This window comes from Budorcas taxicolor, chromosome 1, assembly GCF_023091745.1.
Source record: "Budorcas taxicolor isolate Tak-1 chromosome 1, Takin1.1, whole genome shotgun sequence".
Taxonomy (NCBI): domain Eukaryota; kingdom Metazoa; phylum Chordata; class Mammalia; order Artiodactyla; family Bovidae; genus Budorcas; species Budorcas taxicolor.
Genome location: NC_068910.1, coordinates 49,805,312 through 49,876,888, shown reverse-complemented (window position 1 = coordinate 49,876,888; position 71,577 = coordinate 49,805,312). Strand labels below are relative to the sequence as shown.

Here is a 71,577-nt window from a genome sequence, read left to right as displayed (position 1 = left end):
CTTTCCTGAGCTTCGAAGAAACGCTCATCTAGCTCTGAAGCTTGAAAAGTGAAAGTGAAAGTAGCTTAGTCGTGTCCGACTCTTTGCGACCCCAGGGACTATACAGTTCATGGACTTTTCCAGGCCAGAATACTGGAGTGGATAGCCTTTCCCTTCTCCAGAGGATCTTCCCAACCCAGGGATCGAACCGAGGTCTCCCACATTGCAGTGGATTCTTTACCAGCTGAGCCACAAGGGACGCTCCAATGGAGCTCAACACGATGTAAACGACCACTGTAACAGCTGTTGTGCAGTGAGTACCTCCCTGCTGGCTCACACTGGCGAGTGAGTGCCCACAGCGACCCCATGAGGCAGGTGTCGGGATCACACCCATTATGCAGATGAGAACTGAGGCTGCGAGAGCTCCACGTAGCCCCGCCCCTCAGGACTCACCTCTCCAGCACTTGACTTTTTAAAATATCTCGCGGGTAAGTTTGCTTCAGTTGTACAAAGACAGACAGGGTGGTAGTTCTCTTGGGATAAAAAACACTTTTCTTCCATTTTCTATTCCACCAATTTCCTCCCTCTTTCAGTTTTCCTTCACATAGATGTCAGCATGTCCCCAGTTTTCTGGAATCGTTTTGACTATTTTGACTGCTCACTTTGCAGGTGGTTATTTGGCAGTGGGGAGTTGGGGAGAACCTGTTTTTTGTTTTAAATCACTGCTCACAAAGTCCCTTTTCCTGGCTGATAGCTTCAGGGCTTCTTTCCCACCAAGGCTCTGGTCACGTTGGCCCAGGAGCGGAGCCCCCGGGGACAATACAGGGTCAGTCACAACCGAGGGAGGGAAAGAGCCTCTCACCTGGAATGTTCCTGACTTCACAGAGGAGGAATCAGAACAGACCAGGTTGGTGCGTTTTTCTCTTTTACTCAAAGCTTCTGGGTCAGAGTAAGGAGGAAACACTTTATCTACCCCCCACCCCCACCCCACTCCCCATGGAGGCTGTGAGATGGGTGAACAGCTGGACCAAAGTGAGAAGATGCCGTCTGTCTTCCTGGAGATTCTGTTCCGGATGCCAAACATCGGAGTCCTCAGAACTAACTGAGAGATGGCTGACTTTATCCTCTCAGCTCATCAAAAGTCAGGTTAGAGTTTTCAAGGAGATCTGGGTTTGTAATAGAAACACTTTCCAGAAGAACTCTAATCTTCCTCCTATCAAGGATTTTCAAATAAATTTTTTAAAGAAGCGGAAATCCTATTTAGAACAAAAGTAGACTCTGGAAATGTTAGTCTGTCAGGCTGACTGCTGGAGGCGGAAACATGGCCTGTCCCCAGGCCCAGCTGTGAGTAGGCAGGATACACGTGTGTGTGTGTGTGCATATGTGTGTGTGTGCATGTGTGTGTGTGTGTGTGTGTGTGTGTAGAGGAGTCAGGACATGAAAGAAGGTGCATGTGGCTGAATGTCTCATTCCTTCTCTTCCTTCTTTGTGTTTAACTCAAAGGAACAAAAGTGCACAGGCTGCTTGGAGGTGTCCAGGTGGAACGATGCCACCGCAGTTTAGTTCAAGTGAACTGCAATCCGCAAATATATCTGAGAAGCAGTCTTTGCCAAGGGAGAAACATTGTTTTGTCTACCCTTTTTATAGGAGATATTTTAAAAAGTCAAGTGAGAGCCTGCAATCTGAAGGGTCTACACCTCCTTTTTTTTTCACCCTGCAGTGATGGGAGTAGGTGAGTGGGGTGGGGTTGTCAGGGAGGAGCAGAGGGAGTTCTGCGTAGCCGGGAGGGGACAGTATGTTTGGCTTAAGGAGAGGAGAACTAGAGGCCTTCATGACTAGGGCTGTCTCTCCACTGATGATAATCAGGTCTGCTTGAGGGTGCTTACACGACAAAAGTATATTTTCTTGGTTCTGGTGGCTCCACAGCTGAGATGAAGCTGTTGGCAGTTTGGTCTTTCCTGAGGCCTCGCTTCCTGGCTTGCAGATGGCTGTCTTTTCCCAGTGTCTACACATGATCTTCCCTCTGTTGAACTCTGTCCAAATTTCCACTTCCTAAAAGGAAACTGATTCTACTGGATTAGGGTCCAACCTAACGACCTCATTTAACCTGATCACCACTTTAAAGACCTTATCTCCAAACACAGTCACATTTTGAGGTACTAGGAATTAGGATTTTAACCTATGAATTTAGGGGTGGGGTGATACAATTTAGCCCACAGGACTGGATTAAGGCATAGCTTTGTGAGCAACTCTTGAAGAAGAGGTAACCCAGGTGGCGCTAGTGGTAAAGAATCCACCTGCCAGTTCAAGAAACATGGGTTTGATTCCTGGGCTGGCAAGATCCCCTGGAGGAGGAAATGACAATCCACCCCAGTATTCTTGCCTGGAGAATCCCATGGATGGAGGAGCCAGGTGGGCTACAGTCAAAAGGGTTGCAAAGAGTCAGATGCAGCTGAACACACAGCACAAAGGCATCAATATCTTAAGGAAGAAGAAATTTGGTTGGACCATTAGCCTCAGTTGTCAAGCCACAGAGAGCAGAGCCTGGGATGAAAGTTTTGACTGAGCAAAGGGGACCGAAGTCTTTAGTCGTCTGGTCGACTAGGATGCTGCTGGTGCAGGAGGAGCTTGGACAGCTGGCTGGCGGGGGCTGGGGTGGAGAATAAATGTTGTCCTCTGAGCTCTGCCTTCTGCATCTCTTTTGTCTTTTCTGATGTTTCCCACAGAACATCTCCTTCACGCCTGCGGCCTCAGTTTCTCTGACGTGCTCATCATTTCTCCATCACATCCTCCTGTCTCAACACCTCTTCCAAAGACCTGCTGATCCCTTCTTAAAGTTCAAGGTGTAGGAGGTGCCATCTTTCTGGGAGTCAAGTCTTCTGTCGCTGATTATATGCCATTTGCTTTCGTTTTTCAGAGACAGCATTCTTTCAACCATATCTTGACTTTTTCATTACCAGTAATTTCCATTTGTACTTTTCAACTTTTGTTTTCCCAAAGATGAAGATAAATAGTGTCTGTTCCTGCAAGACCTTTGATTGATGTTAACCTTGTTTTGCACCAGAGATCTCTAGCAGTCTGAGGCACCAAGCTCTGCAGACACGAAGGCATCCAATGAATCCCACCCGTTCCTTGAAACAAAAGTCATCCTGCTGCCAAATACTGTGGAATTATATAATTATCAGTTTTGCTTTGTTAGATAATTGTGCTTTTTAAATGCTTTCCTAAAAATAGCTTTACCAAAATCTACATTTTCTACCTTCTCTGAAACTTAGGGATGATTGGAGGGTTGTTTTTTTTTTTTTCCTTTCTGGTTGTATTGTTGCTGAAATGCTTCACAAATAACATGATTAAAAATGAACCAGAACAAAGTTAAGGACTTTTTTTTCAGCCTTATTCTCCTCTCTGACACAGAAGAGGCTCTTTCACTTCCCTGGGTCTCCTGCTCTCCACCCACTCGCAGTGTAAGTGGGATGGTCTAAAGATTCATGGAACGCTTGCAAAATTCTTGAGATTTCAAACTGAGAAGGTTCTGTGCAAGTGTGGAAAACAAAGACCAGAACTCCACACAGAACAATGGCTCTTCAGACTCGGCCATGACTGCCCTGCCCTGCTTTCATACTGCAAAAATAGCTATGTTTCCATCACTTTTTGTTTGTTTTTAATGTGCTTATTTGATAATTTATTCTGTTTTTAAATTTCAACAACCCATGGGAATTTAGATCGCACCATTTACCAACTTTAGTTCAAAAAAAAATCATCACAACTTTCAAATGTTACGAAGCATGACATTAAAAAGTCAAGATTAATAACAATAGTTTCAGATCACCTAGGAGAAGAGTGTTTTTTTCCACCACCAGGGTATCTAACTGTCAGCTTCAATAATAGGCCATCATAACTCCCTCGTTGTTTTCTTCTCTAACTCTTTGATTCTACTAAATCATAATTTTAGGAACAGAGGATCCTTCGAGGCTGCTAGGTCAACGGTTTCACTGCCCGGGGAGCCCAGGAGGGTGAGTGTTTGAACCTGGAGTGGAGCACTGCCTATAGCCGTGTCCTGCCCTTGACTAACTTGGCCTCTGAGACAATTTCTTCATGGTCTGGTGCAGTGTTTGAATGTGACTTGTCAACCTAATTGATAATATGATAATAACTTCTTTCTCTGATGAATGAAGAAAATAAACATTGAGAAAAAAATTCCTACTTGGTGATTAAAGTCTTATATACCAGAGTTCAACCTCCCTGTGAAATTCTGATATCTTTTTTTTTTCTTTTTTTTGGCCACACCATGTGGCATGTGGGATCTTAGTTCCCCAACCAAGGATAAAACCTGTGCTCCCTGCAGTGGAAGTGAAGAGTGCTAACCACCTGGACCTCCAGGGAATTACTCTGATATCTTATTTTGGATATTTATGATTGTGATACATTAGCTTTGAGGCTAGAAGCTCAACCATCTCTAAAATATTGAAAATGTCACTGCCATTTGCCACTTGGAATCACGTGCCAAGTTGCTTCAGTTGTGTCTTACTCTGTGCAACCCTATGGACTGTAACCCACCAGGGTCCACTGTCCATGGGATTCTCTGGGCAACAATACTGGAGTGGGTTGCCATGCTCTTCTCCAGGGAATTTTCCTGATACAGGGATCGAATCCAAGTCTCTTATGCCTCCTACATTGACAGTCAGTTTCTTTACCACTAACGCTACTTGGGAAGCCCACTTGGAATGATAAAAGAAGTCTTTCTTTACGTATCAGTTACAAGAAAAAAAAAAACATTTTTATAACCTCATCCTCCTTTCCATAATTTAATGGAAGCACACTTCTTGACTGTGATCTTACTTGAATGTGATTCATACAAACCATGCTAAACAGAGTCTTGTTGCCCCTTTCTTCTCACTGCATGCCGAGAGACTGGAGATTAAGTCACTGTGAATTGATCATGTTTGCCATTTTCACGGGCTCCCTCCACCGGATACAACGACCAGAGGGCACGCTGATGGTCAGTCACTGCCTGTCTTCTGCCAATAAAGTTGTGTATGGATTGGCCTGCAGGAACATGCCCTGAACTATACAGATATGCTCTTTTTCACTTCATGTGTGGCTGATGTTCCATCAACCCTGGTTCAACACTTGTTTTCCAGTTTACAACAAAGCTGCCCAAACAATCTCTCATCCCGGTACATGAAAGTCATTGAGAGCTTCTCCCTTGTGAATGTGCCATGCTTTGGGTCTGACACTGCGTCCACTGTTTCCCCATCTATTTGCCATGAAGTGATGGGTCCAGATGCCATGATCTTAGCTTTCTGAATGTTGAGCTTTAAGCCAACTTTTTCACTCTCCTCTTTCACTTTCATCAAGAGGCTCTTTAGTTCTTCTTCACTTTCTGCCATAAGGGTGGTGTCATCTGCATATTTGAGGTTATTGATATTTTTCCTGGCAATCTTGATTCCATCTTGTGCTTCATCCAGCCCAGCATTTCTCATAATGTACTCTGCATATAAGTTAAATAAGCAGGGTGACAATATATAGCCTTGGCGTATTCCTTTCCCAATTTGGAACTAGTCTATTGTTCCATGTCCAGGTCTAACTGTTGCTTCCTGACTTGCATACAGATTTCTCAAGAGGCAGGTCAGGTGGTCTGGTATTCCCATCACTTTAAGAATTTTCTACAGTCTGTTGTGATCCACACAGTCAAAGGCTTTGGCATAGTCAATAAAGCAGAAGTAGATGTTTTTCTGGAACGCTCTTGCTTTTTCAATGATCCAATGGATGTTGGCAACTTGATCTCTGGTTCCTCTGGCTTTTCTAAATCCAGCTTGAACATCTGGAAGTTCATTTTTCACATATTGTTGAAGCCTGGCTTGGAGAATTTTGAGCATTACTTTGCTAGCATGTGAGATGAGTGCAATTGTGCAGTAGTTGGAGCATTCTTTGACATTGCCTTTCTTAGGGATTGGAATGGAAACTGACCTTTTCCAGTCCTGTGGCCGCTGCTGAGTTTTCCAAATTTGCTGGCTGCTGGGGGCCAGTGTGAGGAACTCCGCCCATGGCAAAGGTCATGAGGAAGGAGGCTTGGCATACACAAAGACGTGATCAAGCCTCAGGAAACCCCCTGTTCCTGAGCATCTACCCCAAAACCAGAGTTTGTTTTATGCTCTCCCCCATAACCGTTTCTCTCAGAGAAGGAGTTAACTTGCAGCTCCAAGTCAATAAAAATTCCTGGGCATGACAAGAGTGTTTCAGCTTACGGACTCCTCTTAAGGTTATCTAGCCCACTTGTATAGGTTCGTCCGGCCACATGTGATTGTTTACAGCCTCCCAATCTGAGAGGCACGAGATGTTCTTGACTTACTAAAGGCAAATTCTTTTGGGGAGTTGGAAATTATTAGTATAGTGGGTTGGTTAGGAATTATATTGGTGAAGGGTTTTTCATTTGTTGTGCCAATAATTGCTGCTAATTCCCTGCCCTGGGTGTGACAAGGATGTCTTAGGTCAAACCTCCCTGCTGACAGACTAGCTTGTGTGACAGGAGTATCCATACTCCTGCCACTATGCACATGATTGTTTACTACCTGTTAACCATAAACAGCACCGAGAGTTTTGGAGTATTTTGAGAGTCTTGATTAGCATAGGGCTTTTCTCATTGTTGAGTCAATGATTGCCGCCAGGCCTCCATATCCTTAGGCACCTGGGAATATATTAATCAATGCATTTGGAATATAGAAAAGGAAATATAGTAGTTTTTAAGGTTAGCAATACTAGACTTTTTGAGTTAATGAATTTTCTCTTTTGTAATAGATCACTGTACTTTGTTATAAATCACTATGTCCTTGCTATGTAAAAATGTAACTTTATCATTATCTTAAGACTAAATAGATATTAAGGGGAACATTGGTGAAAGGATTTTCATTTGTTGGGTTGATGTTTGCTGCTAAATCTCCATGTTCCCTGCCCTTATAATGAATATAACTAGCATATAGGAGAAATAAGTATTAACGTTTAAGATTAATCATGTTAACCTTGGGTTAAATAAGTTCCTTTCTTGATTGTAACTCACTACACCCTCACCCTATAGGAATGCAACTTTATTTGGAGGGTGGTGCCTGGTTTAAGAAAAAACACCCTTGGAAGAAATAAGTTTTTTGGTTATCAGAAAGAAAGGATCATAAAATGTCAGCAAGTCTCATGGCCAGAAGATGATGTAATATCCCTAAGACCTTTTTTTTATACATTTATGTGAAGCACCTGATTTTGATAAAGGTCAGGACTGCTGACCCCCGCGTGACTCTGTATTCATCCCTATGTGTAACAAAAGGTATATAAGCAAACCCAAAAATAAAGAAATGGGATCAGTTTCCGGAAAGACTGATTCCCCCATGTCGTTTCTTTCTTGCTCCCCGTTTTTCTGGCTGAATTACCAAGTTATTCAGCCTCTTTTTCTCCACTAATTTTCCTACTACACTATCCGTTTCTAATCTCTTTATATATCTGTGATTAAATATGTATTTTTTCCAAGGACGCCGACGCCGTCCCCACCTTCGAATCACCCTGGATCCACTGGGGCTGGACCCCGGCAGCTGGCATATTGAGTGCAGCACTTTCACAGCATCATCTTCCAGGATTTGAAATAGCTCCACTGGAATTCCATCACCTCCACTAGCTCTGTTTGTAGTAATGCTTCCTAAGGCCCTCTTGACTTCACATTCCAGAATGTCTGGCTCTAGGTGAGTGATCACACCATCGTGGTTATCTGGTCATGAAGATCATTTTGTATAGTTCTGTGTATTCTTGCCAGCTCTTCTTAATATCTTCTGCTTCTGTTAGGTCCATACCACTTCTGTCCTTGGTGTAAGGAGTTCAAAATTGAGTCACGCACCAGTGTAAAGTGAAGATAAATTGTTAGTTGCTTCAGTTGTGTCCGACTCTTTGCAACCCATGGACTACAGCCCACCAGGCTCCTCTGTCCATGGGATTTCCCAGGCAAGAGGATACTGGAATACTGTATCCAGAATACTGGAGTGGGTTGCCATTTCCTCCCCCAGGGGATTTTCCCAACGCAGAGATTGAACCCGAGTCTCCTGCACTACAGGCAGATTCTTTACAGTCTGAGCCACCAGGGAAGCCCTAGAGCCCTAGTCCTTTTCTTCAACCATTAATTAATTGGTCATTTTCACACTGGAACATATGACTTATTCTGGGGCAAGTGGGGAGAATTTGGTTTACCTGTAACTGTGGTTCTGTCACTGTGCTTAGTTTGACAGTCATAAAGTTATAGATGACTTCCTGCCATCTGTTTGAAAGTTTCAAAACAGACAATTCTTGAGCGTTAGGGGTCAGTAGATTGCTTATGCAATGATGATCAGATTTCACATCTTCACTGTCAAACCTCCTACTTGTTTTTTTTTTTAATTTATTTTGCTTATTCATTCTGTTTTTGTTTTTGTTTTCTGGTGGTGGTGGGGTGGAGGGAGCCACGTGTGCAGCTTGCAGGAACTTAGTTCCCCAGCTAGGGATTGAACCTGGTCACTCAGCAGTGAATGTGCCGAGTACTAACCATTGGACGTCTGGAGAATTCCCCTCCTACTTGCTTTTTTAAAACAAATAAGCAAACGACTTTTCTGACTGTGTGAAATGACATCCTAGTCACTTGTTCCAGCACAGACAGATTCACATTTACTGCTTTTACTAGAATCTTCACTATTTACATTTAAAACATTTAGAGTTGCAATGTATATAATACTACTTTCTTTACTACTTTTAGGATTCTATGAAAGGCTTCATATAGCCATGAAGATTCAAGGGAAAGAAATAATATAATTATCCCTTAAGCAACTAGAGCTGCTGTTGGAAACTAAAGATGCTCTATCAAGATTATAGAATGAACTTTCAACTTTTAAGCATTAAAAAAATAAAAGCTCAAGACTACATTGAAAAAATAATGACACCCAAGTTAGAGACTAGGAAATAGTGACTTTATATGTCATCACAGTCTGGTGAGTTCTACACCAACAGAACTCTAGAATTAGGTCTGGTATGGTGGTTAATAGGAATTCAAAGGTAATCTAGATTTTTAAAGAACTAAACTGGTTTGAGAAATTGCTTTAATCCATGAGTCAGATGACTTCTCTGACATGATGTCAACAGTCTATGTATGCTTACACTTCAGGGTTACAATCTAGTCAATGCTACATCTTTTAGGAAGATATAATCATGGGACTGTCTTTCAGAAGGATATGGTTACTCTTAATTTTTAAACCTAAATTATGAATTGAGGGGATTCTGACCTGGAGGAGGTCACATCAATCCTATCGGAAATGTATTTTACCCTGGTGGCAGCCCCTCTTCGTTGTTTTTCATGATCTTTGTGTCCTCAGGCTCTGGTGTAGAGATTGAACATAGCAAATACCCGTGAAATGCTCAGTGGTTATTCACTGGATGAATCAGTGGATACATCGAGCAGGCAGCAAGGTATGGTGGATGCACGTTGCAGACAGACCTGGATTCCAATTCTGCCTCTGCAATTTGTTAGGCTATTGTGTGACCTTGGGTGAGTTTTTTAAGCTCTCCGACTCTCAGCTTTCTCAAGTGTTTAAGAACAGGAGACATCCTCAGAAAAATGGCAAGAATGACCCTACTTCACAGAGTTCTGGGCTTCAAAGAGGTGTCCCTGTACAGAAGCTCCTGATTGATGGTTCAAAAATGTTTGTCTTTCCTCTTGCATTGGGCTTCTCCTCTTTGGTAGAGATCTTTGAGAATATTCAGAGAAGGAGCTAAATCTCCCAAGTGGGTTGAACACCAAAAAAGGGATAGTCGCTCGCTCAGTCATGTCTGACTCTTTGTGACCCCATGGACTGCCGCCTGCCAGGCTCCTCTGTCTATGGAATGCTCCAGGCAAGAATACTGGAGTGGATAACTATTCCCTTCTCCAGGGCATCTTCCTGAGCCAGAGACTGAACCTGGGTCTCCTGCATTATAGGCAGATTCTTTACTGTCTGAGCCACTAGGGAAACCCAAAGGGTTAAATTAAAGTAAAATGTTTATTTCAAACCTGAGAATGAGAAATTTGAATTTTTTTTCTAGAAAAGTTCTTTATATATTATTTAACATGTGAAGAAGTAAAGTTTGGTGCCTTGCCCTTCTCCATTTCCTCCAAAGACAGAACACAGAAAGTTGCTGACACTATAGCAGGGGTCTGTAAACCCTTTTTGTAAGGAACCAGGTAATAAATATTTTTGGCTTTGTGGGTCTGTTGTTTAGTCGCTAAGACATGTCCAATTCTTTGCGACCCCATGGACTGTAGTCCGCCAGGCTCCTCTGTTCATGGGATTCTTTAGGCAAGAATACTGGAGTGGGTTGCCATTTTCTTCTCCCAATTCAGGAATCAAACTCACGCCTCCTGCATTGGCAGGCAGATTCTTTACTACTGGGCCACCTGGGAAGCCCTATGGTCTCTGTTACAACTATTCAAAAATAGCATAGGCAATATGTAAATTAATAGGCATGGTTGTATGCCAAAAAACCTTTATTTATACAGATTGACAATGAGCCAGATTTGACTGTGCCATTCATGGAGTTTGCAGATCTTGCCTTAGAGCAGCAACTTTCAGTTAAATACAAGAGTCAGGCAAGGTCTGTCCACTTTCTCTCTGTTTTATCTTTGAGGACAGCGTTCATATCCAGGGTTCATAACCTTCTATCCTTTATATTAAGATGAACAGGGAGAATTTATTTGAGGCCAACTGAATCACTGATAAGTTTATTTTAAAGTTTTATGTAAGAGAATCTGAGCCCCTAACTTCAGAATTTCCTTATCACATTCTCAGTTTTGGCAGGGTCCATATATAGGCATGAACCATGCATCCCATTTTGCAAATATGCTTGTACATATGTATGGCTTTAACTTTGTGTGCTTCCGTGGGTTTTTTTTTAAGTTTTTATTGAATTTGTTACAATATTGCTTCTGTTTTATGTTTTGGTGTTTTGGCTGCCTGAACTTATCTCTCCCACCAGGGATCGAACCTATACCCTCTGTACTGGAACTAGACTGCCAGGGAAGTCCCCTGTGACCCAATGTGTTTTATCCTGGAATCTTAGGACTGGCTACTATTTACTTATTATCTCTCTCTCTTTTTTTTTTTTTTTGAGGACAAGTTTGGTAATTCAAGAGAGATTACACGTATTTTTGTGTTTCAGTCTGTCTCTCTCAGACTTAAGCCCAGTTCTGTTTTCTAGCTTTTATATCTAATTATAGGCAGTGTCTCGAGAATGTCATGTCCTGTGATGCTTGAAATCTTGCCCTGAATCTGCTACTATACCGTATGGGCAGGGGAATGTTTCGGACTTGCCTTTTATTACCATTCCACATTTGAAAATCATTTAGTGGTTTTGCAAATGAGTTTGTTTTTATTGCTACAATAGAGAAACAATTATCTGCATCTTGTTTTTACTGCACCAAGTGCCATATTCTCGGGCATCGGGAAGGCCCAGATGGCAAGTTTAGCAGACATTGGAAATAAACGGGTTTGTTTAAAAAAGCAGGAGCTTCTATCCAGGAAAAGGGGTATTGCATTTTAGATGTATTCCTGAAATCATGTCTACACACAGCTGACACAGTTAGCTAAAACAGAGTGGAGAGATTGTATGCATCAACATCTTCCATGGGAAATCCTGCACTTTATCTTAGGCAAGAGTTTTGAATTCTTCGTTGTTTTTGTTTTCTGGACTTTTTTTTTTACCATGCTACGTGGCTTGTGGGATCTTAGTTCCCCAACCAGGGGTTGAACCCTGGGCCCCAGCAGCTGAAAGCAGTGAAAGCACTGAGTCTTAACCACTAGCGTGTGTGTGTGTGTGTGTGTGTGTGTGTGTGTGTGTGTGTGTGTGCGTGTGTGTGTGCTGCTTTCATCTTGTCTGACTCTTGCAACCTTATGGACTGTAGCCTGCCAGGCTCCTCTGTCCATGGGATTCTCCAGGCAAGAATACTACTGGAGTGGGTTGCCGTGCCCTCCTCTAGAGGACCTTCCTAACCCAGGGATTGAACCCACTCCTCTTAAGTCTCCTGCATTGGCAGGAGGATTCTTTACCACTAGTGCCCCCTGGGAAGCCCCCAACCTCTAGACTGCCTGGGAATTCCCTGACTTCTTTCTTGTTGAAAGAGGTCTACCAGAGTGGGCTTGAGTCACATGTGATGAGTCTGCCCAAGCCGACCAAAGCATTCTGGCTGACTTCAAGGTTGATAGGAATCACCAGCTGGATGGAATGTGTCACTAACTGCGCCAGTTGTCATTACTGAAGGGGAGCCTGATTGATCACAGTGCAGCCATTTCAACACTCTACTTTCCTATCTTCCGCTCACAGGGAGGACAGAATAGTTAGGACTTGTTAGGTGCATTGCAATTTACTTAGGGTTAGGAGATGATGCTTGAGTAAGGGCTGCATGGGGCAGATGGAACAGTGGATGGAAAGAGACGGTGGCCAAGACAAAGCAAGGGATTTGCACTAGCGGGAGCCTATGGCCTCCCTGGGGAACTGGCAGGAGGTGAGGGTTGAGAGGTAGACAGTGAAGCTGTCTGAACTCCCCACTGAGATGGAGTTCACCTGCCAAGTTCCTTTCCGAAGTTTTATTCCCTTTCTTATCCTTCCCCTAGACCTCTCAGGCTGGAGGAGTCTGAAAGAAAAAGTGGTGGTGGTGGTTTAGTCACTAAGTCATGTCCGATTCTTGTGACCCCATGGACTGTAGCCCGCCAGGCTCCTCTGTCCATGGGATTCTCCAGGTAAGAATACAGGAGTCGGTTGCCATTTCCTTCTCCAGGGGCTCTTCCCCACCCAGGAATCGAACCCAGGTCTCCTGCATTGGCAGGCAGATTCTTTACCAATTGAGCTATGAGGAAAGCCCAAAAAGGTAGGGGAAGGTAACACTGAGCAGGCCCTAGCAGGGCCTTTTTTGGGGTACAAAAGCCCCTCTGTGCCCCTGTTCCTTGAAAAAGGCATTAGTCTCCTAGGAGTTTCCTGAGTTCCAAAGAGCAGACTCTTGCAGTTACTAATTAGGGAAGTGAGGCAATGCAGAAGCAAAGGCAGTGCAAAGGCAGTCAAGCAACAACAGTAAGGATATGTTAAGCAGTAGTTCAGTGACAAAACAGTCCTCATTCCTCCCCAAGGAACACACATAACAATCTGATGCATATCTTTGCATTGTTCTGCAGAAACTAAGGCCCCCCCACCCAAATGGAAGGTGGTGACTATATGTTGACCACAAGTACACAGATCCCAGATTGGCTAAAACCAGAATGTTGATGATTAAGATCCCTGAAATATCCTGTTACCTCACCACCAGCCAATCAGAAGAAAGCCCATGAGCTGCAACCCTCACCCCAAATGTTGCCTTTAAAAACACTTGTCTGAAAGACATTAGCAAGTTCAGCCATTGGATAATGAGAGGCCCGTTCTCCTTGCGTGGTGTCCTACAATAAACATCGTACTTTCCTTTATCACAACCTGGTATCAGTAGACTGACTTTGCTGCATAGTGGGCAAGCCGATCACAGTTTGGTACGGTAACGAAGGGAGGCTAGGAAATCTAGTTTTTATTCCAGGGTGCAGTGTGTTCAGCTAAAACTTGGGATCTGTTACTAAGTCAGAAAGAGAATAGGTGTTCAGCGAGCAGGTAACAGTTTCTCCCAGTATTCAATGAGATGTATCACGTTTATCCCTCACTGTTGGGAGGTAATCTGATAACTTGAGCTAAGCTGTTCTTTGTATGTATTTAATGAGTTTATCTAATTAATTTATAAATGATTATATAGACAGTAATTAAACCTTGCTGGGCTGTTGCTTTTACAAGAAAGAAAACACAAGTCATCTGAATCCTCTTTCACAAAAATTAAACCTTTTTCTAAACTCAGTTTTTGTGGGGTTTTTTGCCCGAGGCTTATGGGATTTTATTTCCCTGAACAGAGATTGAACCTGGGACCTTGGCAATGAGACCATGAATCCTAACCACTGGACCTCCAGGGAATTTCCTAAAACTTTGGTTTTGAAACTTTTGTTTACTCCTAAATCATAGAGTCAAGAACAGTGGCTGCAGTGGCTTCTAAAAAGGAAATATTTAAGTAGCCGAGGGGCTACCTACCGCCAAGAGAAATTTCAAGATAGCTTCTTCCTTCAGGCTTTTGCTCAAATGTCATCTTGCCAGTGAGGCCCTTCCTGTCTGCCCAGCCTAAAATAACAACAGTCCCCAACCCCCATTCCCTTCTCCTTGTTTGTTTACTCCTTGCCATTTATCACCATACTTGCTATTTCATTATCTGCCTCTCCTTACTAAGACAGGAGTGACTGGGAGGCAGGTCATTTGTCATTTTGTTCAGTATTGCAGCAAGTGGTCCCTGATGACCATTCTGTGGCCATCAAACGAGCTGGAAGCCAAAGCTCTTTTGCACACAGTGGCTTCCAGAGGCTGTTGCAGCCTTTCTATGACCCTGAGGCAACAGTCTGAGTCTAAGGAGAGAAGGCAATATGTTAAAGGATGCCACGGAAAGAGATTTAGTCCTGAGATCACCTCTGAGCTGCTGAACCAATGTACTAGAGCCTTCTCCTAGAGTTTTTATTATGTGTGAGGAAGAGGAAGACGGACCCTGACATCTGGGAACAGGCTTGGTCCTCAGCCTTGGTGTTGTCAACATGAACAAGCTCACAGAACACCAACACCAGACAAGGCCATTCGGTGACCTGATGCATCAAGGAAAATCAAGACCATTGCTCTAATCATGTCAGTGGCCATGTGGAAAAGTAGGTGATGGTAAGGAAGAAATTTTCCTTTACCTTCTAGGGTCCTCTGGCTGGTCTCAGAATTGACATGAGACAGACGAGTAGGAGAAAAATCAAGTTTAACGACAGGTATACATGAGAGGGCTTCCCAGGTGGCGCAGTGGTAGAGAATCCGCCTGCCAATGCATTAGCCGCAGGAGATGGTGATTTGATCCCTGGGTCCGGAACGTCCTCTGGAGTTGGAAATGTCAACCCACTCCAGTATTCTTGCCTGGAAAATTCCACGGACAGAGGAGACTAACAGGCTACAGTCCATGGGGTCACAAAGAGTTGGATGTGACTGAGCAAACACACACATACATGGGAAAGCCCAAGAAAAACTGGGGCTAAATGGCTAAAGCCCTCACCTTAAATACCATCCTCAACTGAAGACAAAAGAGGATCTTGAGGGTGTAGAGGTTACCAGGAAAAGCACAGTATAAAGGGGGAAGGTTGTGATGCAGATTTGTCATTGCTTTCTCCAATGATTAGAATTTTTAGGGAATTCCCTGGTGACCTAGTGGTTAGGACTCTGTACATTCACGTCAAGTTCCTAGGTTCAACTAAAATCCCACAAACCTCACAAAATAGCCAAAAAAGGAGAAAATCATCTCTCTTTAAATATCTTTCTCTAGGTCTTGCACATGAGCTGTTATTTATTCTTTGTATAGAACCATTTGTTCGTGATATACTAATATAACTATGTGCTCAAATAAGTTTGGAAAATAATGCTTGCTCTATGTTCAGTTCAGTTCAGTTGCTCAGTCGTGTCTGACTCTTTGCGACCCCGTGAATCGCAGCATGCCGGGCCTCCCTGTCCATCACCAACTCCCGGAGTTCACTCAGATTCATGTCTATTGAGTCAGTGATGCCATCCAGCCATCTCATCCTCTGTCGTCCCCTTCTCCTCCTGCCCCCAGTCCCTCCCAGCATCAGAGTCTTTTCCAATGAGTCAACTGTTCGCATGAGGTGGCCAAAGTACTGGAGTTTCAGCTTTAGCATCATTCCTTCCAAAGAAATCCCAGGGTTGATCTCCTTCAGAATGGACTGGTTGGATCTCCTTGCAGTCCAAGGGACTCTCAAGAGTCTTCTCCAACACTGCAGTTCAAACGCATCAATTCTTCGGTGCTCAGCCTTCTTCACAGTTAGTTCCTTTTAAAAATGTGGGGAATAACGATATATGTTTCATATAATAATAAAAAAAGAAAACCTCAGAAATGATGTGACAAGACTCAGTAAAGAATTAGAAATGAAAGGAGGGGAAAAGGCAATTTTTAGAGATTTGGTCCTTCTCTCCCAGGTAAAAAGAGGCATCTAATAAACGGAGATTTCCTATACAAATATAAATGTTTCTTACACAAGGATAACTCCTACTTGGTTTTCAGAGTTTTTCCCCTGTCTGCTGTTTCTCAAAAAATAACCAGCTTAAAATAATATTCCAAAGGGAGACCGTTTGGAGTGGCAAATCCTGTTCCCCAACACCGGCATGGTCTTCTCTGCGTTAATCATCTCTCCCGGGAGGGGCCTGGGAGCCGTCTTTGAGGGGATGGGATTTGACTGCAGACATGGGGAAATCTCTGCAAGTGGGGGGCGGGGGGAATTATGCGTGAGGTGGGCTTGCAAGGGGTAGAACAATGCAGGGGGCACTGAGCAGCCGTTGGATGGTACCAGGAAGACATGGGGCTGGAGGGCAGTTTGCAAGCTATATCTTTGAGGTCACTGGTGTGAACAGAGTGGAAGCAGGTCTCTGAGTCTGGGGGACACGCAGAGGGCGACTGCGGGGTCCGTATGTGAGCATAGTGGGGATAGGGTAGGGGGAAGGGATCGGCGAGGGAAGCCTGGTCTCTGAACCTCCAGGAGGAGCCAGGATTGCCGGGGTCCTGGGAACGCCTTTGGTCCGCCACCCACAGAGGACGTGGGCGAGGCTCAGGTTCAAAGCCCGACCGCTCCTAGCTCCGGGCGCGCCCGGCGAGCGGGGAGAGGCGGGGCTCCAGAGAGGTCCCCGAGGGCCACCTCGGGCGCTCTCTGGAGAAGAAAGGGGTGCTCGAGCAAGTTCAAAGCGGGCCCCGCCTGCCTGCAGGGCCGGGCGAGGAGCGCGGCGGGGCGGGGCGGGCGCGGGGAGGGAGGCGGGGCGGGCGCGCGGTTGCTAAGCCGGCGCCCCCGGAGACGTTCCCCGCGGCTGTCGCCCGGCGCCGCACAAGGCGGGCGGCGGGAGGGAACGGGCAGAGGAGGCGGCGCAGGTTCCTCGCCGCCCGCGCCGCGCCCGCCCTGCCGTCGAGCCGCGGCCCCGTGTCCAGGCCTCCGAGCCATGCCCGCCGCCGCGCCCGCCCCGCGCCCGCCGCCGCCCCCCGCCCGGCCCGCCCCCGGCTGCCCCACTCGGCCCGCCCCGGGTAAGTGCTGTGCGCTCGGGCGCCCACCGGGTCGGGGCCGCCGCCGGGATAGGGGGAGCCCTTCTGTCTCCGGGACTGGAGACCCCGCTCCGCGCGCGGCGGGGCCTCAGTGCGGGTCCCGCGGGGGTGCCCGGAGCAAGCGCGCAGTGCTTGTACGCGCGTGTATATGCGCGCGCGCGCGTGTGTGCTTGTGTGTGTCCACATCAGCTGAAACTCGCCTCCTCGGGGTTAACACTGTCCCGAGCTGGGTTCCTGTCCCTCGCTGTCCAGAGGGGCCGACCTGGGAAACGCAGGGACATCCTGCGAGGTGCGGTGGGGCTGCAGGAGAGGGGAGCCGCGAGGGAGCAATCAGGCCTGTATTGAGCATCTCGACGTAGCAGGTGCTTTACCTAGAGTTGACCTCATTTCATCGTCTCCACAGACCTATAAGGAAGGTGGATTTATTCCCATTTGTCGGACGAGCAAACGGAGGTTCCCAAGGTCATATGGCTTGATAGCAGCCAAGCTGGTATTTGAACCCAGGTTTTCTGCAGCTCTGTGACCCGGTTAAAGGAAAGACAGTTCTCCTTAGAAGTAAAGAAACACACAGAAGAACTAAAGACCACAGGAGAAAAGGCTCCAGGCAAAGCATTTGGGGGCATGAACAGAAAAAAAAAAGGGGGGAAATGAATTCGTGAAATATCCCATCAATAATTTCAAATGTAGGACCGCGTTTCCACAGCCTTCCCTTGTCTGACTCTGGGGGCAAGGTGTTGTGAGATGGGAGAAGGCTGTATAGGGCTGGACAGAGGTGTCTGGAGACACCTTTTCGGGGTATCTGCCTGCTGGGAGAGGGGAGGGTGAGGAGAAGTTGTGGCGAGAACTCAGTTGTTATTCATTGTCAACAGTTCGTCATCTTTCCATCCCCCACCACTGCCCCCCACTGTGGACTCCATCTCCTTTACTTTCTGTCTTGTCCAAGATGACAGCTGTCAAGTTGAAGCTGGGTCCTTCCTTGTCGATCGTCTTGGCATTAGGTGATCGCCGTGAACTTAGTCCATTTACTGCTTATGTGGTGATCTGCAAGCTAGTGTTGAGCTAACAATCACTAACACAACGAATGAGGCATTTAGAATAGTAGCCAAGCATTGTGCTTATCCTTAAGGGGCAAGGTGGCAAGAAGCAGGGGCACTAGCAATCAAAAAACCAAAAAAAAAAAAAGGCTGTTGGGTTTGCCAGGCAGCCCAACTTCAGGAAAACATTTCAGCTTAATATTTGGATTGCTTTGGGTAATGATAGAAAATGCTTCATGGGAGAAAGAAGAGAGTCAGGAAACAATTCTGAAAGAGGCTCTGTAACTCATTCCATGAAGGTTTGAAAGGTCTTTGAGCCAGGTCCTTTTTGGGTGAGCCAAAAGAAATATGAGAACCCTGTGAGGCTGCAGAATAACTGAATCAGCGGTATCATGGCCATGCTTTGGGCGAACCTTGGAGAAAGGGATACTGAACCCTGGACTGTCAAGGACTCTCCACTGTCACTCAGTGCGACCTCAGAGCCCTTTCTGCACACTGGGGCCCCAGGTGTTCTCATTTCCAGCTGCCTACCCCTCCTCTTTGTTGGAGGAAGACCCTCTTTGCTGGGGCTTCTGGAATCTGTAGAAATCCACTGTAGAGTGGCATTGCATTGACCTCCAGGCATCATTGCTGCTCTTGCTTCTCTTTCTGGCCTCACGTCTTCACTCCCCTACCAGTATTTTTCCTAGGAATACTTGCTAATGAAACACTTTCCTAAGAAATTCCTGCCTCAGGATCTGATGCTAGGGAACCGAGCCAAACATTTCTTGAGTACGACTGTATCATGAGCTCTGGGCAGGCTGTGCTAGCCTGCAGAGTGCCTTGGGGAGAATTTTCACAAAATGCCTCCTGACGGATGGAGCTCTGTGCCCAAGCACTAGTTTAACCAACAGGGAGTCAGAGCCCATTAATCACCTCATCTGGGTGCCTTTGGTGGGTGCCCAAAGTGTGGCATGGTGCTTTGGCATAATGCAAAACAAAATGGAGCATTGATTCATTGTCCACAAGATCTCACTCTTGTCTTCCCTCAACCCTCTTTTAACCAATTCGAGGGAAATGTCCCTCCCATGTTTTCCTAAATATCTGAATATTTCAGGCAGGTGTGCTGCTTTTCTCTGGTTACATGTGGAGCTGGGTAAATGTCTTAGCTTCTTTCTTTTTAAAAAAATTTGGTGATGTGCACGCTTTTTAACGTTTTTATTGAATTTATTGCAATATCGCTTCTATTTTCTGTTTTGGTTTTTGGGCTGTGAGGCTTATAGGCGCTTAGCTTCCTGAACAGGGATCGAACCCACACTCTGTGCATTGGAAGGCAAAATCTCAACCACTGGACCACCAGGGAAGTCCCCTTAGCTTCATTCTGAAGACAATAATGGGAAAGGAAGGGCTGTCTTGACCAGTGGAATCACAATACCACAGACTCCAGGGACCGGCTGGTGCCTGACCGGGGAGGGTGATGGGTCTCCACCAGCCTGGCTTTCCAGGGGCCTCTGCCTGGATTTGGGTTCCTTGTGAGGCGCTTGGATAGGCTTTACTAGTTGAAGGCTCTTGCCTGATGATATTTCCTTTCCTCGCATCCACGGGGCTGTTGTATCTGGTACCCAGAGTTTCCCAGGTTTTTCTGTGGTGGCCTCCTGTGAATGTCTAAATCTGGCCCATCTGGCGGTAACACAGAGCCCCTTTTGAAGATGCATATGTGGGGGAGTTCTTTGGGAAGGATGTTTTTAACTTCCTGGTAATGTAGGTCAGAAGAGGGAAATACAGGGAGAGTGGAAATATGGGGAAGCAGACATCTGTCCTGGGAGTCAGGGAATTCAGGTCCATTCCCAGAGGTCTGAGACTTCCTGGTGACCTGGTGCAAGGCATTGGACTTCTCTGGGAACCTCGGTGTCTTCACCCTTCTTAGCTTAATAATAATTGTCCAGCCATCCTCAGAGGATTGTCTGATGATCAAGGAGGAAATATTTTTATTGATTCATCAACAATTATTGGCCAAGCCCATAAAATCATTGCCCAGTGAGAGCTGGCAGTGTCTTGGGGAGAGTGGTATATGTAGAGGCATAGTGGTGTCGGAAGTAATGGGTATGACTGGGTGAAGGGAAATGAGATCTCTGGAAGGCTGGAAGATCTGGAAGGCTGTTCCTGAATGGCAGGGTGCCATCAAGTGTGTGGTGATGGGGATTACAATTCTTGAGTCCAGGAGAATTGCCTTCAAACCCTGACTCTGACTCTTCAGAGCTGTGTGATGATGGGCAAAGTACTCAACCACTCTGAACCTCAGTTTCCTCATCAGTAAGATGGATGTGAGTGAATTGTTCTGAGAATTCAGTGATATAAAACACTTCACATATATTATTATGATGAGAAAGTGTTGTGTTTTTTATGAATTCTTTTTCATCTTTCAGTTTTATTGCAATATAATTGCATACATCAGTGCATAAAAGTATAGTTATTAAAGTTACCTATCAGGATGGAGTGATTCTGTTTGGGTACCTTGGGTCAGTTCAGTTCAGTTCAGTTGCTCAATCGTGTCTGACTCTTTGCGACCCCGTGAATCGCAGCATACCAGGCCACCCTGTCCATCACCAACTCCCAGAGTTCACCCAGACTCACGTCCATCGAGTCCGTGATGCCATCCAGCCATCTCATCCTCTGTCGTTCCCTTCTCCTCCTGCCTCCAATCCCTCCCAGCATCAGAGTCTTTTCCAATGAGTCAACTCTTCGCATGAGGTGGCCAAAGTACTGGAGTTTCAGCTTCAGCATCATTCCTTCCAAAGAAATCCGAGGGCTGATCTCCTTCAGAATGGACTGGTTGGCTCTCCTTGCAGTCCAAGGGACTCTCAAGAGTCTTCTCCAACACCACAGTTCAAAAGCATCAGTTCTTCGGCGCTCAGCCTTCTTCACAGTCCAACTCTCACATCCATACATGACTACTGGAAAAACCATAGCCTTGACTAGATGGACCTTAGTCGGCAAAGTAATGTCTCTGCTTTTGAATATGCTATCTAGGTTGGTCATAACTTTTCTTCCAAGGAGTAAGCGTCTTTTAATTTCATGGCTGCAGTCACCATCTGCAGTGATTTTGGAGCCCAAAAAAATAAAGTCTGACACTGTTTCCACTGTTTCCCCATCTATTTCCCATGAAGTGATGGGACCAGATGCCATGATCTTCGTTTTCTGAATGTTGAGCTTTAAGCCAACTTTTTCACTCTCCTCTTTCACTTTCATCAAGAGGCTTTTTAGCTCCTCTTCACTTTGCCATAAGGGTGGTGTCATCTGCATATCTGAGGTTATTGATATTTCTCCTGGCAATCTTGATTCCAGCTTGTGCTTCTTCCAGTCCAGCGTTTCTCATGATGTACTCTGCATGTAAGTTAAATAAGCAGGGTGACAATATACAGCCTTGACGTACTCCTTTTCCTATTTGGAACCAGTCTGTTGTTCCATGTCCAGTTCTAACTGTTGCTTCTTGACCTGCATACAGATTTCTCAAAAGGCAGGTCAGGTGGTCTGGTATTCCTATCTCTCTCAGAATTTTCCACAGTTTATTGTGATCCACACAGTCAAAGGCTTTGGCTAGTCAATAAAGCAGAAATAGATGTTTTTCTGGAACTCTCTTGCTTTTTCCATGACCCAGGGGATGTTGGCAATTTGATCTCTGGTTCTTCTGCCTTTTCTCAAACCAGCTTGAACATCAGGAAGTTCACAGTTCACATATTGCTGAAGCCTGGCTTGGAGAATTTTGAGCATGACTTTACTAGTGTGTGAGATGAGTGCAGTTGTGCAGTAGTTTGAGCATTCTTTGGCATTGCCTTGGGTCAGTGCCTCTCAAATGTTGAAAGTATATGAATCACCTGCGATCTTGCTAAAATGTGGGTTTTGACCCAGGTGTCTGGGATCTGGTTCCACTTTTCTCACTAGCTACTCAGTTCTTCTTATTTAAAAATTTTATTTATTTATTTATTTATTTATTTGGCTTCCCTGGGTTATGGCACACAGGATCTTTGATCTTCACTGTGGCATGTGGGATCTAGTTCCCTGACCAGGAATTGAACCTGGGCCCCTGCACTGGGAGCTCAGAGTCTTAGCCACTGGGCCACCAGGGAAATCCCATTCCTTAGTTCTTAAGTGTGGACCACACTTTGAGTACCAAACTCTAGGCTAAGGCCTGCCAGGTAAAGTCTGAGTCCTTAGTCGGGGCTGAAGAGCACTGAGGTTGGGGAGATGATGAGGATGGTTCGGGCTTCTCAGAACCCCTCGTGTCTGGTCTGGAACTGGGGCAGAGACAGCTGGGACTTCCTGGAGCTTTTGCTCTTCAGTAAAGTGTTTTCTCTGGGGGATGATGGATCTCAACTCAGCTTCCGTGCAGTACCTTAGGACAAGTCCTCTGGAGGAAGCTTTTCCTGGCCGAATTGCCAAATGCTGCCTACTTCTGCGTGGTGGTCTTGACAGTGTGTAGATGAATAAGCCGCTGATCTTGCAACAGTGTGTTTGGGGGTAGGGTGGGGACAGGCATGTAAACGTAATTATCACATGGCAAGAAAGCATTCTATAGAGTTCATGGGTAATGGTGACGGGGGAACGAAGGTTGGAAAAGGGAGGAAAATGTCCTGGTGGTAATTATATCTGAACTAGCTTTTGAAGGATGAATCACAATGGCAGGATGAGGAGTGTGGGGAATGGCATTCTAGGATTCAGTAACAGTATGAGCAAAGGTAAGGTGCCAAGAAGCAGTTTGGTGTGTTCAGGTCATTGAACTAAAAGTTGTTTGCAGCCTGGAGCATGATGGGAAGGGCTTGTTCAGGGAGGTAGATGGCCATTCGTGAAGTCAGGATAAGCTAAGCTCAGCTGCAGTAACAAATCAAATTCATCCCCTAGTAGCTTCACCCAGCAACGGTTACTTCTCACTTGCACTGTGTGTTCTTCGTAGGCCACTAGAAGGCCGAGTTGACAGAGCATCCCCTCTTGCTGCCACGCCATTTGGAAACATTGTCCCCTGTGTGGTCACCAGTACTGGATGAGATCACGGGAGGCTTGCTCTCTGGCTCTCCCGTGCTTCAGCCTGGAGCTGATGCTTTGCTGCTTGTGTTGCAGCCCATTGGCCAGAACCAGTGGTGAGAGGGGTGGGAAATGATGAGGGGTGTGTGGATGGGAAGGTCAGAGAATGTCACTGTCTCTCCCACATATGCTGTGTTTTGTAACTTAAAGCCTCATTCTGAGGGCCTGAGTTTCTCAAATGCGAGTAATATGTGAATTTATTTAAAGGAGAAAAAATGCTAGAGCGTCTAGTGGTGGCTAAAATTATTTTTATTACAGTGCAATTCAAATATGTGGTAGCCTTAAATATGTCTAAACTTTTCATATTTAGAGCTTCCTTATGACCATCAAACCAAAACAAATGTATGAATAAAATATCAACACAGCTACAAATTGAATAAATTCAGATTAACTCCATGAATTTAATGTGATGGATGAAGTCATTCTTGCTAAAACTAAATCACTGTTTCTGGGTGATTTTTCAGGTTCTTATGAGTTGGGGATGCTGTGTGCCGTGCCACACAGGGCATGTGATGGCTCACTTCTCAGTTTCCTTTGTCTGATTTAAGTCTGATTGGTTGTTTTCTCACTAGCCTGTGACAATTAAAATAATATTAAAATAATAATTCTATTTCTTGTGACCAGCTACATCATAAATGCAAGAGTACACAGAGTGGAATTATGTGATAGCAATTGGTCATAACATCCTCATTCAGATGACCCAGAATATGTTTCTGTTGATTTTCTAGTAATAATCTTTAAAAAGAGAATCATTCAAGTGAAAGCACAAAGTTAAATAAAAAATACTTTTGGAAAATTGTGAACCCCCTCGAGTATATCTGTGGATTCCCCAGAATTCGAGAAACAGGTGGAAACCCACCGGAGTTGTTCAGTTGAGGCAGGAGAGGGACGACCCACTTTATGATTCAGAGACATTACTTTGTCCAGGGGTGTGGGAGGGGATGGGAAGGAAGAAAGGTGAGAGACAGATGGCTCAGGTCCCATGTAATGGGGCGGGGGAGAAGGTACATGTAGGTAGCAAGGAGTTAAAGGAGTGGAGAGGAAGCATCAGATTTGAGACATTTAGGAAGTGGAGTCCCTAGGACTTGGAGATTGACCAAATGTGGACGGTGAAGGAAAGGATTGGGAGAAGGAGCTGACTCTTGGTTGTGGGGGTTGGAGAATGGAGGAAGTTGAGGGTGCCGCTGTCCCAGGAGAGGACCATATGCATCCATGGGAGGAGCAGAAGAGCTTTAGGGCAGACTGTGTCCAGCCACATCCATCACCCCACTTTTTCTAACTAACCAAAGCCCTCCTGAACCAATTTCTGAGAAGCTCTCGCATCTTGCGGTGTCCATTTTTCCCTCTTCAGGACATTTCACTAGTGTTCATTCGGAGGTTCTGAGTTAACCCATCTCTTGTGCCTGCCACTTCTGACCCATTGGAGAAGGTCAGAATCTGCCAGGATCTGGCAACATTTTGCCTAATTAAACACACGTTTTTTGGTCTTCTGTATGTTGGAGGAAAGTGATAATAGTTTGAGAAAACTGGGGATGGTTTTGAGATTGAAGCTGTCATCCCATATCACGTGAGCTTGCTGATCTGCCTTCAGTTTCGAAGAGCACCAACGATTCACTTTCCGCTCTGTGGTTTTGGACAGGGAAGCTCAAAAAATTCTCTGAGGAGAGAGCAGGCGTGGTGCTGGTTAAATGGTCTCTAGGTAATTTTGCATCGAGAAGTATGGAAACTGCACTTTGCAGCAGAGGAGGGCAGAGAACATGAGGCCACCCAAACACACACGTGAAAAAAGTCACAAAAACAAACCTCTGGTGGCTAGAGTGAAATCTTGTATTAATGAAAGTTTTGGGCATTAATCAATTAATTTATTTTAGAAGTTGGCTTTATGTATTTTCAAATTTATTATGGTGGCTGCGCTGGGTCTTCGCTGAGCGGGGGCCTGCTCTCATTGCAGTGAGCCAGGCTACTCTAGCTGTGGAGCGAGGGCCTCTCACTGCAGCGGCTTCTCTTGTGCGGGGCATGGGCTCTGGGACCCGCGGACTCAGTAGCTGCGGCTCGAGGGCTCGAGAGCTCGGGCTCAGTTGTCGTGGCACGTGGGGTCACTTGTCCTACAGCATGTGGGGTCTTCCCAGACCAGGGATCAAACCCCTGTCTCCTGCATTGGCAGGCAGATTCTTAATCACTAGACCACCAGGGAAGTCTCACATTAAGTAATTTGGAAGGTAACTTGGTATTTCCCTTCTGTATGAATTATTAACCTAACGCACCACCAAGAGCAAAAAGCTGCCGTAAGTGGCGTCCACTCTGTCTGTCCTCACGCCTGACAGGTTTCCACTTGTCTCTTGGTCTCTACAGAGGCATCACCTTCATGGCAGCACCTCCCAGGGCCTCCAGGGAGACATGCAGGCTTCCCTTGCTGGTTTTCTTTGGAACCTGTGTTCAGTGGTTTGTAAGCTAGTCCTACTGGTCACCCTCAGAGACCACATACTACATGCAAACAGGCTTAGAATGCCCAGGAACTGGTGGGGCATTTTTCCTAACAGCCATCTCCACACCCAGAAGCTAGTCCAGGGCATCTTCAGGGAGCATCTTTGCACCTCAGGGCTGATTGGGGGAGCAGATCTCCCAGCAATAATAGCCTTGGTTTTAGAAGTGTCTTTCCAGGAGTGGACTGGATGAAGCTGGTCGTTCAGTTTCATTTAGATGCTCTGTAGGTGTCAGATTGGCTGAAGAATCCTCTGGAGCTTGGGTCTTTACATCTGTGGCAGAGACAGTTGGTGTTCTCCAGGTACCCACATCTTCCCTTCTTTAGCAGATGCTGTGAGGCCCCACAGAGGATGAGACGGTTGCATGGCCCCGCCTCAGCCCCTGTCCTGACGCTTTTCCTGCAATGCACTGCAGCTCCGTTGGAGGGCTTTCCCTGGCTGCAAGGGGCATGGTTGGCCCGGAAGTGCTGGGAGGTTAGTGCTCCTGGGAGCAGCCCTGAACCACTGATGGGGGCGATGGGTAGATACATACCACAGTTCCCTGTCCCCCTGGTGGGCCAACCCATGGACATCCTCTGCCTGTTCTCCCCAGAGGTGCCCAGCAGGGCTGAGGCCAGGTTGCCCACAGCAGTGACCCGCTCATTCACCCTCTTTTACTGCCTCGTTTCTCCCGCCTCCTCCAGTATGTCCCAGGCTCCCCTCCCCCGGTCAGCCCAAAGCCTTCCCCCAGGCTCTGCTTTAGGTAGAGTCCAACCCAAGTTGAAGTCTGCTTTGGGGACAGTCCACCCCAAGACCCTTTGGGTTGGTTGGGTGGGTGGAAGTGCTGTGTGTCACTTCTCATGAGAGTGAGTAAGGGCCGGGGCACTACCATTGTGTCTCTCCCACCACTGCAGCAACCTGAGGACCTGAGGTGGAGAAACGTGCTCAGTCCAGTGGGACTGCACAGGAGCAAGAAGCTTCTATCATGGTAGCCACTGAGCTTCTTGGCATTGACTGGTTGAGGCACCTCGCTACCTGACTCCCAGCATTGGCCCTGTCCCTGTGGGTAGGGTGGCATCACTAAAGTCAGTCCATCCTTTCTGATACATAAGAACTCTTGGGATCTTTCACCTGTGATCATCTTTAATGTTTCTGATTTCCAAACGTGTTCTCTCTTCAGTGGCTTGAAGAGATGGTACTTAATATTTAAGTGCTTAAATATTAAGATGGTACTTAATATTAAAGTACCATTTATTTGTTTTTCTATGACCTGTAATTAATTCACCTTGAATTTATTTTGGTACATGCTTGTCACATAAAAATCGAAGTGCATTGCATTTCCAGATTATTTTCCAATTGTTCCAGTATTGAATAAAAATCCTTCCCTTCTCAATTACTTTGTAATGATCCTTTATTATACATTAAATTCTTATGTGAGGTAGTATCTATTTTGGGACTACAGTTTTCTTTTTTGTGAAATTCAGCTTTTTTTGTGTAAGTACCAAGGCATTGTAATTATAGCTCTATAATATATTTTACTATCCTCATTACTCATTTCCCTCTTGTCTGTCTTTAAAAATTGCATTAGTGCATAAATGGCATCAAACCTACAAATCCCAATTGAAAAGAACTGATATGTTTAAGATATTAGGACTTCACATTCTAAAACCATTATTTAAATGGATATCCTATTTCCTGTCTCAGTTTTGTGATTTTTCTTATGGGCTTCCCTGATAGCTCAGTTGGTAAAGAATCTGCCTGCAATGCAGGAGACAACTCTGGTTCGATTCTTGGGTTGGGAAGATCCCCTGGAGAAGGGATAGGCTACCCACTCCAGTATTTCTGGGCTTCTTTGGTGACTCAGACGGTAAAGCATCTGCCTACAATGCAGGAGACCTGGGTTCGATCCCTGGGTTGGGAAGATCCCCTGGAGAAAGAAATGGCAACCCACTGCAGTATGCTTGCCTGGAAAATCCCATGGACCAAGGAGCCTGGTAGGCTACAGTCCATGGGGTCCCAAAGAGTCGGACACGACCAAGCGACTAAAACTTATTGTTGATCATATGTATTTCTTGCTAACCTCATTGCTAGGAATTATATGTATGTTAACATTATGTATGTTCTTACTTTAAAATTGTAATTTTCCAACTGATTGTTGTTGTTATATAGGAAAACTTAATATCAGTTCAGTTCAGTCACTCAGTCGTGTCCGACTCTTTGCAACCCCATGAATTACAACATGCCAGGCCTCCCTGTCCATCACCAACTCCCGGAGATCACCCAAACTCATGTCCATCGGTGATACCATCCAGCCATCTCATCCTCTGTCATCCCCTTCTCCTCCTGCCTCCAATCCCTCCCAGCATCAGAGTCTTTTCTGATGAGTCAACTCTTTGCATGAGGTAGCCAAAGTATTGGAGTTTCAGCTTTAATATTAGTCCTTCCAAAGAACACCCAGGACTGATCTCCTTCAGAATGGACTGGTTGGATCTCGCAGTCCAAGGGACTCTTAAGCGTCTTCCCCAACACCACAGTTCAAAAGCATCAATTCTTCGGTGCTCAGCTCTCTTCACAGTCCAACTCTCACATCCACACATGACCACTGGAAAAACCATAGCCTTGACTAGACGGAACTTTGTTGGCAAAGTAATAGCTCTGTTTCTGAATATGCTATCTAGGTTTGTTATAACTTTCCTTCCAAGGAATAAGCGTCTTTTAATTTCATGGCTGCAGTCACCATCTGCAGTGATTTTGGAGCCCAAAAAAATAAAGTCTGACACTGTTTCCACTGTTTCCCCATCTATTTGCCATGAAGTGATGGGACCAGATGCCATGATCTTCGTTTTCTGAATGTTGAGCTTTAAGCCAACTTTTTCACTCTCCACTTTCACTTTCATCAAGAGGCTTTTTAGTTCCTCTTCACTTTCTGCCATAAGGGTGGTGTCATCTGCATATCTGAGGTTATTGATATTCCTCCCGGCAGTCTTGATTCCAGCTTGTGCTTCTTCCAGTCCAGCGTTTCTCATGATGTACTCTGCATATAAGTTAAATAAGCAGGGTGACAATATACAGCCTTGATGTACTCCTTTTCCTATTTGGAACCAGTCTGTTGTTCCATGTCCAGGTCTAACTGTTGCTTCCTGACCTGCATATAGGTTTCTCAAGAGGCAGGTCAGGTGGTCTGGTATCCCATCTCTTTCAGAATTTTGCACAGTTTATTGTGATCCACACAAAGGCTTTGGCTAGTCAATAAAGCAGAAATAGATGTTTTTCTGGAACTCTCTAATATAAATATATGTAAGTTAAAAATGTTGGCCTTATAGTTGACCACTAGCTAATTGTATTCTGAAGTGAAAAACAGAAAACTTTCATTAGATTCCCTGTGCCCTAATTGCCTTAAGTGGCTCTGAATAAAGAAATGGATATATGCTAGAGTTGAAATGAACTCAAGGAGCTTCCCTTGAGCAGTCCAGTGGTTAGGACTCCACATTTCTATTGCAAGGGGCACGGGTTGAATCCCTGGCTGGGGGACTAAGAACTCACATATTGCGAGGTATGGTCAAAAAAAAAAAAAAGGAAAAAATTCAGGGAGCGAAGGAGGGATAGAGAGAAAACGTGTACAAAGGAACTGGGCATTTGGTAGGAATCATCGGAGCCCACCCACGGTCTAAGCACAGAGTTACAGGTGCTGTGAGACAAATAGCTTGGGGTCACTGTGTTTTCTCTTTGAGACATCGTCTCTCAAGAATTTGAAAGTCGCTTGTAGGTGTCTCTAACTGGTCTTAGACATCAGTAGCTCCAACATCACAGTCCTCCCTTTGATGACTGACCCTTGTTGGTAATAATCTGTTTTTATTTTGAGTCTGGATAATAAAAGATACCATCAGAGGCCACTGGCATTGACAATCAAGACAGACCTGACAGGTCAGACTGGTTAAAGTAAAACAAAATGGAAGGAGTCCTTTTATTTTATTTACTGTGTTTGAGTTAAGAAAACCAAAATCATGGAAATGTTAATTTAAAAAGAAAAAAGGAGCTAGATGGAAGCTCCTTTTTCTTTGTAGAATTTGGAGTCAAGCGATGCCTAGGGGTGGCAGACCTCCCCAGCAAACTAATTATGAGGAAGTGCCCAAGTGCAAGGTTATGTGTGCTGTGCAGCAGCTTTTAGAACCTCGAGTGCTTTCTCTTTAATGCCACTAATATTAAATTTAGAATTCCCAGGTGTTGCTCATTTTCTACAAGAACAGTAAAACTGAGGAGGTTTGCTGGGGGTTTTGTTTGTTTGTTTGTTTGTTTTTATTATGGTTTGCTGGTTTTGAAGCCTGTCTTTGCCAAAGCAGACCTGTAGCGTGAAAGAAAAACAGGAATCCACACCTGCATTAAGGAGAAACGGGGGATAAGTAAAAAGTCTGAGACCCAGTGGAAAGACCCCTGCGGGTTCCGTGTCCTCAGGAAGGTTTGTCAGTTACTGGTTTTTTTTCCAGTTGCTTTGTCTCTAGTACGGAGCAAAGACATCAGCGGCTGCCTGGTGCTGTAAGTTTCCTGTGCTTTCTTCATCAGAGGACAAAGTAGGTGCCCTTGCTAAGGGGTTTTTCTAGAAAGGCAAGTGGAGCGTTTGTGTCTAGGTGGGGAGGGATGGGTTCGGAGGCAGACTGGGCCTCTTTTGTCTCAGCTTGTTCCCTATGGTCATACACACCACGTGTGGGTGTCAAGTGTTCTTAAGTGAGGATGTTCACCGAGGGAAAAAACATGCATGGTGGATTTTTATCCTAATTGCCTTTTGTTTTTAATGAAACGTGAGAGAAGGAATGCCTTCTACGTAGGAATTTTGAAAAATGCCACCAAACACAAAGCGCTTAGTGCTCATTCTTATTTTAAAATTGAAAGACTTCTCAGGATTTCCCTGGCGGTCCAGTGGTGAGGACTCCACACTTCCACTGCAGAGGGTGAGGGTTCAATCCAGGTCGGGGAGCTAATATCCCACATGCCTTGCAATGTGGTTCTACCCTCAAAATAAAATAACAAAATGTAAAGATCTCTCATAATTTGGGGCAGTGGTGGGGACCTATGTTCCCTGGAAGCGGACCCTGAGGTAGGGATTTCTGTGCAGGTGACTTTGGCGGGAGGGCTGACAGGAGAAGGAGGTGGGGGAATAAGGTGAGCAAGGGATGCAGCTAAGCAAGGATGTGGTCTCAGCTGGGAGTGATGGGGCTTGCACTGCCTCAAGGAGCTGGTCTCCCTGTGGGGTAAGGGCCCTGTCTTTGTACCCTTCCCGTCCCCATCAATCAGAAGAGATGGCAGGTGGCAGCTGCCGCCTGGTAAGGGCGTCTGAGTGGGCACTTGCAGCATCCATGACTGAGGAGCTGTCAGTAGATTCGGGGGCAGAAACAGATAAAAAAAAATCCTGAGTACAGGATTGCCTTGATCACCTGGCCCATTCTGAGAATTGTGAACTCGACTGCTAGGCTGTTTTCCTAAAAACGACTATGGATTTGTTAGGTTCATTCCTGCAATACCTGTTTACGGACAGTCTGCCACAAGCTTGCCATCAGGGCTGGATGTTTGGAATCTTGCCAGGCAAGGCCCATTTACTTAACAGGCTTCATCCCTGCAAATCACGTATTTTTGGGCAAGTGTCAAGAGACGGCATTACAAGGGAGCCTGAAGAAGCTTAACCCCAAATGGAGAAGCCAGAGCCGCCAAGGTTTACCTCTATTAAGGCTAGGAAGGAAGCAGCCTTTGTGAAAAGTATTTGTAAATGGTGCTCTCAAAAGGCCTAGATGTGGCAGTGGGGCTGTTTGAGGGAACCATGTAAGTTTCTACTCACTGAGACTGGCATTTTTACATCTATATTTGTTTATCTGGCTGCATCGGATCTAAGTTGTGACCTGCAGAATCTTCAGTCTGGTTGTGGCATGCGGGATCTTTCGTTGCGACAAGCCAACTCTTGGTTGCAGTCTGTGGCCTCTCGTTCCCCAATCAGGGAGTGAATATGGGCCGCCTGCATTGGGAGCCCAGAGTCTTAGCCACTGGACCAGCAGGGAAGTCCTGAGATCGTCTTCTTAGAAGGAGAGCTGTTGCTTTGGTGCCGCTGTTGTCAATCTGATTTAACTATGAGGTATTGAGTGCTTACTCTGTGTAGGTGACCTTCTGCCTGTCATCTTGTTACCATCTTTACCTCCCGTCTCCTGGGAGGTGGGGCTGGTGCTGGCCGTGCAGGCTCCCTCGGCAGTGAGAAGCACCAGGTACTCTGCCAGCAGAGGTGCAGTTGAGGACCCTTGTGGCTCTGATACTTGGGTTGGGCACTGGGCTGGAGCTCTATAGTATTAAATTCCTATTGGATGCAGTCAGAGTCCCTGCAATGTGACTTCCCTACCTTCCAATGAGAGGAAAACCAACTCCAGTGTTAATTCCCTAAAGGAAGAAGAGGTTGTACCTTAATCTGCTTTCCCCCAGCATCATTCTTCTTTGTTTGGAATCTTAATTCACTTTGGGGAGGTTTTGTTTTGTTTTTTTTTTTTTTAGCTCATCCTGTCTACAGGGATCAGGGCTCACTTGCTTATTGCCAGTTGCAGGAACACTGGGTGACATTATTTTGCCCAGTTGGGATGTTGGCTGGCTTAATAACTGGAGCAGAGTTAAACGGAGGCTGCTCTGCCTAGGCATTGTTGCCTGTTGATGAGTCTGAGTCCTGCTTTGTTTCCTCTGGCTGACCCCATGAGTTTTGCTTTATTCCATGGTTACAAATGACTCCCCCAAACCTGTCTGAACTGTTGCTCAGAAAGATTCAGGGTCTGTGGAAGAGCAGTGCTTCAGTTCTTACTAGCTGGCTGTGGGGCTTGGGCTAATTGCTTAACCTCTCTGGTCTACAGTCATATCTAAAAATTGAGGGTGTTGGACTATTGGCTCTTTTAATTCTGATACCCACAGATTTTTCACCTACATGGCCTTTCCCTTCAGCACATGGTCCTTCTTAAGAACCTTCTTTGTATCTTTCTTAGATTGATCCATGACATTGCTTTTGTTTACAAAAGATGAATATTTCCATATAAGCAATTTCTGAGAATTTTTACCAGTAAATCCAACCAATCATGTAATGACCATACCTTAAATATTTATATAAAGTTCTTCCTCAGTCTGGTGTATCTAAACCTCAGGTAGGGACTTCCCTGGTAGTCCAGTGCTTAAAGACTCCAAGAATCCAATGCAGGGGACGTGGATTTGATCTTTACTCAAGGAACTAAGATCCCGAATGCAGTGCAGCACAGCCAAGAAAAATAACATAAACCTCAGGTAAATAGCACAGTGGAGCTACTTAGGGTATTTATTTCTTCTTGAGTGAACTTTGGTAACATGTCTCTTTCAGGGAATCCACCCATTTCATTAAGTTGTCTTATTTATTGGCTCAAAATTATTCATCATATTCCTTTTATTATTATTGTACATAAGCAGCCCCAGTGTTTTTCAAATGTGTCATTTCTCCTATATATGAATGAAAACTATATATATTTTTGGAACATTTACTCTTGAATCATTTTACTTGCTTGCTATTTAATTATACGTTGCAGACTGAATCAAACTTTGTTTTTATCAATAATAAAGGACATTTACATGAAAAAAAAATAATTATACGTTGCACATGGAGGTTGTCTTACAGAGAAGTCAAAATCGTTTAAAAACTACTTTCTAAAAATCCACAAACTCTTTGCTTCCTCTGTGTTTACAGTAATGGCAGGTCTTTGGTTTTTGTGTTTTGGGCTGTGCCATGCAGCTTGTGGGGCCTTAGTTCCCCTACCAGGGATTGCACCATCGCCCTTGGCAGTGAAAGCACAGAATTCTAACCAGTAGACCACCAGAGAATTCCCAGTAATGGATAGTGGAGGTCTGTGCCTGCCCCTCAGATATGCGTCTGATAATGAGGGATGAGAGTGAACAGGGAGGTGCTGGTGGATGGTACAGATATACCAAGTGTCTTTACATCATTCTGAGATCCATCCAACCAGAGCACAGAGATGCAGAAATGAGTAAGGTATGCTCATCTCTCTAGAAAAAAGACAATGGAGGCATTGCTTTTAGAGTGATTGCCACAGGGACTTCCCCAGTGGTCCAGTAGTTACGACTCTGTGCTTCCAAGGCAGGGGTGCAGGTCCTATCCCCGGTCAGAACTAAGGTCCTATATGCCGTGGAGTGTGGCAGAAATAAAGAACGGTTACTGCTCCTCACCCATAGGGATGGAGTACGGTAAAGCTCTGTCTAGCCCAGTGTTTGAATGTTGTTCTGATGCAGGTGGGTAGAGACCAGTGGGCCGGCGAAGGCTTTGTGGTGTGATCACCAGACAGAAGAAGGAAAATACAAAGTCTGGCAGGATCAAGTCAGCTGGAGACGGGTCCCAAGGTGGGATGTAGTTTAGCTCTCCCTTTCCAAATAAACGCACCCCCTTGAGCCTCCTTGAACAGTCCTGAGAGAAGCAAAACCCCAGCCCCAGTCAAGGTTATTGTGAATCTCTGAGCTGCCCCAAATCGGGATTAAAAATCCAGGTCATAGGAAACCACAACCCTCCCTGGGAGCTGTGCCCTCTTGTAATTTTACTGAGTGAGAGGTGATACCCCAGACGTGGGTGAGCTGGGGAGTGTTGGAAGAAACATTAAACCCAGGGGTCAGCCTGAAAGAGAAGCTATCCCCAGCGGAAGCGTCGGTCAAAGCCAACTGGCATTGGATGTCACAGAGAAGGACCGATGGAGGGACACAGTGGGACACAGAGCAGCGGACAAAAAGAGGACCGTGAAGGCTTCGTGCGATGGAATGAGCAGAAGGCTGGAGAAGGGTTCATCTGGACAAACCGCGGGTGGAGAGGTTATTTGTCGTGGCTACTGAGATATCTGAAGCTCACCAGCCTGGGAGCAAATGAGGTCGCATTAATATTAATGCCCAGCATGGGGTCCCAGCGGCCCCTCCTGTTCTCACAGGACGTCAGCCAGCATCCTCAGGGTCCCCCCTGGGGAGGATGTCACCTCATCCTCAGGTGCACCAGGATGAGCATCCTCAGGATACTCAGGTGCACCAGGGCTCCGGTTCTTCCTCCATTCGTGATTCACTCCTCACTTCCCTCTGCTTTGCTGTCCCCTGGCTGCTAGGGTGTTCCCAGGGCCCTACCTTGTCCACTTCTGCTGCGCCCCCTTCCTGTAGTTTCTCTCTATAGCTTAGGCCTATAGCTGTGCTTCTCAAAGTGTGGTCCAGGGGCCAGCAGCATTATCTCACCTGGGGACCTTGTTGGAGCTGCAGAATCTCGCCCCACCCTCCACCTGGACTGACTGTATTAGGATCTGCATTTTAACATGGTCCCTGGGGGTGTCACAGTTAGCGTTTGAGAAGCCCTGCCGAATGGGAGCCGCTGGTTTTACCACTTTAGCAGGATGCTCAAAGGAAGCAGGTCAGTGACAACAGGGAAAAGTTCACACTTCAGTCCTGGATCTTTTTTGTCTTGGGATGACCTGGGACGTCTGAGGAGAGAGGAAAATACCTTCTGGCTTGCATAAGCAGGAGGATTCTTCAGACAAAATAAAGCTAGCAGAGAAGAAAGCGGGAACTGTGAGGTGCTGATGAAATGGGACCAGATCAGGGTGAGCCAGAAAACTGAGGGGGTGAGGATGAGAGATATTGAGGGGGTCAGAGATGAGATTTAAAATGAAGAAAGACACGTACGCTGGTTCACTTTAGAATCCCCTTGTAAACAACAGAGGTACCGCATAATATGCATCACAATTTCAAGGTAGCTGGGACAGTAAATGTCATCATTAAATCAATGAGTACCTTGGGAAAAATATATCAGACATCTGTTCTAACAAGGACTGGCAAACATCTGTCACCCAGAGTCCCTAGAGAGCTTTTGTGCCAACATGCTGGGAGGCACTTGGGACTGGCACAAGAAGGTTAGCAGATAAGAGAGAACCCCAAACCTGGGACTTTTCTGAGATGAGAGCAGGAGAAAGTCTTGCTAATTACTCTGTTCCTGATGTCCTGTTGGTAATAAAGATTAATTAGCGACGACATTAGAGTGTCATCGGTGATGACAGACAGTAAATAGCAGCATTTTATTACCTTACCCTTGTTAATTTTCCCGGCTTTGATCAATACAGACATTGCCCAGGCTTCCTAGTTACGAAACAGTAACTAGGCTTAGTAAAAGGCTGTGTTCCAATTTTTTATTCGTTTAGGAAAACCCTCCTTGGGATGTTTGCATAATCAAATGTAAGTTCGCAAATGTTTCTCCTGCCTCAGATTTGCATATGAGCAAAATGAGTTTGTTCCCAAACAGCTCCTGGAAAACTCCCAGGACAAATGATTACTAAGTGAAGAGGAAAATGACTTCAGCCAATTCTGCTCCCTCTCCCATAGACGAATGGAAGTGAATCGTCTCTTGGCCCTGCCTACTGAGGCCCCCAGTAATCAGTCTGTTGACACCATCAAGGAATAAGAGGTTGATAAAGGGAAAGAATTTCAAGTGGAGCTTCCCTGTTAGGAAGGAAGAGTCCATGTCATTCGATGCATTGCATGGACTTTTTTGTTGCATTGCTTATTAACCAGATGTTTTAAAACACCAAATTCCATTTCTTTTAATACTCAGAATTTGTAAATGGTTAAAGAGTGATCATGTATTATTTATGTCCTATAGCAACTTAGGTATGATTCTCCTATTTCTTTTTCTAGTATGTTACCCCACTCCAGTACTTCTGCATGGAAAATCCCATGGATGGAGGAGCCTGGTAGGCTGCAGTCCATGGGGCCGCTAAGAGTCGCACACAACCGAGCAACTTCCCTTTCACTTTTCACTTTCATGCATTGGAGAAGGAAATGGCAACCCACTCCAGTGTTCTTGCCTGGAGAGTCCCAGGGACGGGGGAGCCTGGTGGGCTGCTGTCTATGGGGTCGCACAGAGTCGGACACGACTGAAGTGACTTAGCAGCATAGGAGCCAAGGCGAGAATTCCAAAGTGGATGCTGACCTTAGGCATAGTTTTTCTTTGTGGTGTAATTTAGACCTATGGGTTATGGTTAAAAATGATTAGGAAGGGACTTCCTTGGTGATCCAGTGGTTAAGACTCAGTGCTTCCAAGGCAGGGGGCTTGGGTTCGATCCTTGGCTGGGGAACTAAGATCCCACGTGCCTCAGAAGCAGAGCCAAAAATAAATCAATAAAGACAAATGTACCGCATTTTTAAAAAATGACTAGGAAGTGGTACACTCCTTTTCTTCTCATGAAAGGATATAAGTAAAAGATTCATGTTAGCAGTATATTTTCATTGTGTTTTTTTTTTTTTCCTTGACCCTAAACGTGATGATTAGCAGCCTGGACAAAATAATGATAAATGATTGGCTAAGAAACTGGGTTCGTGTGAATTCCAGTCATTTTGGTAGCAAATGTAGGGCTGACCCTTGTGGAACGAGGTTACGTTATTTCATCTGAGTTGTGGCAGTAGCGAGGAGGCACAGTTGCTTGGAGCCAAACCCATCAGAGGTAATAACAGCAAAATGCTTTTGCAGTTACTGAGTTTATTGGCTCAGACCAGTCAGAGACTCCTAGGATCAGTGAGCAGGAAGTTTATCTACCCACAGGAGCCGGATACTTAGATCTGCCCGGGTGTTTCTCTTAATATCCTGTTCCTACTGGTTTTCTGTTTCAGTCACTACTTAAATGACAAATTCACCCTGCCGAGTCACATTTAGCATCATGTCCTCTTCGCCCTTGACATGTATGTGAATTGGGAGGAAACCGAAGGTTATGAGACCTGATCTGTTGGAGAGGAAAGCCCACTCTATGCCAAACAGCATGCAGAGGTGAGGTGCCAGAGTTAGTCCACGTGGAAGAGGGCTCAGAGAGGTCACATAGTGTTCCCAAGGTCACACAGCTACTCTGAGCCTGGTAGGACCAGGATTTAAATGAGAGCTTCTGGCCCCGTGTTCACATTCTTTGTGCAACTCGGAAAGGAAGCTTCACAAAACTCTGAAGAAATACACTCCTCTTCCCTCCCTGTATCATCTGTCCTTGGCAAACGCTACCTTGTCACATTTCCTGGTAGTCAGTGGATGTCTGTGACCGTGTTTTCTTTCACCTCACTTGTTTCATCTAGTTAAGGTCTGTTGTGGGATGTCTACCAGTGCGGAAACTAGAAACTCTCAATTATTTGCAAGGAGAGCCGGAAGCCTGAGACCTGATATGCATGCTGAAGTTAGTACTGGAAACGGGTTTCCCCAGTCTCACATGCTTATTATATATCCTGGGACAGAGGAAGGGAATTTGCATAATCCATGGTCTCTGCTTTTGATGAGGCTGAGTTTAGTTGAGAGGGGGAATATTTACACCTTTGAAGATGAAGTAACAGTGAGCTGAGGTGTGCAGAAGGAAGGGCCTCAAGCATTCATGTGAAACGTTGTTTTAATGAATGAACAGAGCTTCAGAAGAGGGAGCGGTGACTGAACTTGTGAGGTCAGGGAGGGTGTGGTGGTGGATGCGGGTCTTAGGTCTCACATGATGGTGAGGTTTGGATGGGTGGGAGGAGTGAGGATGCCACCTCAGAGAGACAGCAGTGAACCATCCTGAAGAGAGATCTTAGTTCCCTGCCCAAGACCTGAACCTGGGTAGCCTGGATGAACAGCCGGAACCTTAGCCGCTAGTCCATCGGGGGCAAAAGGCTAGAAACAAAGTTCCCCTCACTCTTGTCATGTTTGAAAGAGGAATTTCTCAAAGTGCAAAAACTGTAAAAACAGGTACAAAGCTTATTATCAGAGATACAGTATAGCATGTGGGAGAGCACACAGAGAAACATTATGTTTATTTAAGACTGAAGCAAGGCAGAAATACAACCCGGAGAGAAGGGGTATGGGCGCCCTCCCCAGTGAGGAAGAATGCAATAAAGAGGCAGTTAAATCACATGTATCAGGCAGTCCTTCTGGATCTTTGTTTACCTTTGGCCAGTTATTTCATTTCTTTTCCTACACCTGACCTGTTTTGGACCCACCCTTCCAGCGCCCCCCGCCCCCCACCCCCCGCCTGATGTATGAGCAGCTTTTTTGCCAAGATGGATTCCAGCGCAGAGGCCAGTGGGAGGTTTGATGACACTTATTACGAGATGGCACGCCCTTGTTTTTGACCCCTGAGGAGCCTTCCTGTGCATGTGCAGTTGGGGAGTTTTCTCTGACCTCATGAGCAGACCTCTTTTCTCTTTACTCCAGCAGAGCTCAGCTCCTGCCATTAACTTTGTGCTTGGAGCGTCTGTGGAAAACAAAGCTTCAATTTTACTCCATTTGACAAACTCCAGCTGCTCTGCCCAGGGGCCCATCTATCCCCTACCCAGGTAGAGTGGGGTTGGGATGGGTGAGGTGCCGCTGGAAGAGGGAGCACCTTCCATGTCAAGCTGAAGAGTTTGGGTTTGACCCTCAGAGATGATAATAAGGAGCTCCCGAAGGCTCTTAAGGAGACAAGTGGCTTTGAGAAAGTTCTGCTCCTGCATGGGCTTGATGGGTGCTGGGGAAAACCCTATAAACATTTGTCTGAGGCAAAAGCAGCGGTATTGTCAAGCTGAGCTCAGTTTATGTTGCTGTAGGAAATTAACAGAAAAATGATGCCACAAGGGCATCCTTTCCTGTGCCCTTGCTGGAAACTGCCAACTGGTGGCTGAGGACTGGGAATGAGGACGCTTAATTTTTACTATGCCTACTTCGATTAACTATTGTTAGTGTAGAGACAGAGTAGGGGGTATTATCCAAGATAGTGCTAGGTTGAGCCATATGAAATTTCCCTTTTAAGGTAATTGTTGAACTTCCCCTTTAAAGTAAGTTGTGGTTCAGTCGCTAAGTCATGTCCGACTCTTTGTGGCCTCATGGACTGGCAGCGTGCCAGGCTTCCCTGTCCTTCACTATCTCCCAGAGTTTGCCTGAACTCATGTCCATTGAGTCAGTGATGCCATCCAATCATCCTCTGAGATGTAATTGGTAGAACTGCTAGCAATTTTGTACGGTTCTACTTAATTGATTTTGTCAGTTGTTGGAGATGTGTGGACATGGTCAGATTATCTGGGTAGGTCCTGGATAGTGCTGCTTATAGTCAGCCCCAAAGTCCTCAGGGCACTATTTTCCTTGGGCGATGGAGCTGATCCTGGAGATTGAACTCAGGGTCCCAGGGATGTGCTAGGCTGTTCCTCTCCAGGCTGTTTGCTCTTCTTGCCGATGGACCAGGCATTCAGAATCTCCTGATTTTTTCTCTTCCCTTTAAAGAAGAAAAATCTGCCCTGGACTAAGAAATTTAAAGAAGGAAGGAGGGCTTGTGGAAGAGAAGATAAAAATAATCGCATCTTGAGGTTGTGTTTCCCAGGATGCCCCAGTAGCATGATACAGAGAAAACCAGAAGTGCTACCTTTGTAGCTCCGAGTTATGTTGTGGGGGAGGGGTACCAAGTTCTCACCCTGGCTCTAAGTCACAGAGGTTTTAAGGGGGTTTGAGAACACCTGGGCAGTGGGCTGCGCATGCGTGATGGTGGTGCGACAGAGACTGCGCTGTGCTGTCTCCACATCTTTTGTGCCTGCGACCTGGGTTGGGGGCCATGCCCGTGGAGCCTTTCCTGGATTCAGGGATGGAGTGAGCCCAGAGTGCTCTCCCAACCACCAAGAATGAGGATGTATTCTGAGTTAGGGTCTGCTGGAACCAGCTGGGGCACAGCCATCCCAGGGCATGGCCAACTCGCCCCCATCCCAACTCTGGGTACCACAGGCCAAGTCACCTACCACTACACCCGGACTCTGAAATCTCACTATCTCGGACCTCGAGTTCTCATCATGACTTGTCTCTGTCATCCTCAGTCACCACTGAATATGTGACCTACAGTGACTGTCTTGCTCCAAGAGTACTATTGTATGTCTCCTGGGATGGGACCTTCCTGGACTTCCACTGGGCCCCTCCTGAACCCCCTTGCATGCTAAACTCTCATGTATTCACGGAATGCTCCCTGTCCTGGTTCTGCCCTGAACCTTTCCTGGAATTGTTTGCTCACTCAGTCCCATCCAGCTCTTTTGGATCTCATGGACTCTAGCCTGCCAGGCTCCTCCATCCGTGGGATTCTCCAGGCAAGAATACAGGAGTGGGTAGCCATTTCCTTCTCCAGGGGGTCTTTCTGACCCAGGGATCAAATCCGTATCTCCTGCTTGGCAGGCAGATTCTTTACCACCTGAGCCACAGCATGTTTCCCCTTTCCTTAGCCTGACAAATGTATTGAGGGTCCCACTCTGTAAGAAGCACGCTAAGGGAAAAAACAAATGAAAAGACTTAGTCCCTCTGTGTCGGAGAAGGCAATGGCACCCCACTCCAGTACTCTTGCCTGGAGAACCCCATGGACGGAGGAGCCTGGTAGGCTGCAGTCCATGGGGTCACTAGGAGTCGGACACGACTGAGTGACTTCACTTTCACTTTTCACTTTCATGCATTGGAGAAGGAAATGGCAACCCACTCCAGCGTTCTTGCCTGGAGAATCCCAGGGACGGGGGAGCCTGGTGGACTACTGTCTATGGGGTCACAAAGAGTCGGACATGACTAAGACAACTTAGCAGCAGCAGCAGCAACAGTCCTTCTGTGTACGGGCATTTGAGGGTCTCCTTTCTTGCCATCCTTCCTGTTTCCTGAGGAAACGGGAACGAGTGCAACTCCTGGAGACCTCTCCTCTTGCTCTCTCAGCATCAACCTTCTCAGTCGAAAATGGAAGCAAATCAGGGGGATTATGAGAAGAAAGGAATGACAGATCTCTGTAAATAAATAGTTTAACTGTAAACGTGACTGGTGAGCTTATAAAGTCATGGCATGTGGGAAGAATCAGTAGGGCCACGCTTGTCATCTAATCAGACACCTGTGTCTGGATGGAAATCATCTCAGAACAGATTGTCTGTTATAATTAAAAACCAAAAAAAAAACAAACCCCACAACATTCTGTCAATATGCTGGGCCAAATTGCCCATCCTGGCAAAACTGGAGTGTCTGCTACAACTCAGATGTGCTTAAAAATAATCATTTAAAACTTCTTAAAGGAAGCCTAAATGGCAGGTTCCTGCATGTAGGATGTGACATAGGGGTCCTGTGGGGCAACTTTAATAATTTGCAGCCCGTCCTTGGGTTTTAACTGAGTTCCATATTCTATCAATCACTTTCCTGTTTCCTTTTCTACCCTGGGCAGAAATGAAAATTAAACCACTTCTGTCTCAAGTACAGTTATACCTTGGAGCTGTTTCGAGTTCAATTCCTGAGCAATGCAATAAAGTGGCTATCCCAATGTTTTTGATTTTGCAGTACATATAAAAGTTTTGTTTATACTCCACTGTTGTCTATTAAGTTGCCCATGGCATTATGTCTTAAAAAAAACAATGAACAGGGACTTCCCTGTTGGCCAGTGGTTAAGACTCCATGTTCCCAATGCAGGGGCCCAGGTTTGATCCCTGGTCAGGGAGCCAGATCCCACATGTCGCAACTAAGACCTGGAGCAGGAGCCTATTATACAGAGTGAAGTAAGTCAGAAAGAGAAACACCGATACAGTATACTAATACATATATATGGAATTTAGAAAGACGGTAACAACAATCCTATATGCAAGACAGCAAAAGAGACACAGATGCAAAGAACAGACTTTTGGACTACGTGGGAGAAGGGGAGGGTGGGATGATTTGAGAGAATAGCATTGAAACATGTGTATTACCATACGTAAGATAGATGACCAGTGCAAGTTTGATGCGTGAAGCAGGGCACTCAAAGCTGGTGCTCTGGGACAACCCAGAGGCAGGAGGTGGGGAGGGAGCGGGGAGGAGGGGTCAGGATGGGGAGATACGTGTGCACCCGTGGCTGATTCATGTTGATGTATGGCAAAAACCACCGCAATATTGTAAAGTTATTATCCTACAATTAAATTGATTAATTAAAAAAATAAATGTGTTCAGTTCAAGGAAAGAAAAAAAAAAAAAGACCTGGAGCAGCCAAAAAAAAGGTACATACCCTAATTTAAAAATACCTTACTGCTTTAAAAAAAAAAAAAGCTAACTATCATCTGAGCCTTCAGTGAGCCATAGGAGTAACATCTAAGGTCCCTGGTCACAGATCACCATCACAAATGTAACAATTATGACCAAACTTGAAATATTGTGCAAGTTACCAAAATATGACGCAGAGACATGAAGTGAGCAAATGCCACTTGGTAAAATGGTGTCCATAGACTTGCTTGACCTGGGGTTGCCACAAACCTTCAATCAATAAAAAATGCAATCTTCAAAGCATAAGAAAGTGGAGCACAATAAAATGAGGTAAAGCTGGGTATGTCTGACCAGGAAATACAGAGTCTTGTTTTATTCATTTATTCAGTTTATCAGGAAACATCATGAGAATGAGCACATTCTCATTATTAAAGCTCTGAAGAATAAACTGACTTTGATTTCCTTCTTTCCTTTTTTTGATAATGAGAGAAAAACACATTTGGAGAAGACTACCATGTCATTTCGGCTACCAGAATGAAATGATCATACAAGAGAGATATTAAGATCACAAGGATAGTATTAATAACTGACAATCACTGTGCCCTTACTATGTGTCAAGCTCAAGTGAGTCATAATCATTTTCTCATTTACTCTCTCCCAAAATCCTGGGAGGAAGGTGTTATCATTCTCACTTAATACATGAAAAAATAAAAATAAAAAACAGATTGTGAGTAATTTGTCCAAGTTCACAAATAGGGTCAGTGGCTGCTCCAGGATTCAAATCCAGATCTGTGCTTATAGCCTCTTCGCACCTTGCCTCACCCTGAAAGTCAAGCTGAGAAAACTGTTCTTGGCGAAGAGGTAGGTAAGGTTTGGATTCTTTAGGGGTAAGGGGAAATCTAGAAGGGAATAGATACATATATATGTGTGTGTGGCTGGGTCACTCTGCTGTACATCTGAAACTAACACAACATTGTGGATTAAATGTACTTCAATTATTTTTTAAATGAAAAAAACAATCTTTTGTGACTTAGCAGGAAAAAAAAAGATTTGGATTTTTTAAGATTCCAGAAAGTTCTGACCTCTTGTTGGTATTTCCTGAGCAGCAAATTTTGGACCTTTTATCTCAGTTGTAGGTTTTTGAAAGTTTAGGATAGTGGGAGCTGCCTTCAGGGTCAGGCCTTGCCTAGAAGGGGCTCCCAAGGTGTGGTCTATCCTGGTACCCAGGGGACTTGGGGGGGACACCTCAGGCCCAGTGCAGACTCCATACTGCATTCCTGGCCGCTCTTGGAGGAGACTGGGCAGGGGGCCTCACATGTAACGGCTCCATTGTTTCAAGCAGATCCTCAACAAGCACACGTCTAACCTGTGACGATATCAGTCATCTTTAGTAAAGACTTTTTTTGTTTGTTCGTTTGTTTAGTCACTAAGTTGTGGCCGGCCCTTTTGCAACCACATTGGACTGTAATTCTCCCAGTTCCTCTGTCCATGGGATTTCCTTGGCAGGAATACTGGAGTGGGTTGCCATTTCCTTCTCCAAGGGATCTTCCTGACCCAGGAATCAAACCCAGGTCTCCTGCATTGCAGGCAGATTCTTTACCGACTGAGCTGGTCAGAGGACTCTTTGAACCATGCAGACTAATACTGTGTTGTCCTTTCCCCCCTCAACAGGACATCGAGGTCTCTGTGGACATTCTCTAAAATGTTTAAGCTCGAGAATCACGGAGCAGAAGCTGCAGGGCACCTGGCTGCCTGCTGGCCGAGGGAGCCTGGAGAAACCATTCCTGGGATCACGCAGCTCTGTGGTGCCTGCATTTAGCCCCCAGAGTGGCCTTCACCCTGTCCATGCTGAGAACAGCCCGCTGAAGCCCACGGTCGTGACCGTGGTCAAGGTGGGCGGCCACCCCCTCCGCAAGGTCACCCTGCTCCTCAACAGGCGATCGGTGCAAACCTTTGAGCAGCTCTTGGCCGATGTCTCAGAGGCCCTGGGCTTTCCCAGGTGGAAGAGTGACCGTGTGAGGAAGCTGTTCAACCTCAAAGGCCGGGAAATCAGAAGTGTGTCTGATTTCTTCAGGGAAGGAGATGCCTTCATAGCGGTGGGCAAAGAGCCGCTGACACTGAAGAACATCCAGGTGGCTATAGAGGAGCTGTACCCCAGCAAAGCCCGGGCTCTGACTTTGACCCAGCAGCACAGCCAGATCCCCTCTCCAAGGCCGAGAAGCAGACTTTATAGCAAAGCTGTGAAAGGGGGTCACCCCTGTGGGGAGACCGAGACCACCAAGAGCAGCGGGGAGGCTGCTAGGTCCCCGGCAGCCATCAGACCCCAGGGGCAGACCCCAGGGGAGGACAGGGTGAGGACCCCGAAGAAGTGGGGGAAGGGGAAGCGGGAGCCGGAATCTGGCAGCAAGGCGCCCAAGGATGCGGCCCTAGAGAGGCGTGCCAGTGGAGAGAAGCACCTGGCGGTGGAGATCGAAAAGACGTCGGGGGAATTGATCAGGTGTGAAAAGTGTAAGCGGGAGCGAGAGCTCCAGCAGGGCCTGCAGAGGGAGCGACTGTCCCTGGGTACCAGCGAGCTGGACCTGGGCAGGTGCCCCCGCTACGACGTGGAGAGGCTGGTGAGGACCAGGAGTTGCCGGAGGTCCCCGGAGGAGAAGCTCCAGGGTGGGGAGGAAGGCTGGAAGGAGGGTCCCCGGAGCAGTCCTGGGCACCCCTCACAGGAACCGAGGAGACCCAGCAAAAGCGTCGACAGGAAAGAGGACAGAGATCCTGGAGGCCAGGCGGGTCATCCCCCTGCTGCAGCCAAGGCCAAGAGGGACGTTTCCGTTGGGGAAGCACAGCCCCGCCGAGAGGAGAAGGACAGCAGGAACGCAGGCAGGAGCAAGCCGGGAGGCTGGCTGCGGAGGGAGCATCACGCTGACCTGGATCCGGAGAAGCTCCCCAGGACCCGAGGGGCCGAGCAGGAGGCGGAGAAGGAGAAGCCCGTGGTGTCCGGAGCGAGGAGGATGATGGTTCCCCGCGATGAGCCGCCAGCCGGAATCGAAAAGGAGCCCAGGACGAGGCCGGAGGAAAGCAAGGCGGAGCGGCCGGGCAGGAGGCGGCGGCCCGCGGGCATCCTGGCGGCCGACGTGCGGAAGCAGTACGAGCCGGGCCGGGTGATCGGCGACGGGAACTTCGCGGTGGTGAAGGAGTGCAGGCACCGCGGCACCCGGCAGGCCTACGCCATGAAGATCATCGACAAGTCCAAGCTCAAGGGGAAGGAGGACATGGTGGACAGCGAGATCCTCATCATCCAGAGCCTCTCTCACCCCAACATCGTGAAGCTGCACGAAGTGTACGAAACGGACGCCGAGATCTACCTGATCATGGAGTACGTGCAGGGAGGGGACCTGTTCGACGCCATCATCGAAAGTGTGAAGTTCCCCGAGCGCGAGGCTGCCCTCATGCTCATGGACTTGTGCAAGGCGCTGGTGCACTTGCACGACAAGAGGATCGTCCACCGGGACCTCAAGCCGGAGAATCTGCTGGTGAGCCCTGCCCTGGTGGGAGGCGGCAGTTGGGAAAGATAAACCGGGGCACAGGGGCCGTCCACGTGGTCCAGGGGTTAAGACTCCGCGCTTCCAACGCAGGGGGTGCCAGGTGCTATCCCTGGTCTGGCCACTAAGATCCCACATTCCCCAAGGTGCAGACAAAAATGATTTTTTAATTAAAAAAAAAAAAAAGATACAAAACATAGGAATGGTCACCTATTCTGTTACCCTTGCACTGTAGAAGATCGAGGTGCTTGCCCAACTTAAGTCATTCAGTCGTGTCTGACTCTTTGTGACTTTATGGACTGTAGCCCACCAGGCTCCTCTGTCCATGGGGATTCTCCAGGTAAGAATACTGGAGTGGGCTGCCATGCCCTCCTCCAGGGTATCTTCCCAACCCAGGAATCAAACCCAGGGCTCCTGCATTGCAGGTGGGTTCTTTACCATCTGAGCCACCAGGGAAGCCTGTAGAATGTAACATATATGTAATATATATATGTATATAATTTTTTATGTTGACATGTTGTATTTTCATTTTTGTTCAGACTAAGAAATTTTCTTTCCTTTTTTTGGCCATAGAGTGTGGCATGCATAATCTTAGTTTCCCAATCAGGGATTGAATTTGTACCCCTTGCAGTAAAAACAGGATGTCTTAACCACTGGACAGCCAGGGAAATCCCTGGAACATTAGCTTTATGGTCTTTTCTTTTTTTTTTTTTAACATACTTGTTCCAGTATGTAAAACTTGCTTAAAGTTCAAAAATTGTGGAAATAAATGGGTTTTGATTAAATTATTGAGAAAGTAGCCTTCCAATTTAAACAGAATGGAATATGTTTCCTCATCCCTGGGAGAAGAGTATTTTCATTTGGACAGTGATCACATGGACTTCATTTCTTGGGCATTTGTACATCTTCTGGCCTAGGTGTTAAGGGTGTCTGCTGGTAACAGCTTCCCCTGTAGGCTTTGAGCCCATGCTCCCACTGAAAGCCCCCTGGGCCTTTTGAAGAAAAGGTCTTGCCACAGGAATTAAAAAGGCTTGGTCCAGTGGTTAGGACTCAGGGTTCTCACTGCCGAGGGTCAGGGTTCCCTCCCTGGTCAGGAAACTAAGATTCCACAAGCCTCTAGCATCAGCCCTTTTGTCTCTCTGGGGCTTTGTTTCTTCATTTATGAAAAAGAAATAGTAATGGTACCTATCTTGTACGGTTGAGGGTGGATTGCTCACGGGAAAGGAACATTAGCCCGAGACCACCAGGAGGTGGCCTGCCACTCACAGCTGAGCTGTTTAAGTTTTGGATGCAAACCATCTCCCCAAACACCCATGTGAAATAAGGTCACTCTAGAACCATGACGCGTGCTCAGTCGTGTCCAGCTCTTTGTGACCCCATTAACTGTAGCCCACCAGGCTCCTCTGCCTATGGGAATTCCCAGGCAAGAGTACTGGAGTGGATAGCCATCTGATGGATCCAGACAGAAGCAAGACCTCTTCATCATGATATCCAAATCCAGATAAGAACAGGATAGTCCAGACCACAAGTGTGGCTACATATTCCCTTCCTGGGGACTGACTCACTGCCCCATCTTCTTCTCACCTTTTAGATAAGAATTACCAAGATGCCCAGTCACAGAATTGCCTTCATATCCTGACAGTTTCCAACTCATAGCAAAATCCTACTTTCTTGAACCCTCTTCCAAATTAGCTGGCACAGCCCAGATCTTACTAGTTCATTGAACACCCTCTTGCTTAGATCCCCAAGGTGCTTGGATCCCCAAGGTGCACCTTCTCGCTTGTTGCAATGAGGCAATCAATTGAACATGTTTCTGAGCTTCACCTGTGTTCCTAGTGGGCTTCATTAGAACAGCATGCTTCACATGGTCACTCTCTGGCCCTTTATTCCACTTTCTTATTTGTAACCTCGATCACCACCTGATCTGTTTCATATTTATTTGTCTGTTCTCTCTTTGCTCCTCTTGGAAAGTCCTAGGACAGCAGGAACATTGTTTTATTCAGACTGTACCGTGAAACCTAGACCAGTTCTGTCACATAGTGGATAGTCAATAAATATCAGTTGGATGAGTGGATGAGTATAGACCCCAGCATGCTGCCTGGTGAACAGCAAGCCTTCCATCAGCGGCAGCTGATGTCATTATTATGATGTTAAGAACATGTCTGGTGATAAGGTGGACATCATGAGGAAGACTCCAAAGCCAGATTGCTGCATATGAAGCTGGAGAAGATGGACGCAGTGGTCTCTGTAAACCATACTTTTTTTTTGGAGGAGGGGGCAGGGAGTTAGCCTGTTTCCTTTCATTTCATGGTTGTAGAGCCAGCCTGGAAACATCATCCTGGTACATTCATCTGCCTAAATTGCTCCCACAAGCAGAATGAAACTCTGAGTGAGTCAAGCTAATTATCTGGTGAAGTGAGGTCTAGTTGACCCTTCAATCAAACAACTTTGTTTCGGCCTAAATTCATAGAATTGCAGAACACTGACTGACTGCCTGAGTGATCTGAATTACCATTGTGAGTAAATCTCCCTTTGAAAAATTTCATTTTTGCTTTTTTTTTTTTTTGACCACACTAAGAGGCTTGCAGGATCTTAGTTCCCCCACCAGGAATCAAACCTAGGCCCAGAGCAGTGAAAGCGCCAAGTCCTAACCAGTGAACCACCAAGGAAGTCTTGAAGAATTCCGTGTTTGCATGAGTTGAGTGTCCTCAGCCATTTTTCAGTTTGAGGTCTGAGCCCAGTTCGTCCCTGGGTGTGAAGTGTGGCACTCTGTTCACAGCGGCCACTTTGGAGTCATGATAGAGCCGTGTTCTGTATAGCTCCTCTGTTGTTTTCACTGAGTTGTGTAAGCAGGAAGGATTCAGATTAGAGGCCTGGGTGTGGGACACTTTGGGCCTGTGCTTAAAAAATCACTAGAACAGTGATACATGTTCTTGAGGATGTGGAGTAAGATTGTTTACCCTGTAGGATCGTTTTCTTTAGGGGACAGTCATCTCAGCTTGCATTTTCTCTGCAAGGTCCCGGAACCAGGTTGTCAAGCTGGTTCATCTCTTGGGCAGGAGAGACTCTCATTTGTGTTAAGGGACTGACTTGTCAACAATTTTTGAAATGAAGAAAGTCAGCACTTGCAGATGGCATGAAGAGGTTTGCTACAGGAAATAGAAAAACTGCAAGGAGTACATTGAGTGTGGACAAGCTAACTGCCTGAAAGAAGTCATTCAGCAACTCTTCATGGGTTTATATCTCAGTTCATACATGTTTTCGTGCCCTTGAAGGCAGTGAAGTGTGTGTGTGTGTGTGTGTGTGTGTGTGTGTGTGTGTGTGTGTGTATCTTGAGAGAGAGAGAGAGATGAAAGCTGCAGCATAGCTGTTTTCAGTCTAGTACATGAGCTTCAGTTCTGTTCAGCTCAGCTCAGCTCAGCTCAGTTCAGTTCAGCTCAGTTCTGTTCAGTTCAGTTCAGCTCAGTTCAGTCACTCAGTCATGTCCGACTCTTTTCGACCCCATGAATCGCAGCACGCCAGGCCTCCCTGTCCATCACCAACTCCCGGAGTTCACTCAGACTCGCGTCCATCGAGTTGGTGATGCCATCCAGCCATCTCATCCTCTGTCGTCCCCTTCTCCTTCTGCCCCCAATCCCTCCCAGCATCAGAGTCTTTTCCAATGAGTCAACTCTTCGCATGAGGTGGCCAAAGTACTGGAGTTTCAGCTTTAGCATCATTCCTTCCAAAGAACACCCAGGACTGATCTCCTTTAGGATGGACTGATTGGATCTCCTTGGAGTCCAAGGGACTCTCAAGAGTCTTCTCCAACACCACAGCTCAAAAGCATCAATTTTCGGCGCTCAGCCTTCTTCACAGTCCAACTCTCACATCCATACCTGACCACAGGAAAAACCATAGCCTTCACTAGACGGACCTTAGTCGGCAAAGTAATCTCTCTGCTTTTGAATATGCTATCTAGGTTGGTCATAACTTTCCTTCCAAGGAGTAAGCGTCTTTTAACTGCTATTAATTTAATATTTAGACCCTATTTCTGATTTTTAAGAAAGCCCACTTTTTTTTGTTTTTAAATAAAAAGGTTTTTTTCATGGTGATGTGGCCCCTTCAGAAGTTGTACAAAGCCACAGATCTGAGCCAGATTTAGTGGCATAGGGGAATATCTCTTGTATCCTGTGGATAATCTGTTAGCTGGCATTTTTCTGAAAGAATGGGCCTATCACATTTCTAAACTGTGTTTGTCCTTTTCTGGGTGAGTAAAGTTCAGCATGAGCTTCCCAGGTGGCTCAGTGGTAAAGAAACTGCTTGCCAATGTGGGAGATGCAGGAGACATGGGTTCGATTTCTGAGTCAGGAAGGAGGAGGGCATGGCCACCAACTCCAGTATTTTTGCCTGGAGAATCCCATGGACAGAGGAGCCTGGTGGCTATAGTCATGGGGTTGCAAACAGTCAGACATGACTAAGCATACACGAACTCGAAGTTCATACTATGTCAGAATTTCAACGCTACTTAGCATCGGTGCATTGTGGTTTTTCAGAAAGAGATCTGGGGAGTGGTGGATTTGACAATAAACTCATTATCTGGGTTTAAAAAGGTGTCATCTCTAAATTTCCTGATATAATTATGTCACAAATTTGGCTGGTCTTTTGAGAGTTAATATTAGTAAATATCACCATGGTGACTGCTGTCCATCAATTAATGCTCTTGGGTCATCTTTAATTTTGTATTCTGCTTTGTATTATCAAAGTGATTGTTTCTTCCTTTAATAGATGGCTACTGTCTGTATCAATACCTGTCTCTGCCAAATGGGAGAGTGATGATGTCACAACTAACTTTTGATTACATGGCTGATTGTGGCTGCCTTTAGAGACTTCCAGAATGTGCCAAGAACTCTTAAGGGATCCAACAAGCTTATCATGTTGTTTTCACCAGCAGAAATATTTATATCTGGTAATTGGGCCCTAGAGTAAAATTTTAGGCCTGTGTTACTGAACATACTTTATTTCTAGTGATCATATTTCCTGATAAGATGCTAATTTCCTTCTTCCTTTAGGGCTATTTAGACTCCTGAGAGCTGCAAAAGAAGTTTTAATTATGAGAAGTTCCAGCTCGCAGAAATATCAGTGTTAATTGCTGCTTCTGTCAGCCTGTGTTCCCTTGGCGGGGTTGGAATGCGCTGTGTGGTGTTGACTGAGCCCTGGGAGAAGCAAACAGGAGCCGGAGAAGTGATGATGTGTAGGCACCAAAGGCGTGTCATAGGCTGGTCATGTGACAGGTCCCAGGGAAAATTTCATCCCCATTGATTGTTTCATTCTTTTTTTTTGCTGTTGACATGTAAGTTGATTTTAGACGTTGGTGTTTCCATGTGAATTGGTTTTTAAGGTCATTCCAGTCCTCATGGCCAGTTAGAAATGGAAACTTGGAGGGAGAAGGCCAGAGGAAGCCTGAAGGATCAAGTAAGAAGTTGAAGATAAATAAGCTTTTTATCCCTTTTCTTAGGGCAGCCGCTTGCTGTTTGGTCTGTACTGTGCTGCCACCTGCTGTTCAGAGATGATCATTGCAAGATCATATTTAAATTGTGCCTTCACAGCCAAAAATTAATTTTAAAAAACCAGACTGCTGTGCCTTGAAGGAGAGGAAGTTGTTAATGGCTCAGAAAAAGAATGATTCCTCTTGAATCTTTGAGACAGTCTAGATGTGACTGGGCTGCTAATGTAAATAATATAGATTGCCTGCATTCAAAGAAGGGCACTTTGGTGTGGCTGGGAAAAAGGATGTTGGACCTAGATGGATCAACGGTCGTTGAAGTAACATATAAAGTAATCTCTATCACTCTCTCTTAGAGGGCAACTGAAAACAAGCCCCGGAAGGAATGTGACCTAGAGAAGTGAGTTTGGATAGACCTGTAGGCAGAGAAATGGAGATTTGGGCTGAGGGCAAGGTCAGATGTGGGCACAGGGGCTGTGGGCGGGCCCTCAGTCAAGCATGGCCCAGGAAGGTACCGCCTGGGAGCCTGTGAGAGAAGCCAGAGGTGACCTGGGGCTCAGGCGGGCAGATTTTAGAAAACGGGGTGGGGATGAAATTCTGAATCATCATGGGGTGAACCTCCTCACATGTTAAGCTGATTATAATCAGTATGGTCTGCCACGTGAAGCTGTGGGATCTTTTCATCTTGAGATTTCAGTCAAAGTGAATGATAGTCTGGTGGGAGGATGTTTTAGATGAGTTGCCCGTTTGGGTGGAGAATTTGATGGTTTCAGAAGTTCTGCACAATGTAAATTGTCTGTGGCCACCATGCAGAATAGTATAAAGGTTCCTTAAAAATTAAGAATAGAGTTACCTATGATCCAGCAATCCCATTCATGCACAAAGGATCTGGGAAAGGCGAAAGCTCTAATTTGAAAAGATACATGCACCCTAATGTTCATAGCGACACTGTTTACAATAGACAAGAAGCTGCCTAAATGTCCATAGACAGAGGAATGGATAAAGAAGGTGTGGTACGACGTATATACAATGGAATATTACTCAGCCATAAAAAGGAATGAAATTGGCTCATTTGTCGAGATGTGGATGAACCTAGAGTCTGTCATGCAGAATGAAGTGAGTCAAAAAGGGGAAAATAAATATGGTATATTAACCCATATGTATGGATCTAGAAAAATGGTACTAATGAACCTGTTTGCAGGGCAGGAAGAGAGACTCAGACATAGAGAGTGAACTTGTGGACACAGAAGAAGGGAGAAGGAAAGAGCGGGATGAATGAGAGAGCAGCGTGGACATAGATACTCTATCACGTGTATATAGATAGCTAGAAGAGAGTTGCTGTATGGCACAGGAAGCTTGGCTGGGCGCTGGGATGACCTAGAGGGGTGGAATGGGGGAGATGACAGGGAGGTTCAAGGAGGGGATATATGTATACATACAGCTGATGCACGTTGTTGTGCAGCAGAGACTAACACAACATTATAAAGCAATTATACTCTAATTAAAAAATTAAAAATACTTTTTATAAAAGATGCATCTAGAGATTATCATACTAAATGAAGTAAGTCAGAGGAAGACAAATACAATATCACTTATACGTGGAGTTGGAAATATGATGCAAATGGATTTATTTACAAAACAGAAACACACTCAGGCATAGAAAACAAACATGGTCACCAAAGGGGAAAGGGTAGAGGAGGGATAAACTAGGAGTTTGAGATTAGCAGGTATACACTGCTATGTATAAAATAGCTAACCAAGAAGGTCCTACTGTATAGCACAAGGGACTATGTTCAGTATCTTGTCAGTAACTATATTGGAAAAGAATATGAAAAAAAATATAGATATATAACTGAATCAGTTTGCTGTATACCAGAATCTAACACAACATTGTCAGTCAACTATGTGTGTGTGCTCAGTCATGTCCAACTCTGCGACCCTTTGGACTCTGTCCACGGGATTTTTTTTTTTAGGCAAAAATACTGGAGTGGGTTGCCATTTCCTCCTCTAGGGGATTTGCCTGACCCAAGGATCAAATCTCTGTCTCCTGCATTGGCAGGCAGATTCTTCTGCTGAGCCAGTCAGGGCAGTTAATCAACTATACTTCAATTAAAAAATTGAAAGGGCTTCCCTGGTGGCTCAGAGGTTAAAGCGTCTGCCTGCAATGTGGGAGACCTGGGTTCGATCCCTGGGTTGGGAAGATCCCCTGGAGAAGGAAATAGCAACCCACTCCAGTATTCTTGCCTGGAGAATCCCATGGACTGAGGAGCCTGGTGGGCTACAGTCCACAGGGTCACAAAGAGTCAGACACGACTGAGTGACTTCACTTTTCAATTAAAAAAAAAAAAGTTCCACAAATTCTAGGAGGAAGAGTTATTCCAGAAGGATGTCACTTATTTGAATTTAAGGATTAAGATAAGAACTGTTCCAAAGGCAAGATTGTGAAGTGCCTGTCGGAAAACAAAAAGCCCAAAACAAAATTCACACTGTCAGTGTGTGAGCGTAAATGTAGTTAGGCTGGTCTTGTAGGTGAAGTAAACAAGAAGTCTAAAGTCACACTGTCAGCTCTGAGAAATGTTACATAATTCATGACAGCAGAGGCTGGAGACAGAAGAATTAAAAACACGATGCATCTCACTTTCTGGAAGGAGCAAACAGCTCTGCAGATCTTAACCACTCCTCAGCTTCTGCTGTGGGTCCCATCATTTGGAGGCTTGAAGAGAAAAGCAATGGAGATAAGAAGCAATATATTATTTTGGAAAAGCCATAAAATATATTCTTTAAGAAAACAGATTTGGTATTTGAAAAATATGTCTATCAGCCAATGGACATTTAACATAATGCATTTTCAGAATAAATCTCATGAAAAATTTCAAAATGAACGACTGAGTCTCCTTCCTGTTTCATCTGCTCCCCCTGTTATGCAGCCAGGTTTTAGAATCAGGGGTTTTCTTTGAGGAAGGGAAGGGTGTCTTTGTTATACTGCAAAGATGTACATGGTTTGTTTGGGTGTATTCAATCAGCCACACGCTTTTACTGCTAATCATTTGGTTGGGAATATTTCCATATGTTTGCAAGGCACAGATTTTTTGATTAGTCACCCAGCAAATGGGATTCATGAAGATGGCCCATCTGGAAACTTAAGTCAGCACGTAGTTTTTTGTCCCTCCCTTCCAAACTAGATTTTCTAGTGTAGATTATTCTCAGAGTTACCTCCCCAGTCCCCTTTAGGGCTGTTGTCTGTCTCCACACACAGACCGAAGCAGAAGAGTGTTTGGCTCTACATCTGTGATTTCCATTCAGTTCCGTTCAGTTCAGTCGCTCAGTCGTGTCCGACTCTTTGCGACCCCATGAATCGCAGCACGCCAGGCCTCCCTGTCCATCACCAACTCCCGGAGTTCACTCAGACTCGCGTCCATCGAGTTGGTGATGCCATCCAGCCATCTCATCCTCTGTCGTCCCCTTCTCCTCCTGCCCCCAATCCCTCCCAGCATCAGGGTCTTTTCCAATGAGTCAACTCTTTGCATGAGGTGGCCAAAGTACTGGAGTTTCAGCTTTAGCATCATTCCTTCCAAAGAACACCCAGGGCTGATCTCCTTTAGGATGGACTGATTGGATCTCCTTGTAGTCCAAGGGACTCTCAAGAGTCTTCTCCAACACCACAGTTCAAAAGCATCAATTCTTCGGCACTCAGCTTTCTTCACAGTCCAACTCTCACATCCATACATGACCACTGGAAAAACTGTTTATAGCCTTGACTAGATGGACCATTGTTGGCAAAGTAATGTCTCTGCTTTTGAATATGCTATCTAGGTTTGTCATAACTTTCCTTCCAAGGAGTAAGTGTCTTTTAATTTCATGGCTGCAGTCACCATCTGCAGTGATTTTAGAGCCCCCAAAAATAAAGTCTGACAGTTTCCACTGTTTCCCCATCTATTTCCCATGAAAGGATGGGACCAGATGCCATGCTCCTCATTTTCTTCACTCTCCTCTTTCACTTTCATCAAGAGGCTTTTTAGTTCCTCTTCACTTTCTGCCATAAGGGTGGTGTCATCTGCCTATCTGAGGTTATTGATATTTCTCCTGGCAATCTTGATTCCATTAGGTCAGGTTAATTATGGAGACATCGATTAGCCTGTGCAATGGTGACTCGGGCTCAGTGATTAAGACACAGTCTGCTTACAGAGATGTAAGCTCTCTGGCAGGAACCAAAGCATATTTGGAGCACTTACCCTTGTCTGGGGAGATCGGGGGTGGGGGGGGGCAGGGGGGGGCGGGAGGGTGGGGCTGCCCACCCTGCATTTTTGGGTGTCGCTGTGCCGTGGGACTGATGGGGCTCAGGGAGAACCAGCCCTGCCTAATGCCCTCCAGCCCCCCCAGGTGCTGCCTCCTGCAACAGAAATAACCCTTTGCTGGAAGATTTGGGGTCATACACTAGTTATAAGCACAGACTGTAAAGCCCAAGTGTTCGGGGTTCAAACTGCAGCTCACCATTTACTGTGTCACTGTGCCTCCATATGCTCATCTGTAAAATGGGGATGTGAGTGGCCTCACAAGACTACAGTGAGGATTACGTGAATTAGTATTTTGTAATATGTTATACACAATGCCTGGCCCTGAAGAAGCGTGACAGAGGTGTTTGTTAGGTAAACCATACAATTTTAGCCTCCACTTCTTATTTGTCTACTCTTTCATTCCAGTTCCTACTTCTCTTCCTTTTCTTTTTTTTCTCTCTGGTCAGATTTTGCACTACCCACAGCATTTTCTAGCTCTCGTTAAAGCTAGTCTGTGTTCAAAAAATGGGGTTCCCAGGTGGCTCAGTTGGTAAAGAATCTACCTGCAGTTTTTGGGTTCAATCCCTTGGTTGGGAAGATCCCCTGGAGGAGGGCATGGCAACCCTCTGCAGTATTCTTGCGTGGAGAATCCCATGGACAGAGGAGCCTGGCCGGCTACAGTCCATGGGGTCACAGAGTTGGACACGACTGAAGCAACTTAGCAGGCACGCACACACTTGCTCAGAAACATCACTGATCACTGATCCTTGTTCTAACTCAGTGCTGCTCAATGGAGCTTTCTGTCATGATGGTAATGTAGATTTTCCTGGTCCAATATGGTAGCCCTCAGCCACAGATGGCATTTGAACACTTGAAACGTGGCTAGTGCATCTGAGAAACTGAATTTTTAATTTAACTTGAGTTAAATGAATTTAATTTAAAATAAATAGCCATCTGTGACAATATGGTACTACCACATCAGACAGCAGAGAAAATCTAACTCATTGGCTTCTTAGTAAGCAAGTGTCACTGAGGTCAAGTTGAATTTGTCAGTGTCAGGTTAATCTATAAGCGCCTGTGTTTTATTGTTTGCTTGTCCTGAATTTTTATGTTCATTGTTCTATTTCGTCTTTGTTCTCATCACAATTTTGGTGATTTGGGGATTTTGGCTTCTTGCAGGTTCAGCGAAATGAGGACAAATCTACCACCTTGAAACTGGCTGATTTTGGTCTTGCAAAGCATGTGGTGAGGCCTATATTTACTGTGTGTGGGACTCCAACTTATGTAGCTCCTGAAATCCTCTCTGAGAAAGGTAACAGTTACACATGGTTCTGTGGGACTCTAGCTCGCTTACTAACCAGTGTTTACTTTTTCATATTTAAATTTCACATTTTTCAACATGAAGCAGTGAAAAAAATCTCAGAGATTGGTTCTGCATTTGCACTTGTATATTAAATATTTGAAGTAGGTCTCCTTGACCAAAGCATAAGATCTTTTTCCTCATCAGGGCTGCTCTTATTACAGAGAGGAGATTGTGAGTGTGTGTGTGTTGGTAGGACAGTGAGATGAAAGATGGTGGAGAATTGAATGGGAAACTCAAGCAAGCAAGGTCATTTAGCCACTCACCCAAAGCTACCTCTAAGGGAGAGATATGGAGCAGTTCTTATGGTAATTGGCTTTAAAACTCCTTTTTAACCTCACAATTAAAGGAAAATGAGGTCCCAATTCAAACCCCATGAATAATATATATATATTGCATATTGTATAAGGGTCCAATGGGCTAGTTTAGTGATAGACTCTGTAAAGGATATACGAGGAAATCATCTTCATCATTATTATATGGCTCCAAGTATGTGAATAATTATTTAGCCATCCTTGTACTCCAGGAGAAATCAGTTAAACTACCTATGATGGCTAAACACGGGAAAGCTCTAAACGGGTTATAAGCTTGGGGGTAGGGAGAAGGGAGAGTTTTATCCCAGCAGCAAATGCATCAGGGAAGCCAAGATACAGAGATTAGCCTATGCATGGAAGTTGGGTGGCAGAGACTTTGAAAAACCAGCCTCAGTAGAGCAGAGGAAAGTGCAATTGGACGGGGAGGGTTAGCCTGGATTCCCCACGAATGAGTCTGGACTCAGTGCGGCCAGCAGAGTTGCCGTGGTAATGTGACAGTGTGACAGGAGAGTAGTGAGTGACTACGGACGTTTTAATGGAGGCATTACTCTCTTGGGTCAGAGAGGAAAGAAAGCAAATAAGCTGGGGACTTCCCTGGTGGACTCTCAATGCAGGGGACTTAGGTTCGATCCCTGGTCAGGGAACTAGATCCTGCATGCTGCAACAAAGGGTTCCCATGCCACAGTGAAGACTGAAAATCCCGTATTCTGTAGCTAAGACCTGGCACAGCCAGGTAAATATATAAGTAAATAAATATTTGAAAAAAAAAAAAAGAAAGACTAAGTGAACTCTGGGAAGCCAGGACAGTAGGGCTCACGCCAGCTAACACAGGGTGTTGGAAAAGAAAGCTCTTTGGGAGATGGGAACAGGGTGAGTTAAGTTTTGAACTCACAGAGTCTATAGAGACATCAGGAGTGGATACACACAGAGCTGTCTGTTTGGCTGAATGTGTGGTTTTGAGACCCCCTCCGTACCAAGATGGCAGCCAAGAGATGATGTGTTTCCGCCTCCACTGCACAGGATACGGGCTGGAGGTGGACATGTGGGCCGCAGGCGTGATCCTCTACATCCTCCTGTGCGGCTTCCCCCCGTTCCGCAGCCCAGAGAGGGACCAGGAGGAGCTCTTTAACATCATCCAGCTCGGCCGCTTTGAGTTCCTGGCTCCTTACTGGGACAATATCTCTGATGGTGAGACTTTGGGCTTCCCAGGCAGGAGGGGGTTTGGGGGTGGGGAGCTGGGCCCCTTCTGGGATCTGACTGCAGAGCCTGTTTTTAGGTCAGATGTGTGAAACGATACCCAGAGAACTTGCTACAGTACCTGGGCCATCTGCATCCTCTGCTTTCCTTTATTTCCTGCTAGCTTTGTGTAGATCTCCATAGTGTCCCAAACACATGACTTGCTTTGATATGTAAGTCTTACCACCAGTTGGAGTCACCAGATACGTTTCTGAAGAACCTCAGAACTGGAAAAATATCAGAAACATGGAATCTTCATTTGGAAAGATCAAAGCCATCTCACATACAGAAGTGTCTATGAATCGGACAGACTAGAGATGCTTATTTTACCTGTGAATAGTCAAGTCTCTAGGGGTATCCTTGGGGCACAGGGGCTCTGGAAGGTCAGAGGGTGAAAGTCAGAGATACTTTTAGTGCAGCAGAAGCTTGTGTGGTCCTCCTCCCTTTTGGCCCTTTCAGGTGAAGTCTTTCCCTTGATTTACACATTTAAAATATGTATAGGTATGGTTCATGGCCTCTGTGTGTCCTCTCGGGCTGGACGGCGCCATGGGTGGTAGTGGTGGGCCTGACCTCATGATTTCACATGGTAGCCTTATAGCTGCATGGGGCTATTTGAATTTAAGTGTCAATGAATTAAAAGGAAATGCAAGAAGAATTCAGCTTGTCAGTTGCATCAGATGAATTTCAAATGCTCAGTAGTCCCAAGGGGGTAGCGCAGACGTGGAAAGTTTCCATCATGGCAGACAGTTCTGAGAGCCAGTGGTGCTCTGGTCCAGCGCTTGTTGCTAACACAGATGTTTGTGTCCTTATTTCCTGTATGGAAAAGGAAAACTCCGAACCGTCTGCATCCATCTCATTTTTCCATCCTTCTATCATTCCAACAGCTGCCAAAGATTTGGTGAGCCGGTTGCTGGTGGTAAACCCCAAAAAGCGCTACACAGCCCACCAGGTCCTTCAGCATCCCTGGCTTGAAGCTGCCGGAAAGACCAGCAGGGCAAACCTACGAAAGGAGGTGCCCCCCAGCAGCGAGGACCACTTCCGGAGCTAGCACACATGGGCTGCAGAGCAGACGTCGTAGTCACAACCTCAGCATCTTAGTCAGTCCTCCTTGATCCTGCTTGGGGACAGAGAAGACGACAGACACGGAGGAGAAAAACAATTAAAAAGGCTTCTTCACTTAACTGGAGAATCAAAGGAAGGCGAGAAGATACTCAGTGTATTTTAAAGCGTTTTTAACAAGATAAACTTGAGTCTTAATGTTAAATCTTGTAACATATGTTTAGGTTTTTAGATTTGAAGTCTTTAATACATCGTGGGAGATGGGGTGGGGAGACTTATTCTCAGTGAGGGATGTTTTGGTATTAATGATTTGTGTTTTGCTTCTTCCTTGTAATCAAGTTCCTAGTACATATTACACGAGTGGTGCTTACCAGGGTTTAAACTCCCCCTGTGAAATTAATCATCTGAATCATAGTCCTTCCTCATTAATAAAATGTGCTCTGGATAACTGAAGCGAACTGTATTCCGACTGCTTCTTAATGCTGGTGATGAAAACCAGCGAATTATAGTTCAGACATGTCTCCTGAAACCCCTGTGTCTACATGTAAATGTGCTGACGGACCCTTGATGAACTGACCAGGGCTGTTTAGGATATGCTGGTCTGGGTCTCTTGCATTTTAGTTCTGCTGAAAACCAGATTTGGTGCAGCCTGAAATGGGAAGAAGAAATCATCGATTTACTCCTATCCCTTTAGGACCCATTTAGACCATGCTTCAGTCACTGAGCCTCAGGCCTGAGTCCTTTCTACGTGAAGTTAGGCTTCTGCTCAGGTTGCAACTGTGCTAATGTTTTCAGGTCGGGACGGAGCCATTTAGTGCACTAGTAGGTCGGAAATGCAGTTACTGGGTTACACTGGAAGGGGCTCCGAGGGTTCAGACACCTTCCTACCTGCGGGGCATACCCTCAGAGGGCGCAGGACACAGGGTCACTGGTTATTTCACTCCAGATTTCTGTACCAGTAGATCATTCTGGGAGTACAAATGAGCTGAAAGTGAAACATCATCCTGATGTTTCCCAACTTGACCTTTCAGGGTTATATGCAACCTGGTCGAAAGGGCGAAAATTCAGTCCAAAAGTGTGGGTTTCTCACCCTGCCTGTTCCTTCCTGACGGTGTAGGTGTCATTTTGGTGGAAGAAGTGCATCCATCAGCAAACAGGAACAGCACAAGAGGCTCTAGCATGAGGAACTGCTGGGACAGGTGTTGGAGAATGCAGAAAGCGGGCAGGAGGTAATCGAGAGATGTTAACACCTAGGTGAGACGCCAAGGGAAGAGGTTGGGGTGATTGAATGTAGAGGCTTGGAGACACCCTTGCAGTGAATTCTGATTGTGCCACCTAGATCCCCACTCAAGACTGAAGGTAATAAGCTGCAGGGTGGTGCTGGCGGACAGCCCTCAGCTATGAATGGGAATTGCCTTTATCTGGGAGGAGTCCCCTCACATGGGATCACATCCCTCTCGCGGGATCACACCCCTCTCCCAGGAGTGGGCTGCATCCAATGATGTCTCCATTTAGGGCTTGAGCAGACAACAGTGAAGGGCCAGGCCCTTTCACACCGGCCCGTGGGGGTGGCTGAGCCTTGGTGGAGCCTGCATCACAGCCCAATTCTCCTTCATCTGGCCCTGATGCTTTCCCTTCTTTTCCAGAGGTTGATGGTCCTCAGATCACTCCCCAGTGAAGCTTCAGCACTCTAATCTCCATCTCGGAGTTGGCTTCCCAGGGAACAGAGCCTGGGGCATGCCCTAGGAACTTAGAATGACTGCAAATAGGTACCAGCTGGTGCTTTGACTTCAGGAGCTCTGAGGAGGGGCCCCCTGGAGCTGGGACCCAGACACCTAGGGAAAGGGCACTGCCAAGCAGGCAGCACAGTGGGACTCACTCTAGAAATGTGGAAAGAGACTGGAAGCTGGGACCAATTTCTACTGGAAGATCTTTTGGTAAAGTCACCCAGAGGCACTAAATCCAGAGGAGAATATTCAGACCTCATACGGCATCATTTGATCCTACTGACCACTCTCTGTTTGAGTCATTTTTCCACTTGGCTTCCATAAGCGATGCATTTTCCTGGTTTTCTTTCTATATCTCTATTTACTCCTTGGAGTCTCCTGAGCAGGTTTAGTCTTCTACGTGCTGTAAGTTGTAGCTCCATTATTAAGTCACTCAGTCAGTGAGTTCAGTTGCTCAGTTGTGTACAACTCTTGGCGACCCAATGGACTGCAGCATTGCCAGGCCTCCCTGTCCATCACCAACCCCAGAGTTAACTCAAACTTATGTCCATTGAGTCGGTGATGCCATCCAGCCATCTCATCCTCTGTCGTCCCCTTCTCCTCCTGCCCTCAATCTTTCCCAGCATCAGGGTCTTTTCAAATGAGTCAGCTCTTTGCATCAGGTGCCAAAGTAATGGAGTTTCAGCTTCAGCATCAGTCCTTCCAATGAATATTCAGGACTGATTTCCTCTAGGATGGACTGGTTGGATCTCTTTGCATTCCAAGGGGCTCTCAAGAGTCTTCTCCAACACCACAGTTGAAAAGCATCAAATCTTCGGCATTCAGCTTTCCTCACAGTCCAACTCTCACATCCATACATGACCACTGGAAAAACCATAGCTTTGACTAGACGGACCTTTGTTGGCACAGTAATGTCTCTGCTTTTTAATATGGTCATAACTTTTCTTCCAAGGAGCAAGCATCTTTTAATTTCATGGCTGCATTCACCATCCACCGTGATTTTGGAGCTTAAAAAAATAAAAGTCTTTTCCACTGTTTCCCCATCTATTTGCCCTGAAGTGATGGGACCAGATGTCATGATCTTAGTGTTCTGAATGTTGAGGTTTAAGCCAACTTTTTCACTCTCCTCTTTCACTTTCATCAAGAGGCTCTTTAGTTCTTTGCTTTCTGCCATAAGGGTGGTGTCATCTGCATATCTGAGGTTATTGATATTTCTCCTGGCAATCTTGATTCCATCTTGTGCTTTATCCAGCCCACAGTTTCTCATGATGTACTCTTTATATAAGTTAAATAAGCAGGGTGACAATATACAGCCTTGACGTATTCCTTCCCTGATTTGGAACCAGTCTGTTGTTCCATGTCCAGTTCTAACTGTTGCTTCTTGACCTGCATACAGATTTCTCAAGAGGTAGGTCAGGTGGTCTGGTATTCCCATCACTTTAAGAATTTTCTACAGTCTGTCTGTGACACAGTCAAAAGCTTTGGCATAGTCAATAAAGCAGAAATAGATGTTTTTCTGGAACTCTCTTGCTTTTTCAATGATCCAATGGATGTTGGCAATTTGATTTCTGGTTCCTCTGGCTTTTCTAAAACCAGCTTGAACATCTGGAAGTTCATGGTTCACATACTACTGAAGCCTGGTTTGGAGAATTTTGAGCATTACTTTGCTAGCGTGTGAAATGAGTCCAATTGTGTGGTAGTTTGAGCATTCTTTGGCATTGCCTTTCTTTGGGATTGGAATGAAAACTGACCTTTTCTAGTCTTGTGGCCACTGCTAAGTTTTCCAAATTTGCTGGCATATTGAGTGCAGCACTTTCATAGCATCATCTTTTAGGATTTGAAATAGCTCAACTGGAATTCCATCACCTCCACTAGCTTTGTTTCTAGTGATGCTTCATAAGGCCCACTTGACTTCGCAATCCAGAATGTCTGGCTCTAGGTAAGTGATCACACCATCATGATTATCTGGGTCACGAAGATATTTTTCATATAGTTCTTCTGTATATTCTTGCCACCTCTTCTTAATATCTTCTGCTTCTGTTAAGTCCATTCCATTTCTCTCCTTTATTGAGCCCATCTTTGCATGAAATGTTCCCTTAGTGTCTCTAATTTTCTTAAAGAGATCTCTAGTCTTTCCCATTCTGTTGTTTTCCTCTATTTCTTTGCATTGATCACTGAGGAAGGCTTTTTTATCTCTCCTTGCTATTCTTTGGAACTCTGCATTAAAATGGGTATATCTTTCCTTTTCTCCTTTGCCTTTCACTTCTCTTCTTTTCTCAGCTATTTCTAAGGCCTCTTCAGACAACCATTTTGCCCCTTTGCATTGCTTTTTCTTGGGGATGGTCTTGATCTCTGCCTCCTGTACAATGTCAGGAACCTCTGTCCAAAGTTCTTCAGGCACTCTGTCTATGAGATATAATCCCTTGAATCTATTTGTCACTTCCACTGTATAATCATAAGGGATTTGATTTATATCACACTTGAATGGTCTAGTGGTTTCCCCTACTTTCTTCCATTTAAGTCTGAATTTGGCAATAAGGAGTTCATGATCTGAGCCACAGTCAGCTCCTGGTCTTGTTTTTGCTGTCTGTATAGAGTTTCTCCATCTTTGGCTGCAAAGAATATAATCAATCTGTTTTCAATATTGCCACCTGGTGAGTCCATGTGTAGAGTCTTCTCTCGTGTTGTTGGAAGAGGGTGTTTGCTATGACCAGTGTGTTCTCTTGGCAAAACTCTATTAGCCTTTGCCCTGCTTCATTGTGTACTCCAAGGCCAAATTTGCCTGTTATTCCAGGTATTTCTTGACTTCCTACTTTTGCATTCCAGTCCCTTATAATGAAAAGGACATCTTTTTTGGGTGTTAGTTCTAGAAGGACTTGTAGGTCTTCATAGAACCATTCAACTTCAGCTTTTTCAGCATTACTGCTCAGGGCATAGACTTAGATTACTGTGATAGTGAATGGTTTGCCTTGGAAATGAACAGAGATCATTCTGTCATTTTTGAGATTGCATCCAAGTACTATATTTTGGACTCTTTTGTTGATTATGATGGCTACTCCATTTCTTCTAAGGGATTCTTGCCCACAGTAGTAGATGTAATGGTCATCTGAGTTAAACTCACCCATTCCAGTCCATTTTAGCTCACTGATTCCTAAAATGTTGATGTTCACTCTTGCCATCTCCTATCTGACCACTTCCAATTTACCTTGATTTATGGATGTAACATTCGAGGTTCCTATGCAATATTGGTCTTTACTGCATCAGACTCTACTTCCATCACCAGTCACATCCACAACTGGGTGTTGTTTTTGCTTTGGCTCTGTCTCTTCATTGTTTCTGGAGTTATTTCTCCACTGATCTCCAGTAGCATATTGGGCACCTACCGATCTGGGGAGTTCATCTTTCAGTGTCCTATCTTTTTGCCTTTTCATATTGTTCATGGGGTTCTCAAGGCAAGGATGCTGAAGTGGTTTGCCATTCCCTTCTCTAGTAGACCACGTTTTGTCAGAACTCTCCACCATGACCCGTCTGTCTTGGGTGGCCCCACACAGTATGGCTCATAGTTTCATTGAACTAGACAAGGCTGTGGTTCATGTGATCAGTTTGGTTAGTTTTCTGTGATTGTGGTTTTCACTCTATCTGCCCTCTGGTGGAGAAGGATAAGAGGCTTATGGAAGCTTCCTGATGGGAGAGACTGAGGGGGAAACTGGGTCTTGTTCTGATGGGCAAGGCCATGCTCAGTAAATCTTTAATCCCATTTTCTGTTGACGGTGAGGCTGTGTTCCTTCCGTGTTATTTACCTGGGGCCGTACTATGAGGTAAAGCATGTGCCTGGAATGCAGGAGCTGGAGAGGGCAATGGCACCCCACTCCAGTATTCTTACCTGGAAACTCCCATGGACGGAGGAGCCTGGTATGCTGCAGTCCATGGGGTCGCTAGGAGTCAGACACGATTGAGCGACTTCACTTTCAGTTTTCACTTTCATGCATTGGAGAAGGAAATGGCAACCCACTCCAGTGTTCTTGCCTGGAGAATCCCAGGGACGGGGGAGCCTGGTGGGCTGCCGTCTATTGGGTTGCACAGAGTTGGACACAACCGAAGTGACTTAGCAGCAGCAGCAGCAGCAGCAATGCAGAAGACCTGGGTTCGATCCCTGGGTCAGGAAGATCCCCTGGAGAAGGAAATGGCAACCCACTCCTGTACTCTTGCCTGGAAAATCCCATGGACAGAGAAGCCTGGTAGACTACAGTCCATGGGATCGCAAAGAGTCGGACACGACTGAGCGACTTCACTTTCAGTTTTCAAACTATGGTGGAGGTAGTGAAGATAATGGCGACCTCATTCAAAGGTCCCATGCACGCACTGCTACGCTCTGTGCCCCCAACCCTGCATCAGGCCACTGCCGACCCACGCCTCCACCTGAGACTCCTGGACACTCATGGGCAAGTCTGGGTCAGTCTCTTGTGGGGTCACTGCTCCTTTCTCCTGGGTCCTGGTGCGCACAAGGTTCTTTTTGTGCCCTCCAACAGTCTGTTTCCCAGTCCATGAAGTCACTAGGGAAGTGTAAATCAAACCCACGATGAAATAGTATACAGCTATTAGAGTGGCTAAAATTAATTGGCCAAATAAGTGAAAAGACCGACACTTCCCTGTAGTTTTTGAGAATATGCAGACTTGAGGTTGGTCCCTTAGCAATGTGGAGAATGTTTTCTGTGAACATCACAAGCAAGCATAGACTGAAGCCCAACGTATAGGCTCTTGGTTAAGTCTATTTCAAACACAGAGTCCCCTTTTGGAAGGAACACAATGGCTGGAAGTAGAAATCTGCAGGTCAAGATCATCAGTATCAGGTTCTACAAAATGTGTTTACCCTGATGCAGTGTAATTTTCATGATTGGGTTTACCCGTTTCTACCGTTTTTTCCAGTAGTAAAATATATGATTTAGGAGAAATGCTTTGACTTTGCAAGTTTGTGTGTCATGAGTCTACAAGGGCTTATAATGGTGTACACAATGCCTCCTAGAATATCTGAAGATCTGAATCAAATCTGTGAAAACACCGGAGTTTTCTATTCTGTCACCTTTGGAGTGAGTTCTCTGCTGCCATCTTGTGGCCCTTAGAATAATAACATCTAGAGCCTTGCCTTTGGTCCAGTGACTCACCCACCCAGGTTCAAGGTTCCTCCTTCTTTGTCTCACTCAGTGGTCCCCTGGATTCTGGGTGAATACTTTCCATGCAGGATGCCAAACTGCAAAGCAGTCTATGCCTATGTTGGGAAGCTTTGAGTATGAGAAAGTTCTTTCTAGTGCCCATCCCAATTCTGCCTTGGCCCAATTTCTATCCAACCTGTCCTTGTTCTACTATTTAATTTTTAAATATTTGAAGGTATCTGCTATTCTTATTTCCACACATTTTCCCCGAGACTATTTCAGCTCCTTCATCATCTTCTCATGTGATAGGTATTTTAGAGCCCTCATCATCCTGTACTTCTCTCTCAGGTCAGGTTCCCTGGTAGCAGAGCCTGACACAGAGATTCTACTCCAAGGGTTTACTGAGGGGAGTATCCACAATGTGCAATTGTAGGGGCTGGAAGCAGGATGGGGGAAGGATAGAGCTGAGCAGGGATGAACTTTGTAATTTGTGGAGGATTATTCTTGATAGTGCATATTGAAAAGCAGAGACATTACTTTGCCAACAAAGGTCCGTCTAGTCAAGGCTATGGTTTTTCCAGTGGTCATGTATGGATGTGAGAGTTGAACTGTGAAGAAAGCTGAGTGCTGAAGAATTGATGCTTTTGAACTGTGGTGTTGGAGAAGACTCTTGAGAGTCCCTTGGACTGCAAGGAGATCCAACCAGTCCATTCTGAAGGAGATCAGCCCTGGGATTTCTTTGGAAGGAATGATGCTAAAGCTGAAACTCCAGTACTTTGGCCACCTCATGCGAAGAGTTGACTCATTGGAAAAGACTCTGATGCTGGGAGGGATTGGGGGCAGGAGGAGAAGGGGATGACAGAGGATGAGATGGCTGGATGGCATCACTGACTCGATGGACGTGAGTCTGAGTGAACTCCGGGAGTTGGTGATGGACAGGGAGGCCTGGCGTGCTGCGGTTCATGGGGTCGCAACGAGTCGGATACAACTGAGCAACTGAACTGAACTGAACTGAACTGATTCTTGATAGTTGTCCTGATCCATCCTCTGGGGTAATGTTTTGCATGAAAAAAAGAAAGGGAAGCTATTACCAGCTTACTCCCAGTTATCAGTGTCTCATGAGTCTTTAATCATGGCTGCCCTTCCAAGTATATATCAATTGTACTTTCTGCACAATATTCATAATTTCTTTGAAATGATGATCTAGTAGTATCTTAAGAACTCTTTGTTCCTTTTATGTCACCTGCCGTAGTTTGGGTTTCCTCAAAAAGCCAGGACTGAGGAGCCAACAGCCTTTTAGGGAGGTGATCAGGGAGCAGAAGGGAAGGAGTGGAGACGAGGAGGAAACACTTAAGTCAAGAAGAATACAATGGAACACTACTCAGCCATAAAAAGAAGGAAAATTGTGTCATTTGCCACAACATGGATGGACTTGGAGGGCATTATGCCAAGAGAAATAAGTCAGAAAGACAAACACTGTATAATATTACCTGTACGTGGAATGTAAAAGACGAAACTAGTGAACATAACAAAAAAAGAAGACTCACAGACATGGGAGAACAAACTAGTGGTTACCAGTGGGAAGTGGAGAGGGGCACGTAGGGATAGGAGATTAACAGGTACAAACTATTAGGTATAAAATGGGGACTTCTCTGGTGGTCCAGCAGTTAAGACTCCAAGCTTCCACTGAGGGGACAAGGGTTTAATCCCCGACTGGGGAACTAAGATCCCACATGCCATGAGGTGTGGCAAAAAATATATATATATAAAATAAGCTGCAAGGATATATTGTACAACATAGGGCATGCAGCAGTATTTCTGTTGATTTATTTATTTTATTTTTGGTTGCACTGTGTCTTCATGGCTGTGCTCTGGCTCTCTCTAGTTGCTACTCTTCCGGTGGTGTGCCAGCTTCTCGTTGCACTGGCTCTAGGCGTGCCGGAATTGTGACTCGTGGGCTCTGAAGCACTGGCTCAGTAGTTGTGGCCCAGGGGTTAGCTGCCTCAGGGCATATGGGATCTTCCTGGAGCAGGGATCGAACTCTTGACCCCTGCATTGGCAAGCAAATTCTTAACCACTGGGACCACCAGGGAAGCCCTAGCCAGTATTCTATAATAACTATAAATTGAGTATAACCTTTAGAAATTGTGAATCACTCTGTTATACACTTGTTGCTTATAAAATACTCTACATCAACTATACTTCAAAATTTAAAAAACTAAGAAGGTACATCAGCAGTGAAGGTATCATCAAGAATTTTATTTTGGTTACACTAAGTTGGAAATAATTATTTAGACATCCAATGAAGAAATTAAGTGGGCACTTGACAAAAAAGAAAAAAAAATCAGGTTATTCACAACCAATAAAATGGAGCTGATCACTGCTTAGTTTCTCCAGCAACAAGTCCCTTCTCTGACATAATGTCTGTCACCTCCCAGGCTTTCTTTTCTTTGGCGATCGATGTTAGTTAACTGGAGAGAGCATTATGTCAGCCTCTAATTAGAGTTATTCTAAAGATAAATAGCTAGCCTTTACTGTTGGTGGCAGCTGCTTTCCAGATGCCAAAAATCACCCCTGAGATCTTTTCTTACATCAAAAAATGGTCCCAGATGCTGCTTTTCACAAGCTCCATACTTAGGTCTTCTTGGATATTTTCAGTGTGTTAGTCCGCAGGGTTGAAGCCATTACCACGCTCATTTATTTTTCATGGAGTGTTGTAATAGGAGTCCTGGATTCAGCAAGGGAAGCTGGGAGCTGTATTAATAATGTATGTTAAGTGCAGCTGGTTGGCACTTCTGTCATCTTAACATCACTGAGAGTGTCAGAGAGGGTGAGCTTTTTAAAGAGATACTCACCGAGCCTGGGGGTGCCCATCCTGCAGAGGTCAGTTGAGGGTCGCCCGTCTCCCTGACAGCTTCACCTCCTCATCTAGAACGCGGCTCTCCAGCAAGTCACAGAGATGGGGTTTGCACAGGAAGAAGGCAGGGTATGCAGATCCAAAAAGGCCTGATTTTTTAGGACCATGAGTTGATTTCACCCAACTCATCTTGGGATGGCTGCTCATATTCTGGAAGAAGATGCTGCTGCTGCACTAATTTTGCACCCTCAAGCTTCTCCTCAACCAACATGACAGGGAAATGGTCCATTGCGGTTGAACTGGAAACCCAAGGAGAGGTAGGTGTAACACGTCTGAAGATGCAGGTTCCACCCTCCACCTGGGTGGAATAATTTTAAGGAACCTGAGAGTTTCTGATTGGTCAGTAAGAACCTAAGCACGCACACACACACACAAAAGACATTGGCTATTCCCCGGGGGCAGAGGACAGCTGAGAAGACAGTCCCAGAGGTTGCGGGTGGAAAAGAGGTTGGTGGATAGCCAGAGGACAGAAGGAGGGGCGACCGTGGGTCTCTTCTGTCCACACTCTGAAAGCAAGAGACAAATCCTTGGGACTCGCAGGTGCACTGCCTCTTCTATCTTTATCTCTTTCTGGATCAAAACTTTCTCCTTCATGGATCATCCCAATCAGTATTTCCACAGACTCCAGGGTCTCCCTGATGTTCCCAGGTGGCCCTAGTGGTAAAGAAACCTGCCTGCCAATGCAGGAGACGTGAGACATAGGAGCTCAATCCCTGGGTTGGGAAATCCCCTGGAGGAGGGCATGGCAACCCACTCCAGTATTCTTGCTGGAGAATCCCGTGGACAGACGAACCTGGTGGGCTACAGTCCATGGGGTCACAAAGAGTCGGACATGACTGAAGCGACTTAGCACACATTCATGCCAAGAGTCTCCCTAAATCTTTGCTTTCAGTGTGTTCGATGGACCAGCCTTATCAACATCATCTAAGAGCCTGCTAGAAATGCAGAATCTCAGGCCCCACCCCACCTGCTGAATGGTCCCTGGGTAATGTGCATGTACGATAAAGCTTGAGAAGCCCTGTCCTAAACCCCAACCAGGTTTCTCTCATAAAAATGCGAGTCAGATCTTATCTAATCTCCCCTACAAAATCCTGTTTCCCCAGATTCTTTCCCTCCTTCCTGCTCTTCTGCAACTGCTGACATTTCCTGACCTCCTTTGGTAAACAGCAGGTAAAGTCTTTGCTCCCACTTTGGTGACAATGCCTGACTCCCTTTCTCTTTGCGTTCTGCCCTGGGTGAGGCAGTCTGATCAGAGTGTAGAGTCTGCTTGTAGAGGACTCTGAGCTCTTATCGTTGCACAAGTAACCTTTTCAGAACGTGCCTGTCATTTTTTCAGCTTGTCCTCAGCTCCACACTCCACACTTGGTATTGGGAAGCACACTGACTGAAACTGCCCACCCTGGCCAGGCACCATCTGTGTGAGTTATTTTACAACAGGAGGTCCTAGTGAGGAACACGGAACTAATAAGCCACCACCAATCAGAAGAGCTCTGGAAAGATCAAAAGAACACCATGTGTCTGACCACCTCCCAGAATCCTTCTCACTGCCATCCAACTTGGCTGAGAAAGGTATGCGCCACCAGGAAGAACTCTGAGTCAGAATGATTGGCCAAAGACAACCCAGAAACTAATAAGACAACCCAGAAACTAATCCCATCACCATAAAACCTGAGACCGCGAGCCATGTGGCAGAGCTGTCCTACTGGGCTCCCTTACCCTGCTGTCCTCTGCCCGGGAAACCCCTTCCCAATAAAATCTCGAGCTTGGTCAGCTCATGCGTCTCCTCA

General features: G+C 45.8%; 1 protein-coding gene across 1 annotated transcript; it reads left to right on the top strand.

Annotated features, from left to right (window-relative positions):
• The first annotated feature begins 17,085 nt into the window (after positions 1 to 17,085).
• Positions 17,086 to 60,132, top strand: DCLK3 (doublecortin like kinase 3). The gene is made up of 6 exons (XM_052644451.1): positions 17,086 to 17,319; positions 17,438 to 17,474; positions 44,407 to 46,259; positions 57,207 to 57,339; positions 58,722 to 58,889; positions 59,822 to 60,132. The coding sequence occupies exons 1-6, from the start codon at positions 17,086 to 17,088 to the stop codon at positions 59,983 to 59,985; spliced, it is 2,589 nt and encodes an 862-aa protein (XP_052500411.1). The 3' UTR covers positions 59,986 to 60,132.
• The last annotated feature ends 11,445 nt before the right edge of the window (positions 60,133 to 71,577 follow it).

Excerpts from the sequence above, each read along its gene's own strand:
- DCLK3 (XM_052644451.1), top strand. The coding sequence starts at position 17,086 with ATGCCCGCCGCCGCGCCCGCCCCGCGCCCGCCGCCGCCCCCCGCCCGG. Across the intron at positions 57,340-58,721 it reads TGAAATCCTCTCTGAGAAAG|GATACGGGCTGGAGGTGGAC; the intron begins GTAACAGTTACA and ends TCCACTGCACAG. Across the intron at positions 58,890-59,821 it reads CTGGGACAATATCTCTGATG|CTGCCAAAGATTTGGTGAGC; the intron begins GTGAGACTTTGG and ends TCATTCCAACAG.